The sequence below is a fragment of the Leptopilina boulardi genome, unplaced genomic scaffold (genome assembly GCF_019393585.1).
Source record: "Leptopilina boulardi isolate dan_hultmark-lab unplaced genomic scaffold, ZJU_Lbou_2.1 LbouV2_322, whole genome shotgun sequence".
Classification (NCBI taxonomy): Eukaryota; Metazoa; Arthropoda; class Insecta; order Hymenoptera; family Figitidae; genus Leptopilina; species Leptopilina boulardi.
Window position 1 is genome coordinate 914,506 of NW_026137888.1, and position 72,089 is coordinate 986,594.

The 72,089-nt window shown below is 29.9% G+C and overlaps 2 protein-coding genes across 2 annotated transcripts; one reads left to right on the forward strand and one right to left on the reverse strand.

The window, feature by feature from the left end:
* Window positions 1-10,883: 10,883 nt before the first annotated feature.
* On the forward strand, window positions 10,884-14,327 carry LOC127284299 (uncharacterized). Its single transcript, XM_051309688.1, has one exon. It carries the CDS (start codon window positions 10,884-10,886, stop codon window positions 14,325-14,327), a length of 3,444 nt encoding a protein of 1,147 aa, XP_051165645.1.
* A 12,474-nt stretch (window positions 14,328-26,801) lies between these two features.
* On the reverse strand, window positions 26,802-28,922 carry LOC127284300 (uncharacterized protein K02A2.6-like). The gene has a single exon (XM_051309689.1). The coding sequence runs from the start codon at window positions 28,920-28,922 to the stop codon at window positions 26,802-26,804; it is 2,121 nt and encodes a 706-aa protein (XP_051165646.1).
* Between the last annotated feature and the right edge of the window lie 43,167 nt (window positions 28,923-72,089).

The following is a 72,089-nucleotide window of genomic DNA, read 5'->3' on the forward strand; positions in this document are numbered from 1 at the left end:
CCTGCAGTAAGTTATTGATCGACAAATTGCAGAAAAATATTATAAACTTTATAATAATCAAGTTAAGTTACCTGAGACTATTAGAATCTTTTTTTAGCAACACTACTACAATGTTGTTGAAACGGTAGTCGGTTGCTCTATGTTTATCTTACATCAGCAGTAGCCGTTTCACTCCATTGAGGAGAAGTGTTATACCCCCACTCTACCAAACTGGGCCTATATTAAGTTCTCGCGAGTGGCAGATATTACGGTAGGCCTGAGTGGCATCCTCGGGGATAGGTGTTGGTAAGTTAAGTATGAATACACCACTTCCACTCACTGGGATTAAACGGTTATCATCTATATCGCATATACAATAATAAAAAAATTTCCCTCAACCCAAGACTGTTAGGACGAATCGAGCGATCACGGATTGGGTCCTGAAAAGGGAAGTGGTATATCCTCACTCTATCGGCCTGTCCCGGGCTCAGACCTCGAGTAAGTCAATTACAGCGGGGGCCTGTATGACGTTCTCGGGCTTAATGGCAATATTATTTTATGACGCTTAATGAGTTTTTCAAAAAAATTATAAAATTTTTAAATATAAACACTTTTTAATTTATTTTGACATATTCGTTTTCCTCAGAAGTTCACGATTACGATCATATATTGCTCCAATAATAACACAGGCACAAAAAAAATTCAGGTCCCAAAAAACACAACCCCATATTCCTATGTTTTTGGGGTCGCTGAAACCGAATATGACCATTAACAATTTTTTTGACGACCCATTTTCCCGCAACCACCCCTTGCACCTACTCACGGGGGTTGGAGTTTCAAATTAAAAAAAAATTGAGTATGGTGTCTATTCCAATGTTTTTTTGGGTCGCTTCATCCCAAAAACACCATTGAAAACAAATCCTTTCTTTCCTTAACCCCGTACAACCCTCTGGGAGGGGGTTAAAATTTTAAATTTCACAAAAAGTCAAGTTCGGTGTCTAATCCTACGTTTCTAGGGGCGCTGAAATCAAAAAAACACCACCAAAAACAAATTCTTTACCCCCTTAACCCGCTAGAACCCCTGGGAGGGGGTTGGAATATCATTTTTCACGGCGCTAAGTGTAGAAAAATAAATTTCCTTAAGACTTTGTAGGTGCGTATTTGTGTAATCATAGGTAACTTTCTAGAAAACTTTATTGTTGGTGATGTTTTTTGGTTTCAGCGACCCAAAAAACATAAGATTAGACACCGTACTCGACTTTTCGTGAAAAATGAAATTCCAACCCCCTCCAGGGGTTGTAGGGGGTTAAAAGGGTAAAGAATGTGTTTTTGTTGGTGTTTTTTGATTTCAGCGACCAAAAAAACATAGGAATAGATACCGTACTCGACTTTTTGTAAAAATTGAAATTCCAACCCCTTCTCAGGGGGTTGTAGGGGGTTAAGGATTTGTTTTTAGTGGTATTTTTCGGATTAAGCGACCCAAAAAACATTGGAATTGACACACTACTCGATTTTTTTTTTTGAAACTCCAACCCCCGTGAGTAGGTGCAAGGGGGTGGTTGCGGGGAAATGGGTCGTCAAAAAAAATTTTCATGGTCATATACGGTTTCAGCGACCCCTTTCATTACAGTATTTAAAAGGTCATCGACCATCTTATGAACCCTCAACCAAAAGCTGTTTTGACAACAAAAATTTCAGGTAGAAACCGTCGAAAACCCTAATTATCAAAGTAAAGATATATATGTATATATAATCTAATAATAATGAGAAAATTCAAGTACTAAGAAAATGTGAATGAATGACGGAATGAATACAAAGATTATTATACTATAATATTCTTATAATAAAGAAAAGCATTTTATTTTTTTTTTTTGATAAACAAACTTGGAAGTATTCCACAACCTGTACCATATTTATCGGGCTTTATAAGGTTATAAATCGAAGGATAATTTTTTTTCCAATTTATAGTAACATGAGGCGAATGTGTCCCAATTGTTTGGACTGATTTTTACCCCCTCCCCCTTTCATGGATTAAAATTTTTATAAAGTGGAATATAATGAAAAAAAAATTCAAATGCGTGTAACTTTTTGAAATTAATTTGTACAGAAATGTGCTAAGGGAAAAAAGTGTTCAATTTTAATGCTATTTTACGAAAAACATTGTGAAAAAATTTTTAATAGAAATTGGGAATTTTTGAATTTTTTTAAAACTCAAACAGTGCATAATTTTGGTGTTTTTGAGTGAAATAGGCTGGCCAACGAACTTAGCCGAGATTTTGTCGAACATGAAGCGCATACCAAGTTTCATAAAGATTCATCAAAGTTACTCAAGTTATCGTCGGCCATAGGATTTGTCTACAGACATACATACATGCGTACAGACAGACACTTTTCTAAAACTCATTTTTTGGGCATCAGGAGGTCTCAAAACGTCGAGATTCACTATAAGTTGACATTGGTCAAAATCGCACAAATTTAAGACTTTCTCATTAGAGATGAGAATGTAAAAAACAGATTATTGAATTATTATTATTATTTTTTATTGTTTTAATTAGAGCACAAAGTTAGCGATATTATTAATAATAATATCTACAGTTCGCACGCAAAATTTCAACCGATTATTCTTTAAGCTGTCAGTATACCACACTTGACATTATTATTATTAGATAATAATTTTTATTTTAAATACACAATTTAATTATATCTTAATTTACTCGTTTTTTCATCAGCAATAAACTCAGGGTTGCCACCAAAATTTGATTTTCTTTTTCCCTGATTTCCAGATGAAATTTTGTTTTTTCCCTGACTCAAATAAAAAAATTTGAAGAGGTTTTTATTTATAAAAAAATTTTACAGAAATCTTTTCAAGTCATAATTCCAATTAAAATTTTCAAAAAGCAGAATTTCCGTAGTACTTCCTCAATTTTTCAAGACTTTTGATAAAATTTGATAAAATTCCCTGACTTTTCCCTGACCATTACATTTTCCCTGACTTTGACCCGTGGCAACCGTGAAACTGTTCAAAGAAAAATTCGAATTGCTTTCATAGAGATAATATAAATAGAGTGGAGATGGTCTGTATAGAGGCGTCCGTTTGATAGAAAGAGAACGCGATTTTAGCACCAGTAGGTGTCTCTCTTGCGCTGGTGCTTATTGAAGGACAGATACTGGTGTTAAATCTTTCTTCTCTTTCCAACCCATTCTGTTTATGTCAGGACACTTTCCTCTTACGCAGCCGCCTATACCTTGTCTACTCTATTTATATTATCTCTATGATTGCTTTACCTCAAAGCACAACTCTATTCGACTTCCAGTTATTAAAAAATATGAATAACATTTTTCGAATTGTTGCCATTTAAATTTAATTAAGGGGTTATATTTTTTTCGGTGTGTAATACATTTTTAAACATCAACAGTTAAAATTGACAATAGGTTAGGAATTTTTCTTTTACGCTGAAAAAATATATATTCATGAACGTCGAAAAAGTTCCCAAAGTAACATAAGTCAAATTTGATGTTACCAGTTTCTAAATAATATTTTATCTCAAAAGGGCAATATGAAAATTATGATTTTATTAACGTTTTCCATAAAAATGATTATAAAAAAAGATATCGATAGCAAAAATTTATATAATGTGTTTAAAATACTTGAAATCAGAAAAAATATGAAATTGTACGGTTCCGTGGATTTGCTCAAGTATGTATAATTTCAATAATTTTTAATAATTTTCACAAATTCTGAAAAAGTTGGAAAAATCATTTGCTTTTGAAAAGACTGGGCTCAAAATTTGACTAATTATAAATATATATATTTTTTTGTAAACAATTTTTCCAAAAAATCGATCGTTACAAACAATTTTAAGATAATTTACTAATTACAACAAAAGAAAGAAAATAATTTTTTGTTCAGCTTATCAACAAATTTTCCAAAAGTTTATCTAAAACTGAAAATTTTTACATAAGAATATTAAAATTGATCAATTTTTGCAAAATGAGTTATGAGCAATCAAAAAAAATATTTTTTCAAAATCGAAAATCTTGAACTGTTCTTATCCTACAATCCTACATTAAAACTGATTCAAATAAAATTTCTATACAATCACAACTTACAAAAAGTGACATATAAAAATGTAATAAAAATGTATGTTATATGATAATTATAAGAAAATCGCGAATAAATCGAGCGCAAACAATTTAATGAAAAGCTTATGTATACATCAAATTTTTTAATTATTTGCATTTAAATAATTCAAGTTATATACTCACATAAAATTTGTAAAACACGAGATTATAGGTAATCACCATGAGGAATTAAACGAAAACTCTCATATTTTTTTCAAATTTCACATATAAGTATTTGACAGTTCTTGCATTTTACTTTTCTGTCATTGTTTGGTTTGTTTATTCGAGAAGTTGTCATAGTTTCTTAATAACAAACTATTATGTATAGCAGTAGATTGTTTGGTACAATTAGAGCGAAAATATACTATTAAAACTGAGATTTACTTTATGATTGCATGAATTCATACGAGTTTCTGATATATACAGGGTGTCCCAGTCATTGGTGTACATATTAAAGGTACATATTCTTCAGAAAAAAATAAGACAAAAAGTCTTCTACAGTTTTTCAAAATTTTTTATAGTTTTTGCGTAAATTGCAATTGAAAATTTAAAAATTACGCGTGGTGATTGGCCGCACGATCTCAGTGGGCCGGTGGGCGGGGCATAGCGCGCCGGAACTATTCTAATTTTCCAGGCGTGGGCATGTAGAGTTTACGCGATTAGTTAAAAAAATCCTTTGGAAAATTCATACATTATGTATTTTTCAAAGTAAAAAAAAGAGTAGTTAAAATATTCTTTTGAAAAATACATAACGTATGTATTTTTCAGAGGATTATTTCAAGTAATCGGGTAAACTCTACATGCCCACGCTTGGAAAATCAGGAAAGTTCCGGCGCGCTATGCCCCGCCCACCGGCCCACTGAGATCGCGCGGCCAATCACCACGAGTAATTTTTAAATTTTCAATTGCAATTTACGCAAAAACTATAAAAAATTTTGAAAAACTGTAGAAGACTTTTTGTCTTATTTTTTTCAGAAGAATATGTACCTTTAATATGTACATCCATGACTGGGACACCCTATATATATACTCGTTAACTATATGAATGAAGGCGCTGCGCACCTTTGTGTAGTGTTCAGGGCGCTTCCACAATACATGCAATTTGCCTTGCTGAGCATTTTGCTCTTGCATTTTGCTCTTGCTTTCTGCGCGCGCAACATATTTATCAGTCGTCAAAATTAATTAAGTAATTGATTACTAATTAATTATATGTAATTAAGTAGTAATAATGTTATACATTAAACAAATTAATTTATTACTACTTAATTACATGTAATTAATTTGTAATTAATTACTTAAATAATTTTGACGACTAATAAGTATGTTGCGCGCGCAGAAAGCAAGAGCAAAATGCAAGAGCAAAATGCTCAGCAAGGCAAATTGCATGTATTGTGGAACCGCCCTCAAAAGGGATGCTTGCCGTTTCCCCAAAACTCAAAACTGCGACTGGTCATAAGGGTGCAGTCACATAGAGGTCAAACAGTCGAACAGATTTTCATGCGTGAGTAAAGGATAGAAGATAACGCTGTCCTTTACTCACGCATGAAAATCTGTTCGACTATTCGACTGCACTGTAAAAAGCTTGGAGGAATTTTACCAGTTTGAAAAGGGGAACTACTATTATTACCCAGTATCAAAGCGGCACTTTTTCTAGGTTATGAAATTTTCCTGTCGGGCTGGGAAAATTGCTGTGAATGGTAAAATTGTAAGTTCCTTATATGAAACGAGTAAATATGCAAATTAGGTAAAGGGAGACAGTTTATTGATATTTGTTTTGAAAAGAAGAAGAGAGCAATAGCGTTACCTGAAGGGAGATAATTTTATGCTATATTTAAGTGGAAAGAGAGAGAAGCAAAAGCGTTACCTGAAGAGAGAGCAATTTATGTTATTTGCTTATAATAGAGAGAGACAGTAAAACTTTACTTTGACTACGATAGTAGTTCTAATAATTTCCATGCAATAAAGGGAGAAAGAAAATATTACCTGGGTCCTCAGAGTTAAGACTCAAAAATAAAGGTTCTATTGTTCATATATATATATATATATATATATATATATACCCTCTAAACGAAATGATAATTTTAAAATCTTCATATTGTAGAATAATTTCGGTTTGTCAAGTACAACAGTTACTTGAATACTTGAAAAATATTTAAGCTAATAAAAAAAAATTCACTTACTGATTGTGAGTGAATATAAAGTGAATTTAGTGTGAACATAGTGAATATATAAGACATAAAGTGAATTTAATGAATATAAAGTGAACTTCGTGAGCATACGCAGTAAGTAATGTTGTTAAAAATAAATATTGTTGTGTTGATTGAATAAAAGGCAAAATTAGAAATTTGTTTGGTTATTTTGGAAAAAAGACAAAATTGGTTTGGTTATATTGGAAAAAGGTAAAATTGGAAATTGGTTTGGTTATATTGGAATAAAGGCAAAATTGGAAATTAGATTGGTTATATTCGAATAAAGGAAAAATTGGAAATTGGTTTTGTTATATTCGAATAAAGGAAAAATTGGAAATTGGTTTGGTTATATTGGAATAAAAGCAAAATTGGAAATTGATTTATTTATATTGGACTAAAGGCAAATTTGGAAATATATTTTGCTATATTGGAATAAAGGCAAAATTGGAAATTGGTTGGTTATATTGGAATAAAGGAAAAATTGGTTTGGTTATACTGGAAAAAAGGCAAAATTGGAAATTGGTTTGGTTTTACTGGAAAAAAGATAAAATTGGAAATTGGTTGGTTATATTGGAATAAAGGCAAAATTAGAAATTTGTTTGGTTATATTGGAAAAAAGACAAAATTGGTTTGGTTATATTGGAAAAAAGTAAAATTGGAAATTGGTTTGGTTATATTGGAAAAAAGGCAAAATTGGAAATTGGTTATATTGGAATAAAGGAAAAATTAGAAATTGATTTGGTCATTTTTGAATAAAGGCAAAATTGGAAATTGGTTGGTTATATTGGAATAAAGGAAAAATTAGAAATTGGTTTGGTTATACTGGACAAAGGCAAAATTGGAAATTGGTTTGGTTTTACTGGAAAAAAGATAAAATTGGAAATTGGTTGGTTATATTGGAATAAAGGAAAAATTAGAAATTGGTTTGGTTATACTGGAAAAAAGGCAAAATTGGAAATTAGATTGGTTATATTCGAATAAAGGAAAAATTGGAAATTGGTTTGGTTATACTGGAAAAAAAAATCGGACTGAAATCGAGGGTTCCGTACTCGAAGCGAACTTATTTGGTATAAAAACAAATGTTTAAAAAATATGTGTTGTATGATAACTAATATAAGTGATACGAAGAGGAACAATTTTGTAAAATTCAAGAAAATTGTTCCTCTTCATATCACTTATATTAGTTGTCATACAACACATATTTTTTAAACATTTGTTTTTATACCAAATAAGTTCGCTTCGAGTACGGAACCCTCGATTTCAGTGCGAGTGTAACTCGCACTTGTCCGATTTTTTTTATTTTAGAGTTGTAACGACTGAAGAAATGAACTCAATCATGTTTATTAAATTATTTCTATAATCTACACATAAAAATACGTAAAAATAGAAAATTTGAAGCCCTTTAGAAAAAATTTGTTCCGTTATTGGGAGAAAATTCATGATTTTTTCTAAAATTATCAGTTTTTTCTTGACAGACCCAGAAAAATCAACTCCAATCATCCTCGCTATATTTTTTTGTAATCTACACGTAAAAATACGTCAAAATATATAAATTTGAATAACTTTAGATCAACTTTTTTGCGGAAAAATACATTTTTTTCTTAAATTTATCATTTTTCTTCAAAAATTTGATAAAAATTGATCATCAACTCCAATCGTGCTTACATTTTTTCCCTGTATTTTTCACGCAAAAATACAGTTTTACAGCAAATATGAACAATTTGGGTTGAATATTGTGTGCGCTAGGGAGAATAAATCATTTTTTTGGAAATTTTTGATTTTTCCTTGACAACGCTATGTAAATTGATTCGAATCAAGTTCGCTATATTTTTCCTGTAATTTTCACGTAAAAATACGTAAGTGTGCAAAATTTGAGCTCTTTATGTCAAGAGATGTGGCTGCTAGGGGGGGGGGTACATAGTCATTTTTAGGTATTTTTCGTAAAAATTCATGGTTTTTCCTTGACAACGCTATGATAATCAACTCCAATCATGCTCGCTATATTTTTTTTGTAATCTACACGTAAAAATACGTTATAATATATAAATTTAATTTCCTTTAAATAAAATTTTGTTCGTTTTTGCTGGAAAAATACATTTTTTTCCTAAAATTGTCATTTTTTTTTTAAAAACTTGATAAAAAGTTAATCATCAACTCTAATCGTGACCGCTTTTTTTCCCCTGTAGTTTTCCCGTAAAAATACATTTGTATACTAAATATAAACTGTCTGTGTTGAATATTGTGTGCGCTAGGGAGAATAAATCATTTTTTTCGAAATTTTTGATTTTTCCTTGACAACGCTATGTAAATTGATCGGAATCAAGTTCGCTATATTTTTCCTGTAATTTTCACGTAAAAATACGTAAGTATACCAAATTTGAGCTTTTTATGTCAAAAGATGTGGCCGCTAGGGGGGGGTACATAGTCATTTTTAGGCATTTTTCGTAAAAATTCATGGTTTTTCCTTGACAACGCTATGATAATCAATTCCAATCAAGTTCGCTATATTTTTCCTATAATCTACACGCGAAAATACATATGTGTACTAATTTTCAGCTCTCTAGATAAATTTGTGTGGCCGCTAGGGGGGGGGGTACACGATTTCAAAAAAACCGATATTAATAGGGTTCCGAACCGAGTACGGAACCCTAAAAAGGAAAAATTGGAAATTGGTTTGGTTATACTGGAAAAAAGATAAAATTGGAAATTGTTTTGGTTATTTTGGATTAAAGGCAAAATTGGAAATTGATTTGGTCATTTTTTAATAAAGGCAAAATTGGAAATTGGTTGGTTTATATTGGATTAAAGGAAAAATTGGAAATGGATTTGGTCATATCGGAATAAAGGCAAAATTTGAAATTGATCTTCTAAATTTCAATTTCGTTATATCTGTAAATTTTTTAAATAAAAAAAGCAATGACAAACAAAGGAGAAATTGTTAATTTGAGTGATAATGATTTAAGTATTGTAATTACTGAAGGACAAATGTTAAATAATGATCATATGTTTGAATTTCAAAAGTTATTGGGAAGAGAATCAAATTTATTTTATAATATGCAAAATACTTTATTTTTACAAGCACTTGATATGATATATCCAATCGAGATAAATAAGCAGCACATTCAAATACTTTTTAGTGGTTCTCATAAATGTGTCATTGGATTTGTACTTACTATGATGGAAAAAGCCTTTACATTTTTGATAGTCTTAACAAAAAATGTTTAAATGAAGATCAGAAAAAATTTTTAATTAGATTATATCCTTTTAAACCACCAGTAATTTTCACAATTGTTGATCAACAACCAGAAAATAGTCTTGCTTGTGGAATATATGCAATAGCATTCGGAACATCGCTATATTTTAATATTATGCCCCATTCTGTCAATTACTATTATTGTAATATGAGAAATCATTTAATGTTAATGTTCAAAAACAATCATTTAAGGAATTTTCCATCTGTTCAAGTTCTTAATAGTAGATCTTGCAGAGTTGAATATGACTGGAATTGTCTTTTAACAGAAAAAGATAAACAACTACAGTGTAGAGAATCTTGCCCGATAATTATGAAAAAGATAAATGAAGCAAATATTGCATCAACAACACTAAAAAAAAGTAGAGCTGAAATTCAAAAAAATTATCGTGAGAGGCAAAAATTAAAACGTAAAATTGATAATTTTAATTGTTTATATGAAGGAGACTGTTCGACAAAAGAAAAACTTCATGCCATATTCAAAAAAGAAGAAAATATTGCATCAACAACAGTTAAAAAAAGTAGAGCTGAGATTCAAAAAAGTTATCGTGAGAGGCAAAACTTAAAACGTAAAAAAGATACATCAAATTATTTAGATGAAGAAGACTCTTCAACAAAAAATAAACTCCATGCCGAATATGAAAAAAAACAACTTCAGTATGATACAAATTCTTCTCATGTAAACTTAAAGAAAATTAATAAAGAAAGAGAAATAAAAAATTAGCAAATAACACAATTAAAATCTAAATTAAATAAGTAAATGAAGAAAGTAAATGATGTAAATTCTAATTTGATTCTTTCTACTCCATCAATATCAAATGCAGATTTAAATGATAATATGCCATTTAAATCAAACAATGTTGAAAATTATCTTGGTTCGATGAATTTTTACTGCACACATTGTCAAGCTAAACATTTTAAAGACGAAAAAGTTGCCACTAAAAAAGGTAGTTTTAATGATTGCTGTGGTCATGGTGGTGTTGTGATAGGTTCAGTAGAATATCCCAATGAATTAAGGCTTTTGCTAGAAGGTATTCATAAGAAATCTGGCCATTTTAAAAAAAATATAAGATTGTATAATAATTCATTTTCTTTTGCATCTTTGAATGCTAATGTAATTAACTTTAATGGCAGGAGAAGAAGACCATTTTGTTACAAAATTCAAGGTCAAATTTACTATCAAATTAATAGCACTTTATATCCGGATAAAGATGAAGATTTATGATCTTGAAGAAGCAATTTGTTACTGAAAAAAAAGTAATTATATTTTGGATGAAGAAGTCTTAAAAACTATAGAAAATATTATGCGAAATTCTAATGTATACACAAAATCTTTTATGATGATGTCAGAAGTAATTAAAATGGAAGCTGAATTAGCAAGAAAAAGAAATGAAGATATTCCTGAATTACAATTATTATTTACGTTGAAGAAAGGTTTAGATAAAAAAAGATACAATTTTCAAAGTTTTAATGAAGTTGCTGCAATTTTTAATACAAACTCAGAAGGAGAAATACCAGAATCCTATGTAACGGTTTATAATAAATCTACAAAGGAATTAAAATTAGTAAGTAATTTGGATCCCAATGTTGAACCTTGGATTTATCCTATATTTTACCCACTTGGAAATAAAGGTTATAATATTAATATGATTCGTAGTGATAGTGATTATAGAAGAAGAAACCTTACTATTTCTAGGTCTGCCTATGTGAAATACAAAATCGCAATAAGAGATAAGGAATTTAATCAATTCTTATATGGCGGGCGGTTTTTTCAACAATGGGTAGTTGATAATTATGTAAAAATAGAAAAAGATAGATTAAGATTTTGTGCAAATAATCAAGCTCAATTGAGAAGTGAAACATATAAAGGACTGATTGATTATTTACATAATCGTGAGTTAGAAAATGATGTACACGTTGGAAAAATGCTTATATTGCCTTCTACTTTTATAGGATCTCCTCGCAATATGATGCAACAATATCAAGATTCCATGGCTATTGTTGCTCGTCATGGTAAACCGGATTTATTTATTACAATGACATGTAATCCAAATTGGAAAGAGATAAAGGAAAATCTATTACCCCACCAAACTGCTGCTGATAGACCTGATATAGTAACTAGGGTTTTTGCATTAAAAGTGAAACATCTGCTAAAAGTTATTGTTGATAATAAATTATTTGGAGAGGTAAAGTCTTATGTTTATGTTATTGAATTTCAAAAGCGAGGATTGCCACACATTCATTTGTTAGTTATATTGAAAGAAAATTCTAAAATATTGACAGTTGAAAGTATTGATCGTTATATTTCTGCAGAAATTCCTGATGAAAATATTAATCCTACCTTACATAAAATAATAATGCAAAATAACATTCACGGACCTTGTGGAGATTGGTGTTTGATTGATGGAAAATGTTTAAAAAATTTTCCAAAACCATACCAAAATGAAACTACAATTGAAGAAAATTGCTATGTTCATTGTCGTCGAAGAAATAATAATAGAACGTATGAACGACCAAATGGATTTGTTGTTGATAATTCTAATGTTGTTCCGTATTGTCCTAAGCTATCAGAAATATTTAATTGTCATATAAATGTGGTAATAGTTTCGAGTATCAAATCTGTTAAATATTTATATAAATATATTTTCAAGGGGCATGATGCTGCATCCATTGTTATCACAAATGCGAATGGTGAGGTAACTGTGAATCACAATGAAATAAATCATTATGAAGAAAATAGATATGTTGGTCCTGTTGAGGCAGTTTGGAGAATTCTAAGTAATCCTTTAGGAAAAAAGAGTCATAGTATTAATCGTTTACCCATACATTTACCAAATGAACAGAATGTTATTATTCGAGAAGGAAAAGATAGTAACGTTGTTTCTTTTGATTTGAAGAAAAATACAAAATTACTGGATTACTTTAAACTTAACCAACGTGATAGTAATGCTCATCAGTATTACTATTCAGAAATACCAGAACATTATACGTGGATAACAAAATCTGTTGAATGGAAACAAAGAATTCGTAAGGAAAAAGTATTGGGAAGAATGTATTCAGTTAATCCGTCTCAAATGGAATTATTTCACCTGAGATTATTGTTGCTTACAGTAAAAGGAGCAACTTCTTTTGAAAGTTTAAGAACAGTTAATGGAGTCGTGCTTGAATCTTTTACATCTGCTTGTTTGGCATTAGGACTTGTGGAAGATGATACTGAGTGGATTAGAACAATAGAAGAAGCTACTTTATGGATGATGCCTCATTCACTTCGCCAATTATTTGTAAGAATTTTAATTCATTGTCATCCTGTTCACCCGGATAAACTTTGGGAACAATTTAAGAGGCATCTGTCAGAAGATTTTTCAAAAATTAACAATATTGAGGCTGAAAATATGGCTTATAGAAATATAAAATCACTGTTACTTAATGAAGGATACAATTTAACTGACTTTCAAGGATTATTAGACATAGAAGATGAAAATCGTTCTATACAAGTTGACGATATAAATATGTTAGAACATATTAAGATAGGAGAACAAAATTATGATACATTAAATGTAAAACAGAACGTTGTAGTTGACTATATACTTCAAGTCATAAAAGATTCTTCTTTAAATGGTTCTAAATGCTTATATGTCAATGGTTGTGGAGGATCTGGAAAAACTTTTTTATACATTACATTATGGCATTTATTAAGAAGCAAAGGAGTGAATGTTTGTAACATGGCATTTACGGGTATAGCTGCCACTTTGCTTCCTAACGGGAAAACTGTTCATAAAGTTTTAGGATTACCTGTTCCACTGTATAGTGATTCAACTTCAAACATTAAAGTTCAGTCAAAAGAGGGACTCTTTTTAAAAAATATAGATGTTTTTATTTGGGATGAAGCACCAATGGCTCCAAAATATGCCTCAGAAATTATGGATTATCTATTAAGAGATATAATGAAATCAAATGTTGCTTTTGGTGGTAAAATTGTAATTCTAGGAGGAGATTTTAGACAAACTTTGCCAATTAAAGAACGAGGCACTAGATCAGAAATAGTAAATTTATCCATAAAGAACAGTAAACTATGGAAACATTTCAAAAAATACACTTTAACAGAAAATATGAGAGCCTTACCACAGGAGACGGAATTTGTAGATTTTCTACTCAAAGTGGGCAATGGTGAATTAAATGATGTAGATGATAATGTTAAATTACCAGAACATATTATTCAACATGGAAATGTAGATATTGCTGAAGAAATGTATGGTCATTTGATACAACAGAATAAATTTAGAGAGTTGCCAGTGTGTGTAATTTTAGCACCTAGAAACGTTGACGTTGATGATATTAATAAGAGAGTGGTGCGTCTCTTAGACAGTAATGGGGAAACAATGTATAAAAGTATTGATTCTACTGAAAATTGTGATAATGGAAGTTTTGCGGAAGTCTTGTTACCAGAATATTTAAATACTCTCTCTCCGCCTGCTTTACCACCACATGAATTACATTTGAGAATTAATTCAGTTGTAATGCTAATTAGAAACCTTAGTATTAATGAAGGTTTATGTAATGGAACAAGGTTAATTATTTTAGATTTATCACATAATGTTATTAAATGTCAAATATTGACTGGAGATAAGAGTGGAAATATTGTTTTTTTACATAGAGTAACTCTATATTGTGAAAATTTATATCCATTTACTTTTAAAAGAAGACAATTTCCTATAAAATTGGCTTTCGCAATGACTATATCAATAAATCTCAAGGGCAAACATTCAACAGAATATCCATTGATTTGAGAAGAGATGTCTTCAATCACGGTCAGATGTATGTTGCATTATGAAGAGTTAAATCATTTGATTCTGTAAAAATATATTTAGGAGATAATAGAAGTAATAAATATATAAAAAATTATGTATATAGTGAAATTTTTGAATAATTTTAATTCTGTTTAGTGTAATATATCTTTATGTATTTATGGTTTTTAATATACAACATTACATTAAAGGGTACGACCAGTATGAAATTTTTTAAATATTCGAAAATATCCTCTCCTAACCATGCCAAAAGATTTGACTTGATTGGATTGAAAAGATTAGTCTCCAAATGTGAATCAGTTCAATAAATGTTTTTACGGATGTTTTTAATAGTAAACAATATTACTGTTTTATAACATTGAAGGAGAAAATAAAAATGGCAAAAATATATAGCATAAATTTATTTCTTGGATTATCTTAATTAACATATTTCATTAAAGGAATGAAATTATTTCAAATGTAATATATTGGAATAAAGGTAGAATTGCAAATTGGTTTGGTTATATTGGATTAAAGGCAAAATTGGAAATTGATTTGGTCATTTTGGAATAAAAGCAAAATTGGAAATTGGTTTGGTTATATTGGATTAAAGGCAAAATTGGAAATTGGTTTTGTTATATTGGAATAAAGGCTAAATTGGAAATTGGTTTGGTTATATTGGAATAAAAGCAAAATTGGAAATTGATTTATTTATATTGGACTAAAGGCAAATTTGGAAATATATTTTGCTATATTGGAATAAAGGCAGAATTGGAAATTGGTTTGGTTATATTGGATTAAAGGCAAAATTGGAAATTGGTTTAGTTATATTGGAATTAAAGCAAAATTGGTTTAATTATATTGGAATAAAGGCAAATTTGGAAATATATATAAGGTTATAGTGTAAAGTAAAGTTCAGTACAGTACAGTACTTTTTCCGTCAAATAGTTTGGAACTTCGTGACAGTGAAGTTGAAGTAATTCTAAGCAAAAGCTCTCTGGGTCACAACCCCAATTTCCGGGCCAGCTTACCCGCTAGAAGCTTTTGAAGGTTAAAAGAAGAGAGTTATTTCTTCCTACCGTTCTACCTGAAAAATTCAATATTTTCCTTACTTCTTTATAAGTACGAACTTTAAAGTACTAAAAGTAATAATGTACTTTTTTAGTGTAGTGTAGTGCACTGTAGTGCAATGCAGTATAGTACAATAAAGTACAATTTACTATAGTCTGTCATAGTGCAGTGCAGTGCAGTAAAGTATGGTAAACTGAAGTACAGTATAGTATAGTACAGTAAAGTATATTATAGTACAGTATAGTATAGTATGGTACAGTACAGTATACAACAGTATAGTATAGTACAGTACTATCCTATATTATACTATACTACACTATAACAGACTATACTATAGTATAGTATAGTAGAGTACAGTAAATTACAGTATAGTAGAGTACAGTACAATATAGTATAGTGCAGTATAGTATAGTACAGTAAAGTATAATATAGGATAGTACTGTACTATACTATACTGTAGTATACTGTACTGTACCATACTATACTATACTGTACTATACTATACTTTACTGTACTATACTATACTGTACTTTAGTTTACCATACTTTACTTTACTGCACTGCACTGCACTATGACAGAATATAGTAGACTGTACTTTATTGTACTATACTGCATTGCACTACAGTGCACTACACTACACTAAAAACTACACTATTATTTTTAGTACTTCAAAGTTCGTACTTACAAAGAAGTAAGGAAAATATTGAATTTTTTAGGTAGAACGGTAGGAAGAAATAACTCTCTTCTTTTAACCTTAAAAGCTTCTAGCGGGTAAGCTGGCCCGGAAATTGGGGTTGTGACCCAGAGAGCTTTTGCTTAGAATTACTTCAACTTCACTGTCACAAAGTTCCAAACTATTTGACGGAAAAGGGATTTTTAATGTATTTTGTGCAGGGTCCTGTAATCTTTTATACTGTTACGACGTAAAAAAATTAAAAAAATATTAAACTGTGATAAGAAATGCAAAATATTTGATTTTATAAAATCAAATTGAATAATATTAATGTTCTATTCTATATTATCGTCTTAGAATAAAACTTTTAACTTATATATAAAACATTAATTTTAATATATTTCCAAATGACTAAAAATTATATGTGAGTCTTATAATAATTAAATGTTATTCAGTTTGATAGTCAAAAGTACTTAATAATTGAATGAATTTTATTATTCTGATTGTTAAATAAAAATATAAAAATTAATGTAAAAGCAAATGTAATTTTATTGATAAATAATTGTTAAATTAATAGATGGGTAAATAGTTATTGTTTTCATTGGAATTTTGTATTAACACAGGAAAAACTAGAAACTGTATACATCTGCTGACGTAGCTATGTATACGGCGTAGCGAATTTTTTTAGTTTATGAATATTTTTATTAGTTTTTGACGAATCGTTTTCAAACGTTCCAAAAAACTTCCTTTTATACTAATAAACTAATCTCTCACTGCAAGTTTTCTCAATTTTAAAGTTCCCCGCAGACTTTTTATCTGCAAAAGTAAGAAAACAGAATTTCTGACAAGTCTTAATTAATAAAGGAAAATTGTTAAACAATTGATCATTTTTAAGTTTTTTATTTCATTTTTGCCTTCTTTAAAACCAACTGCTTTTCTATACGATATATCAATCGAATCCTTTAATAATTACCAAAGATATGATGGTTTATGTTTTAAAATTTAATTAATTTTATGAATTTAAAATTTTCAGTTTGTAGTTATTATCTTCTAAAATATTTGTTTTACAACAAAAAATTAAAGAACAAAAAGATGCGCCATTCAATTTCCTATAAGAAAGTATGTTTCCAAAATTAAAATTATTTTTTTTTTAAATTATCGATATTATATCTTGCGAATCTAAGGTAGGAAAAAATTTTGGTATTACCTTTGCATTACCATGTAATATTACTGTAAGATAACTGTAAAATATTATTTTATATAATACAGAATTTATATAGTTTTATAATTATATAAAAATTAATATATTAATCAATAAAATTGATATGATTAATTCTATATATTAATACAAATATAAGAATCCACGTGAGAAGATTTCCTAAAAATTTTCAGAAATAAATTTTTTGACGGAAATGCTTTGGAAATTAATTTTTTGACAGAAATTCTTCTACAAAATTTTCGGTATTTAGTGATGCTCGAGAAAATGATAGTTCTGAATATTTATTCAATTTCATTTTGCCTTTTCTGCAGTGAAATTGAAGATAAATATTAACCTTTTTGTAAGTTACTGATGGTTAAGTTTGTCATGGATGGTAAATACATTATTATGCAATTAAAAAGATCATAGAAATTCCATGTATCTATTGGATTCCAAAAAATCTTTATTATATATGAATATAAATTACGACATTTTTTCAAAATTGAAAAATATTATAATTAAATGGACACAAGCGAATAAGTGGAACAAATTTTTATTTTCGTTTATTGAATCTTTTGTTTTCAAAATTCATAGAACTGGATGTTTAGAATTAGAAGAAATATACTTGAACATTTTTGATGATAAATAATAGAAATTGTTGAAATGTTTCATTATTAAAATGTCAAATGTTGTTTGTTTAAAATGATACCTTAATATAACCAAAATTAGAACACAAACATTAATTTTTTTATAAATTTCAAATGTTTAAGGAATACTGCTTTAATAAATATTAAAATCCTATATGAAACGAGTTTAATTTTTCGGGTTTTTAATATTATAATAATAATGTTCTTTGAAAGTTATAATTGATTTTTTATAGACATTTTCAATTATGAATATATCAAATAAATATCAACCCAAGAAAACGTAGAAATGCATTGCAGTAACAGCAGAGCAATTTTTTTGAAATTATATTACAAAAAGAAAATTCTAAAAATTTAATTCTAACATTACAATAATGTTAGAAGCTCTTTAATTTTCAAATAATTCTATTTTAAATAATAAAAACAAGGGCGCGCGTAGCGCGCAAGTATTAGTGACTAGTATGTTATTATAACAGGGAAAAAGTAACTTTACATAAATTCTTAATTTTACCCCAATCAAAATGGCAATTTTACATTATTCAAAATGGGAATTTTTCACACTAGAGTATTCTTCCAAGAAGTAGGAATTTCACATCACGAAGTAGTATTACTAATACTTGTTATTTTCCAACATTCAAAATAAGCAAATTACTAGAAGCTAGAATTTTCAATTTCGCGATGAGTTTCACAGTGCGTAGTTATTTCGCCTCTTTGAATGTGGGAACTTTTATTAACCGCTTTAAAAGAGGCAAATTTACCGTCTAGCGAAAAACCTCCATATTAAAAATAGGAAAATTACAGTATTTGGTATTTTTTCATTTTGCGCATGTATTTTCCCTACATTAAAAGTAGTACTATTACTGGAGATTTTAAATGAAAATTCCCGTCGCTGGGAAAAATTTTCTTTGATTTTTTACAGTGTGTTTGACCTCCATGGGACTGCACCCTAAGGGTGAAATCACATGGAGAAGTAAAAAGTCAAATGCATGCAGTTTTTCATAAGAGTGGGAAGGATAGCCTATCTCTCTATCTCACTTGCACACATGAAAAACTGCTTGACGTTTTACTTTTTAATTCTCCATGTGATTTCACCCTAAGGGTGCAGTCCCATGTGAGCAGAAAACCGAAAGCAGAAAACGCTTTTCATGAGAGTGTGAAGGGCAGAAGATAGCGCTATCTTTCACACTCTCATGAAATTCTGCTTTGCTAAACGTTTTCTACTCAACATCGGACTGCGCCCTCATACCAAAATTCAAATCGACGACAGCTCAAAAGAGCGAATGTTCATTGAGACGAATGCTAAAATAGACTACATAAAAAGTAGACAGAGCATAATTATAATGCATAAAGTTTCCCTTCTATACATTTAAGCAGTTAATGCTAAATCGATATTTTTACTTTCGATATTTTTCAATTCAATTCCATGTGATTTCACCCTTATCTTTTTTTCTTTCAATATTATGATGCTGAAGCTGGCACCCAGTTATCAGAACCCAGTTATTTTTATTAATTTTAAATGAACTATTTCAACTTTATTTATGTTTTTATTAACATAATATTTTTGTTAATTATTTAATTTGATTAATATTTTATATATTATGTTAGTAAAAACATAAATAAAATTTAAATAGTTCACTTGAAGTTAATAAAAATAACTGGGTGCTATAGCTATAGGTGCCAGCTTCAGCACGATTTCAATATTGGGCCTTTTCGACGTTCACCCAGAGTTAACTCTGGGTGAACGCCGAAAACGGCCCTGGTAACCATACGACTGCAGCTCCATCTTCTGTTTCGATGATTCATTAAATTTTAACGGAGAGTACGCCTTTCTATTCGAACATTCACCATGGCCCATGCTATTTCGATAGTTTTCAATTTCTTATTTGAATAGTTTTCGAGTGCACAGTTCCATGCTTTTTCTTTTAGGAGATTAGGACATATTATTGTGTTTTTATTTTATTTACTTTTCCTTTTTTTAAAACGTTTTCCTCGTGAGAATTATTTATTTTTCTGGAAGTGTTGTACAGACAACTTCGACAAAATCTACAATGCTTATATTAAATCAGGACATGAATAGAATGATTTCAGAAATTCGTGTGAAAAGAAAGAAAAAGAAAGAGAGAGAAAAGCAGTCTCACTTTTAATAAAATATTTTCCCGCTAATTGTATCAAACAATCTACTGCTATATATATATATAATAGTTTGTTATTAAGAAACTATGACAACTTTTCAAATAAACAAAAAATCAATGACAGAAAAGTAAAATGGCAGAACTGTCAAATACTGACATTTGAAAAAAGTAAGAGAGTTTTCGTTTAAAAGTAGTTTAAAATTATGTAAAAAAATTGGTAAAGAAATTTATTCTATCGTTAAATGTTCAGTTTCTTTCAAAAACGTTTAATTTTTCAAGATGTGCAAATTTTCTTCCTCATGGTGAGTACCTATAATCTCGTGTTTTACAAATTTTATGTGAGTATATAACTCGAATTATTTAAATGCAAATAATTAAAAAATTTGATGTATACATAAGCTTTTCATTAAATTGTTTGCGCTACATTTATTCGCGATTTTCTTATAATTATCATATAACATACATTTTTATTACATTTTTATATGTCACTTTTTGTAAGTTGTGATTATATAGAAATTTTATTTCAATCAGTTTTAATGACAATATTTGTGTACAAAAATACGAAATGTTTAAATTTGTCTATAATAAGTATTTAAATTTAAATGTGGAAATAATTATTGTACTAATTATAATTACTAATTATAAGTATACAAACGGATATAAATGTACATAAGAAAACATTTCCTTATTTCAAAAAAAAGAATTTCATTCAATGGTAAAATTCAAGTGCCACTTTTTTAATATATAGTTTTGTTCCGCTTAATCATTTTTTTAATCCTCAGACTAAAGATAATTTTTGTTTTCTCAAATGTTTTAACTGCTAACATTAAAAAATGTAAATATAAATCAAAATTATTTTTAAATTATATTTTTTGTTTGTTTACAACAGGTCATAAAGCAGTTAAGAAAATATTGATGATTCAATGAGCAATGATTATTATTACGGTCAATTAGATGTGGTAACAAGGTGATAAAGGAGAACTCACTTCTTGAATTAATAAAATTACAAAGTTAGGTCAAGGTACAATAAAAAATAATACCTAATTAAACATTGGAATAAATTTATATTAATAATATTGTAAATCATTAATCTTAATGTTTTGAATTCAATGAAATAAATGTAAAATACATTGTCAAGCATATCAATTAAGTTTCACCAACTTAAAGTCCTTTTAATTCAAAATTTTTTCCAAAATTCACTAAACTTTTATATGAAGTAGTCTAATCCAAATTAACATATCGTCGAAATGGATATTTTCGATCTGGCTTCATTTTTTATGCCTTTTTACAAGAGTTCCATGGTTTTTAAAAATTTCTTTTTTTTATAAGATTAAAGAATTTGCTGTTTTAGTTAAACTTTTCGAAAATTTGTTGAAAAACTAACCAAAAAATTATTTATCATTTTTTTTTGTTATTCGTAGATTAAAATTCATAGTTAAAAAATCTTTCCTTACATTTTTTTGCATCGATCGATTTTTTTGGAAAATTTTTTTACAGAAACTATATTCTTTTAGACAAATTTGGGCCCAGTCTCTTCAAAAGCAAACGATTTTTCCAATTTTTTCAGAACTTGTGAAAATTATTGAAATTGGATATTTTTTTATACAAATATGGGCAAATTCACGGAACCGTACAATTTTATGTTATTGCTGATTTCAACTACTTTAAGCGCATTATATAATTTTTTCGTATCAATATATCTTTTTTATAACAAATTTAACAGAAAAATTAAATAAAATCATAATTTTGATACTACTCTTCTGAAAAAAAATTTTCAAACTCTCGGTAGTTGAAACTTTTGATGTTGAAAAATATATAACACACCGCAAAAATATGTCCCCTTAATTAAATTTAAATTGCAACTATTCGAAAAGTATTTCTCATATTTTACAATAACTGGAAATTGCATAGAGATTTTTTATGTTGTGCTTTCAGAGGTAAAGCAATTTGAATATAGCTGATGAAAAAACGAGTAAATTAAGATATAATTAAACCGTGTGTATTTAAAATAAAGATAATAATGATAATAATATTAATTCCAATACCTTAAACTGTAAAGAAGGTGTTGCACTCACAGCTTGAAGAATAATCGGTTGATACTTTGCGTGCGAACGGTGGATATTATTATTAATATTTCTTATTTCCGAACTATGTGCTAACTATGCTAACTATGCTAACTAAGAAACTAGGGTCATTTGGGGTATTTGTAAACAAGGGGTAAATGTAAACACTAGATATTGCAGCTTAATTTACAGATTTAAAATTAAGTTCGACCCCAATATTTTAACCTCAGGTCACCTGCAAGAGGTTCTGAGTATTGCTAATTTTTTATTTCGACAATTGTCAAAGCTATACTCCAATTTGTCGCTTAATGCATAAAAAATTGAAAATTAAAGTTTTACTGCTTCAGTATTTTGTCTCGCATTTGGATAAAAATAAACTAAAAATTCAAACCAAAATTTATAATTATTGCTTATTAAAGCTATAACAAAAATTGACTTTGATTTTCGACCTTTGTCAATTCAGTTAGTAAATAATTAACTGTTTACATTTATCCCGAGAATTGGAAAACTCGGGGTAAATGTAAACAGCAGTTTTAGACCATGTATTTTATAATATATCGAAGCAATATAGTTGTTTCTTTCTCATCTAGTAGACTTTTAAAATTTTCCTTGACGGACCGAATAAATAAAATGACGTATATGAATTTTTATCAAAGTTGCTCAAAACGCTTAATTTGTTTTAAATTAAAATTATTCAATTATTATTTATCCACTAGGCATTTTTTTCAAGTTTTTCCATCCCCTAATACAGTAGTAAACTTAAAATAACTTTTTTCTTAAACATTTCGGAGAAATAAAGGTGTTTACATTTACCCCGAGATTTTGCATTTTTTGCATAATTTCCGGCTAAATGTAAACAGCAGTTGTTAGCGATTCAAGGTTACCTGTATTTTTTAATACCCCATAAAATTGTTCTATGGAACTAAAGTAATAAGTTTATGCAATAGAAAACCGGAAGTATTGCTTTAAAAAAAAAAAACTTATGTTATTGTCGAAATTAAGCAAATCCGTTTACATTTACCCCAATTGACCCTATGTGCTCCAATTAAAACAATAAAAAGTGTAAAAAGTATACAATTCTTTTAATTTTTATGGTTAAAAAAATTGAAATGAAAATAGATGCATTGTTATTATTTTCAATAGTCTCTTTGTTTGTTTTTTATTGTGAAATATACATTCTTGACAAAATATAATTTACGAAAAATGGTGTACTCAAAAAAATATAGTTTCTAAATATACATTTAAATTACATTTAGATAAACAAATAAAATGTGCACGCGATTAAATTTTTTTAAATTTATGTCATTAAATCGTACGGTTCCGTAAATTCCTGAATATGTCTTGGATGTTAATTGTACTACACACAAACAAACTTATGTATTTTAATGCACTGATTATAATACTATAAAATTTTATTTTTATTTTTAAAAACATAAAAAATGCCGTAAATTAATTATTTTTTACATGTATTTATCTCATAAAATATTCATAAGTTTTAAAAACATTTTAAGCCCGGTAAGAAGACATAAATTAAATGTATATAATTTAAAATTTTAATACAATCGAATTCCTGATTTTAAATCTGAGTTCTCTTCCACTGACAAATATTTTCAAAAATCTAGTTCTATTCATTTCAATTTGTCCCTAAAAGTAAACGAAAACTGAATTGAAAGAAATTAAATTTTTGTAAATATTTAAGAGAGGAAAAAAATATAATAAAAATGAATATTTTTAAAAATTTTTTTGGCGATATAGAGAGTTATTTTATTTAATTAATTTTTATATAATAGTCCAATATTTGAACAATAATTTTCCAAATCTTTATTACAAAATATTAAATATTTGGGGTGTTAATGTAAATCTCTTCAAGTGCCACCAAAAAAGATGTTTTGTGATGTCCACTGTACATCGCAAAGGAATCATCCAAATCTAAAAATCAAATTGCATTTGTTAAAGGAGGTGTTTTTCGAGGTAGCCCTGGAAGCATTTTTTTATCTTTTTTAATTTTTCTCAGTACTTAGAAGCAAAAAAAAAGGTTTTCTGGCTCGGGAAAATATTGAAAATTTGAAAAATAAACTAATTAGAGATGGTTATTCAATAAAAAACAAATTTTCAATGTTTTTCTTTTCACGTAAATTCTCTTAACTGGATCAATTTTTCTCCGATTATCTTGAAATTTTGACACAATATTCTTGAGATATTGTGCAATTATGAAAAAAATAAAAAAACAGCGCAAAAATTCTTTTTAATACCTTACCCCCCTTAAGCATTGTATAAATTTTGTAAATGTTTGTAACGCGAAAAAGAAGAAATTTTTAAGCGTTTCTTGAAATTTATTACGCAGAGAATACCCCACAGCACCGAATCTTCCCTGAAAATTTCCTAAAGATTTACTTGAAATTTTCGAAATATTTGATTGCAATGTTTATAAAACTTGTGTAAAGATTTAAATGTCCCACTTAAATAAATGTTTAGCGCAAAACTTTCCTGAACATTTCAATTACATTTTAGCCCAAGTCATTATAGCAAAGATGTAATGGAAATGTTCAGGAAAGTTTCACGCTAAACATTTATTAAGTGGGATATTTAAATCTTTACCCAACTTTCAATAAACATTGCAAATAAATATTTCAAAAATTTCAAGTAAATCTTTAGGAAATTTTCGGGAAAGATTCGGTGCTGTAGGGGTAATATACATACCTGTGACTATTGGAGATTTAAAATTGCTATCCGACACATAGTGACCATGAAGACAAGGCATCACATAAGAAGTAATTTTTTTTAAATATTTGTATATGTACCTATTTCTTGTATTTTTCGTGTGAAACAATAGCGCCACCATGCCCGCGGTGGTAATTTTCATTCCCAATTTCCCAACTAAAAAACTTAAAACCACTATCTGAAAATGCATAAATTTTTAAAATGCGATATTTAAAGATATTAAAAGTTTCAAAGGTGTATTATGACATAAGCAATCATAAATTTTGAATTAACATCTTTATTGGAAGAATTGAACGGAATTTAAAGGGGAGTGACACCTTTTAAGGTCTCTTTTGAACCTGTTTTTTATGAATTTTTTTTAGACACAAGAATAAAGTCAACAAAATTTGTTGCCTTTAGAGGGCGCCAAAGTTGGTCTCGTTGCCTTGCAGAGCAAATCGGGCAAGATTCTGGATAAACCATTTACTCTAAAACAAAAATTCAAAGTTTTTCTGAAACTATGATAGATTTAGCTTTAGAGTACGTAGGATATTTTTAAAATATTCATTTTTGTGGATTTGTCAGTTGAAGAAAAAAGTCGATTTTTAGGGCGAAATTTTTCCAAAAAATCTATTGCCAAAAAAAACAAACAAACCAAAAAAAATCTGCTGAGTACTCTAAAGCATTAGTAAATGACGATCAAAAAAAACTTTGACCGAAGTCAATTCGATCAAAACTGTCCTAACTAGGCTGCCCACCGTTTTGAAAAAGGTCATTTCGAGAAATACGCGTTTAAAGTTTTGGAAAGTATAAATTCGTTTCGAATTTCTTCTTCATAAGTCAATTAAATAGCATTTAAAACGTTGGGTGCTTTCCTTATTTGATTTGGACATACTCAAGTTTGAAACTGCGGCCACTAAGTGAACTAAAAAAATGCATTTTTCAATCTAAACCTTTTTACCGGGAGACCTAAGCAGAATATATTAATTAGATTCATCTCATATAGGATTTCCAATGTCATCTACGTTCATAACTTTTAGTGCCACTACATATTAAATTAAATACACTCGATTAAAAACCACATCATATAAACAATTCATTGTACAGTAAAACTTTGAAAAAAGGAAAGTTAAGAAATCATGATATTTCATAATCATAAAACAATTTTTATTTTGAGACTTAGTAATTATATTTTAGAAAAATGGCGATGAAGCGTAAAAGGGGTTACAAATTATGGTTGGAGTACGATGATGACAGTATACCTAATTCCAGTATCCAGAATTACCGACGTCAATTTCGAAAAATAGTAAGACTTTCAAAAATATTACTTTAAAAAAATGTTTTGTAAATTTTTACTTGCCCTGGTTTATAAAAAAAACTTCTTTCATAAGACATAAAAAAACCGCTGCCAAGTGTTACTACCTTTTTGTAATCATTTCGTGAATACAATGTTTCCTCATAGAGATGGATTAACATTTTAAATGCTAAATAAGAATTTCCAAAAAAAATTCAAGAAAGAAATTTTTTCAAAATTTTTTATTCTTAAAATGTTAATAACTGTGGATTAGAAACCTTAAAATATTCGTCAATAGGTCAATCGATGCGTTTTTAAGTACTTCATAAGAAAATATTGATATAAAAAGGTTAAATAAAATTTTTCATAGAAAAAAATTCAATTTTTTCTATTTTCAAAATTTTTTATTTTTAAAATATTAATAACCTTAAATAGAAGAACCCTAAATGTTCACTGATAGGTAAAACAATGTGTAATGTCGTGAAATAAATAACGATATATATATATTCAAATATGAATTTAATAGTAAGTAATTAAATGAGAAGTTACAAGTAAGGCTGGTTAGAGAATACTGAAAAACATATAGGTTAATACACACACAAGCGTACTCTATGTTTAGGAAATGGAATTACAAATATATTTTCGTTCAACATACTACATTCCTCCATCCCTGATTTGAAAATATCCCATATTTTAGAAAAATCATAAATTCAATCGATTAACAGGTTTAATAAATCTCTTTGGTCGACTGTTAATCAATGGCGAAGAAACTTTATTTTTAAAGTTCACTGAACGTCTTTCATTCACACTGACCGGCGAATAAAGTTTTTGTTTTTCATTCGATGTCAAAAGTCCATCACTCGCGGTTTTACCATTCAAAGAATTAAAGTCCTTGTTTTCACTCGATGAAACAATTTCACTTGGTAAAGGCTCGAGTAAAGAATCACTCGAAATTTCCGCACTATCACGCTGAGTTTCCACAGGAACCTGCAAAATGGATTTTCTAGACTCCCGAGTACCAGAACTAATAATCTGATCGGTGTGTCTCTTGACCTTGAAATCTGGGTCTGAAGGATCAGGGTTGCAAATATATGTCCTTTCTCCTAAAACCCTCTGAATAACAGCTGGAGACCAAGTAGGCTTTAATGGATTCTTATAATTTCGAATAAGAACCTTTTCTCCCTCGGAAAATGAAACATCTCGGTGTCCCTTGAAAAATTGAACTTGTTTCTCCGATGAAGATTCCGTTTTTCTAGCTCTTAACAAATCGAGCCGATTTCGGAGTTCTCTGCCTAGAAATCTTTTCGCTGGCGATTCCCCAGTAGAACAATGAGGTGCATTTCGATAATAAAAAAGGTATCTCGAAATACAGGTGTGTAAATCCATCGCTGAAACATCCTTTTCGAAAATAGCCTTCGAAATTCCCCTCTTGAAACTTCCGACTGCATTCTCTGCTAAACCATTGGTCGAAGGATGATAAGGAGCTGAAGTTCTGTGAATAATACCATTAATTTTGCAAAAAGTTTGAAATTCTTCCGAAGTGAACTGTTTTCCATTATCAGAAAAAATAACCTTCGGAATACCAAACCTGGCAAAAATTTCACGCAATTTCGAAATCGTAGATTTAGAATCAATTCGACTCATCTCCATAACCTCAGGCCAACGAGAGTAGGCATCAATAGTCAACAAATACATTTTACCATGAAATGGACCCAGGAAATCGATGTGAATCCGATCGAAAGGTTTGTTGACTTCGTTGAATTTAATCAATCCGGCCTTCTCCGGGTTTTTCGCAGTTGATTGGCAAGCTTGACAACTCTTACCAAAAGTCTCGATGTCCAGATCCAGTCCTGGCCACCAGAAGTACTGTCGAGCGAGAGCCTTCATCTTGACAATTCCAATATGTCCACCATGAATCTCTTCCAGCAAAGACGATCTAAAAACTTGAGGAATGATTAAACGATATCCCCACATAAGTAAACCAGAATCTATACTTATTTCATCTTTTCTTGTTAAAAAAGGTTTGAATTCAGGATCAACGTGAGTCGGCCATCCATCTCTAACGTATAAAAAAACCTTGCTTAAAACTGGATCCTTTCTCAATTCACGTCTCAAATCATCGGATTTGATTGGAATGTTTTCCTCGACAATAAAATTAAAATAGTCCATGGATTCATCTACTCCAGAAGACACCTGCCTCGGGAGTCTCGAAAGTCCATCCGCCGCTCCGTTGTCGATTCCTTTAATGTATTCCAAGGTATAATCGAATGAAGATAAAAAAACAGCCCAACGTTGCAGTCTACCAGCTGCCATTTTTGGAATGCCATTTTTCTCCCCAAATAACGCCAACAATGGTTTGTGATCTGAACATAACATAAATTTGTTTCCAACCAAAAATTGATAAAATTTACATACAGACCAGTAAATAGCGAGCGCTTCCTTGTGAATCACGGAATAATTTTTCTCGGAACATCGTAGAATTCTTGAAGCAAAAGCGATGGGTCTTTCATCCCCGTTTGGAAAAACATGAAGAAGTGCAGCACCTATTCCATCTTTAGATGCATCGGCAACCAATTTGAGTTTTTTGGCAGGATCATAATGCACTAAGCATCTATCCGAAGCAATCTCCTCCTTAATTTCGTTGAAAGCAGCCTCCTCCCTGGTAGTCCATGTCCAATTTTGTCTCGTAGTAGCATCGTACAATGGCTTCAGCATTTGCCCCAAATGCGGAACGAATTTCCCGTAATAATTGACCATACCCAAAAATGATTTTAACTCGGTGACGTTTTCCGGTTTCTTGACAGCACGAATAGCCTCTACCATTTCCGGGTTCTTGTGAAGACCTTGGCCATTTATGATGTGACCCAAATAATGAATTTCGTCCTGAAAAAAACTACATTTTTTTAAATTTAATTTAAAACCAGCATCAGACAACTTTTTCAAAACAAGCCTCAAATTTTGTAAATGTTCATCTTTGGTTTTGCCTGTAACAACAATATCATCACAAAAAATAGCAACACAAGGAATACCCTGTAAAGTTTTTTTAATTATTTTTTGAAAAATAGCAACACAAGTTTTTGGACCGAATGGCATTCTGTTCACCTTGAACAAACCCAAATGAGTACTCCAAGTCAAAAGTTTTGCAGTTTCCTCTGTAACCTCAAGTTGATTAAACGCGTTGGTAAAGTCCAATTTTGTGAATTTAACACCACCCGACACACAAGCGAACAACTCTTCGATCCTTGGTGTAGGATGTTTAACGTCCTCGAGACACTTGTTGATCGTAACCTTGTAGTCGGCACAAACACGAATTTTACCATCTTTTTTTAAAACTGGCACTAATGGTGTCCCTCACTCCGCGTCATCAACTGCCTTAATGAAACCTTGACTCTCGAGATCCCGTATCCTTTGAGTCATTTCGTCCTTGAAAGCAAATGGCACAGGCCTCGGCTTGCAGAAGATTGGCTTGGTCCCATCGACAACATTCATATCCACTTTACTGTATTTATATTTACCGGTTGTCCCGTCAAAAAGTGATTTAAATTCTTGGAGCACATCTTGCAATTTAAAATCATCACTAATCGAATTTACTTGTGTAATTTCGTACCCCAAAACACTCATTAAATCCCTTCCCAATAACATTCGACAGCCACGTCTGACGACTAAAAGTTTAACCACGTTTCTGCTGTCATCTTTTGACAACATAACCTCAACTTGTCCTAGCGGTTTGACAATAGTACCGTCGTACAAACGCAACGTCGTTTCCACTTTTTCTAATTTAAATTTGGAAAGTTTCTCGCGATAAAGAGATTCGGGAATCACTGATCTGCTCGCACCAGTGTCAATTTCAGCTTTCACAGCTACATCACCGATAAACATGTCCACCAAAAAAGGTTGCTTATAGTCATTTACCGAAAAAATTTCATCACAGTCAATGGCAGAACACGACACTTCATCTTCCGTAAGATGATTTTGAGATTCTTGTTTATCTTTGGACTTGCAAATTTTTGCTAAGTGTCCAATTTTTTTACACGAATTGCACTTAAACTTTTTATATTTACAATGCTTAAAATCATGATTTGAACCACCACAATGATTGCACGTAACGAACTTTGTTTTTTCTTGTTTATCCTCCGAACTTTTAGAACTGAACTTATTCTTTTGATTTTTATTTGCTTTTAAATTAACACTATACACGGGCACTTCTCGTTTGGAATTTAACAGAGCTGCTTCACGATTCCTGGCAATTTCCAAGATTTCAGTCAGCTGTTTTGTGTGTTCTTCCTCACACACACGATCGAGAATGACACCCTTTTTGAGACCAGTCACGAATTTGTCCTTGATCATATCATTCAAAAGTCCACCAAATTCACAAGTTGCAGCCTTGTTTTTGATCCTAATGAACCACTCGTTGATTGATTCCTGATCATTTTGTCGAAGTTCATAAAACTCGGTTCGCTCGCGAAAAATTGAAACACGCTTCGAAAATTGTCCCTTTAAAATCACGCAAAGTTCCTTATAGGTCTTGCTCGATGGTAAAGCAGGGTCACATAAATCCTTTAGAGATTTATAAGCGTCTTGTCCTATTAATGTAACTAACACTGCCACCTTACGTTCAGGTTGAGTGACACTGTTTGCGATGAAATACTGAGTAAGTCTATCTTGATAGATATCCCAATCTTCTCCAATTTTAAATTCACTCATGGCGCCAATTGTCGAAACAAAAGTCACGTTAGGTTGGATAGGCGGTGGTATAAACGATGGTTCTGCGCCATTTTGATTCCCTGAAGCATTTTGTCTCATGTTACTATTAACAATCAATTCCAGCTCACCGACTCTATTTTTACTAGAATCTCTCTCTTTCCTCAGCCTGTCGATATGACTTTGGAGTTCTGCCTGCCTTTGAGTAGCCTCGGCAAGTTTAGTTTTGTACTCCTCTTCCATCATTTTGAAAACTCGTCACGACGATATGAAACGAAAAAAAAAGCACGTGTATAATCGCACCGATTTTTAGTCAATAACTGCACAAACAGCACAATCTGCACAAACAGCAAGTTCTTTTAAATCGATAAACAATAAAAAAACATCCTCGTCGCCAAAAATGTAATGTCGTGAAATAAATAACGATATATATATATTCAAATATGAATTTAATAGTAAGTAATTAAATGAGAAGTTACAAGTAAGGCTGGTTAGAGAATACTGAAAAACATATAGGTTAATACACACACAAGCGTACTCTATGTTTAGGAAATGGAATTACAAATATATTTTCGTTCAACATACTACACAATGCGACTTGGAAAACTACGGAATTAAAGAAAAACATCTGTAGCACGGGTCGTTTGAACTATGTTTAACCTAAAGATTCTGCTACTTCAGATTTTCTTGTTGGAAATTTTACTTTGAGGTGTAAATATAAAGGAAAAGGTTTTTTAAAATCTTTTATCGAGATATTCAATTATAAGAGCCAAAATTTGAAAAATTGATTGCTTTTTTCACTCGTACCTCTTTTTTGTCCATATAAGCTTATTTATTTAAATTCTAGCATATACACACTCTCTGTAACACATAGACGCAGAATAGAAACGCAGTAAAATTTGTTTATTATATCTTAAGAAAAGTAAACTAATGTTTAAAGTAGAGAGTACATTAAAATTATATTTAGAGAAACTACTACAGTGTGATATTGATAATGTTTTAAGTGATGAAACGTTACCCACTGATCTCTGTGCTACCTGCAAAATAAATGTATATCGCGGTGTATCAAATAATAATTCAGAAACCGTGATATATATTTGCACGATTTTGTACAAATATAGTCATCAGTTTATTAGCATATTTATATGAAAATATGTCTGTTTCTGTGTGTTGGAGAGTGTGTATATGTTAGAATTTAAATAAATAAGCTTATATGGATATTAAAGAGGTACGAGTGAAAAAAACAATCGATTTTTTAATTCTTGGCTCTTATAATTGAATAGCTTGATAAAAGATTTTAAAAATCCCTTTCCCTTCATATTTACACCTTAAAGAACAATTTCCAACAAGAAAATCTACAGCAGCGGAATCTTTAGGTTAAACATAGTTCATACGACCCGTGGTAGGTGTCAATACATTTTTTAAAGTAAGCGCTAAAAAACTTTTTTTTAAAAAATATTTTAAAACAAAAAAAATTAGAAAAACTGAGTGGATGCACTTTCAACATTAATTTTTAATTAAAAACAACTCAATTTAAATAAATAATTGGATAAATAAAGCCTTGATTTGACCATTTAATTATGTCTATTGGTTTAAAGCTCGCCGAAGGGTGCAGTCACATGGAGCAGATTAGCAGATGAGCAGAAAAAGTTTCAGCCAATCAACAATTAATCTGGCGGAAAATGAATTACCGTGAAATACTGTTGTTTTTATTGGTAAACGTCTAATATGCTCCATGTATCTGCACCCTTAGTTTTCCGTTTTTTTCTAACATGTATATTCAACTTAATGAGCATCATTTTTCTGTAAAAGTAAACAATACATTGTCGCGGTGAAAATATCTTTTCACTTCAAAATGAGTTTCAGATTTAAATCTCACACTGCTTCTCATGACAAACATCGGAAGAAAACAGTCCCTCACGATAATTCATTTTCCATTAGACTAATTATTGAGCATATTCAATAGAAGTCATACTAATTAAATAGAGAGTTCTTATTGAATGATAAAGTTTATTGCTATTTTCTCAGCTTTTCTTGTCATTTAATATATAATTTAAATTATTAACAATATTAGAACGCTACTGCTCAAAGAAGTTAAATGTTATATCGTCTTCGTACTTAAAAACTTTTAAAAATCAATTTTCTACAAAACGGCTAGTCACCGCAGATTTTAAATCCTATGTCGTCTTACTCGTAAGTCGTAGAACCCCTCCAGAAACAAAATGTGTTAAAAACTTCGGGTGGTACGAAACAAAATTTAAATTTTTTCAAACCTACCGTGCATCTTGACCATTTTAATTTTGGAAAGAAATTAATATAAGGAATGTTTTACGCCTGAGATCATTAAAATCCACTAATATGAATTTTGGGCAGAGATTTGTTTTATTTGACAAATAAGGTCCCATATCTAGAGGAACTTTGGGTTATGGGAGCCTCTGAATATTAAGCAATTATACATGTTTTATTTTTTCCTGAACAACTCGAAAGACTGTCAATTTTCGTTGATATTACCCGAAAAAAATTATCACATTTCCAACAGATTTGTAGAAACAATAAACAAAAATTTCTTTTTGCTGATTTCGTTATACAATGAACTATTCCCTGTAAAAAATGTTCGGTTGAGCCAACCGGGAAAACAAATTGAGCCAAACGATGTTCAATCTGTTTTTTGGAAAATAACAGATTGAACCATTTGGTCCAATCTGTTTCATACAGAGCGTCGAATCTGTTCATTTAAAAAATGCGTGTAAATTGAAGAAATGATGAACTTTTATCCTCGATAATTCATAATTTCTTCAATTTACACGCATTTTTTCAATGAACAGATTGGACGCTCTGTACGAAACAGATTGAACATAGTTAGGCTCAATCTGTTTTCTCGGTTGGCTCAATCAAACATTTTTTATAGGGTTTTGTTTAGACATTAAAATAAGTAGTTAAAAGAGTTAAAATTATTTGGGCTTTTTGATTGATTATAATACAGCTAGATGTACCTAGTTTGAGATAATAATTGGAAAAAATTCGATAAGTATTTTTATTCATTTTTTTGTTTTTTTATTCAAATTGTGTCCTGTGAAAATGTTTTGGGGTAATTATAATTAAAATAACAGTTTAAAGATTCTAGAGTCGCTGATCACGAATTCAATGACAAATTGCCAATTTGACAGTTGACAGAGGTCAATTAAACTGTCAAAAATGGTAAAATTTGACAGGTTGTCGGGATCGCTGATTACGAATTTGATGTCAAATCGTTAATTCGACAGTTGACAACTGTCAAATCAACTGCCAACAACACCTTTTTGTACTTATGAAAAAAGGGGCGTCCTGATACTCCCGGGCGGTACTGTGATTACAACAATAAGTTGCTTTTTTAAACACTCTTCCTTAGGGGGCTCCAATTACCCCAAGTTCCCCTACATTACTATGATATATATTTTGCTTTATTAAATGTATAGATTTTGTATGAATAGTACCGTTTCACCACATATTTCGAGGTCAATCAAGTCTTTTATAAGATTTTAAATGACAATAACTTCAAATCTATTTTTTTTTAAATTATATCGTAGATACAACATGATTGTACAAGCTCGCTAAGATGTAAATTTATGCAGTTTGGAAAAATTCTTTTGTCAATCTTGTTGTAACGTTTATTTTAGGCGTTTAATATGAATTATAATGCATTCTTTTTATACTGTAGGATGAAGCTAATGATAGTCAATTAACTGATTTGAACGAAGAGTCTTCTCAAGATGTTGAGGTAAATTTGAACGAAGAGTCTTCTCTAGATGTTGAGGTAAATTACAGTGTTTTATCCTGGAGCGTTTAGACTTTTCATTTAAATTTATTTACGCTCACCATAAAACGTATGTTTTTTTAGAATTTTTTTTCATACAATAAATAAATTTTCTTAATTCAGGACTTTGATATCTTATACTGGACTGGTGAATAAGAAATGTACACAATTTTAGTTAAACAATATTGTAAATTAAGCCCGTAGCAACAAGTTTTTTTTTAGAGCCGTCACAATAAATATTAGAGAAGCTGGCGCAAAGCGCCTCTATTGCAGGGTTTTGTGGCCAAAAAATATCCATTCAGGGAAATGTCCATGCGGGGAAATGTCCATTCTGGGAAATGCTTAGAAACTTTTACGAGATAAAAAAGTCCGAAATTGACAAAATAACATGTAATGAGACAACTCCTACTACTACCCTACAAAGGTTGTTCGACGGACGGACGAACGCCAAATTGAAACTATGAGGGATTTCACGTGAAATGTCCTAAGGTGAAAAGTCAACATCTCGAATCGAACTGATACTTGGAGAAATTATTAGAAATAAAACTCAAAAAACGATTTTGACTTTTTTGAAAATTTGACGGAGATTGAGGGGGGAGGGGGCATTTTGTGAATCTTGCAAAACACCGTACTTTATTTTAATTTTTTCTGTCTTCATATATAAAGAAAAAAAAATTCAGCGCATACGTTTCCTGTAGATTTTTTAATGCTCTTTCGATTGGTGAAATTAGTTTTTCAAAATTTTCAAAATTTGACATTGTTTTTGAATAATTAAAATTCATATTTTCACCAAAATCAGTCCTTTTTTCAAAATAAATTATTGCAAATGAAAGCTGTGATTTTTTCCTATCCGTATACCGATTTTCAGAATGCCGGTTCTTTCTTTGTTTTCGAGATATTGGACCTCAAAAATGAGTTGTGTGCGCAGCGACGGTCGGCGCGGTTACTTCGCACTGCGCCAGCCACTTACATTTTCTAAAAATCGATCCAATTTGCTTGACACTCGTTACTCAGGGGTTTTTGGGGTTACTGATTACGAATACGTGTTTCGTTTTTTAAAATTCCATATGGCGTATCCAATATAACGGACGAAATTTTAAAAGTCGATCCAATTGGCCTGAAACTCGTTTCTCGGTGATTTTCAGGGTCGCTGATTTAGAATGCAAAGTACACTTTTCGAAACTCAAATTAGCGGATTCAATATGGCAAGAATTGTTTAAAATTGATCAGATTCATTTAAAACTTGTATATCTAAGGTTTTCGGAGTTGCTGTTTGTGAATCTAAAATAAATTTTATAAAACTCAAAAGCGAAAAAAAATTAGCAATAAATTTTGAGCACATCTGATCAATATTGAAGTAACTTCTGCTATATTGAATCCGCTAAGATTTGAAAAGTGTACTTTGCATTACAAATTAGCGACCCTGATAATAACCGAGGAACGAGTTTCAGGACATTTGCATCGATTTTTAAAACATACGTCCGTTATATTGGATCCACCATATGGAATTTTGAAAAACTGATACCGGATTCGTAATCAGCGACCTCAAAAACCCCTGAGTAACAAGTTTCAGGCAAATTGGATAGATTTTTAAAAAATTTGTCCCCCCCTCTATCTCCGTCAAATTTTCAAAAAAGTCAAAAACGTTTTTTGAGTTTTATTTCTACCCCACAGGGCAATAATTTCTCCAAGTATTTGCTCGATTCGAGATGTTGTTTTCATCTTAGGACATTTCACGTGAAGTCCCTTCTATAAGGATTTCGAGCCTGGGTCAGAAACCCTAAAAATGAGCTTTTGCGGTGTTCACGATTTCTCCAAAACTACATTAATAGACCGATTTTCCTGAACTTTCGCACACTTCTTTATTTAGATAGTTTTGACTAGTGATTGAATTAAGGAATTTTTTCTGTAGATTAGAACCCGTTTTACATAGTTTAAATAGTCCTAAAATTCATCATTTTTGCAAAAAAACGCTGACAAAAATGCATATTTTAATTTTTTAAAAACCCTTTGTTTAATCATTAGATAATGCTATGTAGAAGAAGTGAGCCAAAATTTAAGAAAATCGGTTGACTAGTTTTTGGGAAATCTTTACCATTGCAAAAGTAATTTTATGAAAGGGCTCTAAAAATCCTGTTTTTACGGGCTTAATTTTCAATATTTTTTAACAAAAATTTTATAAGATACTTTTTTAGAAGTCTACTTTAAGATATCAAAGTGCTCAATTTCAATAAATTTATTTCCCAGATAGCACATCAGCTTTCAGAAAGATTGCGGAAAGCTTGCACTGCAAGTTTCACAAGCCATGCAAGCTTGCTGCAAGTTTGATGCAAGCTTTCTGCAATTTTGCAAATACAACCTTATATTTTGCAAAACTATATTTTTAAATAAACAAAAAAACAATGCGCAGTTCAATTCTATAGCATATAGAGCTGCGCTGTGCATTTTTTTTAACCTTCCATTTATGGTACCAAATACATATTAAAGGGCATTTGTATTTTAAATTAAATTAATAATTAATTAATTAATATATTAAATAATAAATTAATAATCTTCCAATGCAATTTTTGCAAATTTGCTGCAAGCTTACTGAAAGTTTGCAGCAAGCTTGACACTTGACGACATTTAACAACTTGCAGAAAACTTGCTGCAAATTTGCGAAACTTGCAGTACAAACTTTCCGCAAACTTTCTGAAAGCTGATGTGCTATCTGGGTTATTATATGAAAGAAAAACTACTTTTTGTTTAGCGTCTGGCTAAAAAGATAGGACTGCGACTTAACAAAAAGTTTGCGTCTGCGTCTAATCATTCTGGAAGCGGTCCTAGTAGCTGTGAGAAAGCGTTTAAATTTAAATTAATCAATAAAATTTTTTCTTTATATATACCAATTTATATATAAATACATATATTACAAAAAGATATCGCCGCAGCCGTAGCCTGCGGCGTTTCAAGATTTCATGATCTAGAGGTCAAGTTTGACCTAAACTGCCGTCAAAATTTAGCTCAAATTAAAGGGAACTTTTGATCTATAGGTCAAAACCTGACGGGAAAGATCCCTATGACCTTATCTGTCGTCAAAATTTTGGTCAAATTGAAGGGCATTTTTGACCTACAGGTCAAAAATTGACGAGAAAGCTCTCTATGACCTAATCTGTCGTCAATATATAATATAATCATTAATTTGAGAAATAATGATGTAACATTCTTTCAGATTGATTCACAATCAGAAAGTGAAGAATCAGTGGATCAAGAAAGTACAAATATCGATGTAGATATGATTGATATCAATGAATTGCCAATAGGGCCTGATAATGAAAACACTGAACATGGAGAGTTGTATAAAAAAATTCACTCACCTGAAATTTTAAATGTTATTACAACGTCTATTGTTGTAAGTGAAGGGGAACTACTATCGATGTTTCTAAAATTTGCTATTTCTGCAGAATTGTCTCACTCTACAGTTACACAATTATTTAAGGCTGTCAATTGTATGTTTGCGTCGAATGTTTTACCTGATACATCCTACTTCATAGACAAATTATTCTTCTCCACTGAGTTTGTGACATACCATTGTATTTGTCAGTTTTGTAATTCTTATGTTGGTACATTCGCGCGATCAGAGAAAGAAAAAAAGTGTCCAACATGCGAAACAGTATTTCCTATCAATGGTAGAAATTTTAACAGCTTTTTTGCAACATTTGATATCAGGAATAATATCAAATCCCTATTAGAACGCCACGACCAATATTATAGTCATGTAGTGAAAGATAGAGTTCAAGAGGAGGGGGTATATCGTGATATTTATGATGGAAAAGCATACCGTAATTTCGTAGAAAATTTACCCGATGATGAGAAAGAAAGATATGCGACATTCACTTTTAACTGCGATGGAGCACCAACTTTTGAAAGCAGCACATACTCAATTCATCCAATCCAAATAATGTTAAACGAACTACCAATAGAAAATAGAACTGAAGAAACTATTGTATGTGCATTATGGTTTGGAAAATCGAAACCAGACATGAATGTTTTTTTGAAAGGTTATGTTGAATGCATGAATGATATAAATGATGCAGGAGTGGAATGTATAATTGAAGGCGAAATAAAGAATATTAAGCCTTATTGGATTTGCTGTTGTGTAGATGCAGTTGCACGTGCTCCCATGCAAGGAATTAAGCAATACAATGGACGCTATCCATGCCCTTGGTGTCTTCATCCTGGCGAATATATAAGTAATGTTTCTAAAACAGGAGGTTGCATCAAGTTTCCTAGAATGAGAGAGAAGCCAAAAAAACGAACTGAAGAGCACTTTTTGGAATGCTTAAATTTCATATCAGATCCGGGTTCTTCAACAGAAATGGAACAAAATCCCACCAGAGAAAACGAAAGTACGGAAAATGTTGAAGCAAATCAACTGAAATCAAAACATGTAAGTGAATTAGAAGACATTCCACATTCTGATGATGAAAAGGAGGAACGTGCGTTTGGATTAAAACATGTTACCCCTTTAAATTATTTGAAGAGATTTAGAATGACTGATGGATTTGTGCCGGAAGATATGCACTTTGCTCGGTTAGGTATAGCAGAAACATTTGCAGATTACTGGACTAATGGTAAAACTTCTCCATTGGGTAAAACGTTGTCAGCTGAAGATGTCAAAAATATAGACACACTGTTAGATTCCATTTCAGTCCCACATCAGGCAATGCGTTTAACAAGGCCTTTTAGAGACAGAGCTCACTGGAAGGCAAAAGAGTGGGAAAATTGGATACTGTATTACAGTCTTCCTATTATGGAGTTGTATTTAAGTGACAAATTATTCAGACACTGGGCTCTATTTGTAGAGGCATTTTATTTATCATTGATGACTGTTATAACTACCGTTGATTTGAAACGAATTGATTACCTGATGAACAATTTTGCAATTTACACGGAAAAATGGTATTCAAAATTAGCAATGACCTTCAATGTTCACTCAGGATCGCACTGGAAAGAAGGACTTGAAAATTGGGGTCCATCGTGGGCTCATAATGCTTTCCCTTTCGAATCTGGAAATGGCAAAATATTAAGAATGATTAAAGCGGCAAACGGTGTAACCCATCAAATATGTCGAAAACTATCAATGAAACAATGCGACTTACTATTATCAAATCAGATTCTTCCTCAATCTTCGCCTCGTGTGCAATTGTACTGTGCTGGTCTGGAAAAAAGAACTACACAAAAAACATGCAAAATCAATTCTGGAAGGTATTTCGGAACTCCAAAAATACCAAAAACTGAATGGGTAAATAAACTTTTACTTTCACCTCAGGCACTTTCTTATAAAAAGTTAGTGAAAGACAAATGTCTTTATTCTTCAATTGTTAGAGAGAATGAACGGTCAAACAACAGTTATGCAGAAACCCTCAGTGGATCTTTTGTGAAAATTTTGGAATTTATTGTAGACGAACATTTGGAAAAAGAATATGCAATTGTTAAATATCTTCTTACGGAAAATGCTTACGAAAATCAATATCCGTTTCTTCAGAAGATTCTTAAAATTGAAAATATAGTACAAGCTATACCAGTTGACAATTTAAAAAAAATTTCGGTCTTCCTTAAAATCAAAGATAATGAATATATTTGCTCTGTACCCAACTTGTTTTATTATTAGATAACACAAAAAATAATTTAAATTATAAAGCGAAATGTAATGAAATAAAATATATCAATCCATCCAAGTCAAAGTGGTCAATTAAATAAAAGAGATTATTTTTGACGTTTCGATAGCACTGCTATCCTCATCAGAAACGAAAAAAAATTTTAAGCTATAAAATTGTCATCTTGATAATAAGACGTCAGAAGACAAACTTTTGTTTGTTTGTCTTTTGACGTCTTATTATCAAGATGACAATTTTATAGCTTAAAAATTTTTTTCGTTTCTGATGAGGATAGCAGTGCTATCGAAACGTCAAAAATAATTTCTTTTATTTAATTGACCACTTTGACTTGGATGGATTGATAAATTTTATTTCATTACTGTTCATTACACCAAGTGATAAATTCATCATTAAATTGAAAATATAAAGCGAAATGTTTTTACTACGCCGTCACCTACTCCGCTCCGTTTCCGTCGCCGTTACTTTACCGCCGTTTTCTGTTCGATCTTTAATTTGTTTCGCATATTCCGTTTAAAATTTAAAAATTTATTTTTATACCCCTAATTTTGATATTTTGTAAATGCTTTCAGCTTTTTGTTCCGATTGTTAAATAAATAAATTGTAATCTAGTAAATTTGTAATAAACATTGTTAAATTCATTTTTAGAACCGTGACTTGACGAGCTACACCACATTTTCTTATTAACATTTTATCTAAAAAATTCATCTATAATAAAATTTCTTAAATTTAAGTTTTTACTGAATTTTCAAGATATTTTCCGACATTCTTTAGAATGTAACACTTTATCCACAAATACCAAATATAACATATTCCTTTTTTCTAATTTTACTTGAAGGACAAAAATGTAACCTACGCAACAATAACAGAAGAAATTCCTGGGATATTATAATCATCTCAAGGAGATCCCATGGATATCTAAATTTATATCTCACATGATATCACGATGTAAATAAGAGGATAATTCTAAGAAAATTAAATTTTTTAACTGTTTTTAATGGAACTTTTTGCTAAATCTTTCGTAAAAAGAGGAGGAAGGGACTGATAAATCTTATGTATTCTTACATGGGGGAGGGGGGGTCAAAATTTAACAAAATAGACCTTACGTAATAAATGATTAGTCCCTAAATATCAAAAAACATGTTTTGTCAATTTTTGTTATTGAAAAGGTTTTTGATGTATTTTTATGTGCTGAAAACGATATCAGGTTCTAAAGAGGTCCAACAAATTAGGATTTAATCCCAGTTTTGTCAAGTCCCTTTATATTTTCTGATAAAGTACACGAGTAAAGTTTTAATTTAAGACTATAGAAGTCAGGTTTAGGTGGATTGTATAACTGTACGAAAGTAGGTAAAATCACAAAGTTCGAATCCTCTAAGAAAATCGATTTGAAATAAAAAATGACAGGTCTGAATCCTCGAGGATTCCTCGAGGAATGTGGGTAAAATCATAAAAATCATATCCTCGAGGAAAATTGATTTGAAATAAAAAAATGACAAGTCTGAATCCTCGAGGATTCTTCGAGGATTCTTCGAGGAATGTAGGTAACATCATAAAAATCATATCCTCGAGGAAAATTGATTTGAAATAAAAAAATGACAAGTCTGAATTCTCGAGTATTCTTCGAGGAATACAGGTAAAATCATAAAGTTCGAATCCTCGAGGATTCCTCGAGGAATATAGGTAAAATCATAAAGTTCGAATCCTTCATGAAACTTGATTTGAAATAAAAAAATGACAGGTCTGAATCCTCGAGGATTCCTCGAGGAATGTAGGTAAAATCAAAAAGTTCGAATCCTTGATGAAAATTGATTTGAAATAAAAAAATGACAAGCCTGAATTCTCGAGGAATATTTGTACAGTACCATCCAGGAGTATCAGGACGCCCCTTTTTCATGATTAAAATAAAGCTTAAAACGTAGAAAGTAGAAACATCAAAAATTTTTCTCATTTTTTTCCTGAAAGCTAATGAAATTGTGAAAAAAATGGCACCGAATTGAAGATGTTTCGTTGAGTTTCATCTGATATATAGAAAAATGTCGATTACAAATGCTTTTCTTATTTTTTTAATTTCTGGGATAATAATTAATATTTTTTAACGTTCTTGGTCTAATCTTAAACGTTATTTAAAGCAACATTTAAATAATCTGCTAGTATTTTAATATTTATTTTTCCAAAACGTGAAAAATGGATCACAAAAATTCAAAAACTTATCGTGAGTACTAAAGTGTCTTAAATGAAAATATAAAAAATGTAAATTTAATAGATATATTGGAATTAGTAAAAACTCTTTGATTATTTATTTGTTTAAATTTTAAAAATGATTTATTTGGTGAAAGAGTGCCTCTTTATTTTCCGAAATTTCCTGATCTCACATTCACGCTTTCAAATTTTTTTGGAAAAATACAAATCAAAATACCAGCAAATTATTAAAAAATTTTATTAAATAGCAGATAAAATGAGACCAAGAACGTAAAACAATATTAATCAGTTTCCGAGAAATTAAAAACAGGATGCAAAATCGACATTTTTTTCTATATCTCACATAAAACTTAACGAAACATCTTCGCTTCGGTACCATTCTTTTCACAATTTCATAAGATTTCAGGAAAAAAATTAGAAAATTTATTGATGATTCTATTATCTACATTTAAAGCTATTTTTAATAATAAAAAAGGGGATTCTTAGTACTCCTGGATGATACTGTATTCCGGAAAAAAATTATACACATAAATTCTCGAGAAGAGTTACTTCTAATATAAAAAGAAATAATAAAAAGTTTAAATCCTCAAATATTCCTCGAGGAATGAAGGTAAAATAATAAAGTTCGAATCCTCGAGGAAAATGGATTTTAAAATAATTAATTGACAAGACTGAATCCTCGAGGATTCCTCGAGGAATGTAGGTAAAATCATAAAAATCATATCCTCGAGGAAAATTGATTTGAAATAAAAAATGACAAGTCTGAATCCTCGAGGATTCCTCGAGGAATGTAGGTACAATCATAAAGTTCGAATCCTCGAGGAAAATTGATTTGAAATAAAAAATGACAGGTCTGAATCCTCGAGGATTCCTCGAGGAATGTAGGTAAAATCATAAAAATCATATCCTCGAGGAAAATTGATTTCAAATAAAAAAATGACAAGTCTAAATCCTCGAGGAATACAGGTAAAATCATAAAGTTCGAATCCTCGAGGAAAATTGATTTGAAATAAAAAATGACAAGTCTGAATCCTCGAGGATTCCTCGAGGAATGTAGGTAATATCATAAAAATCATATCCTCGAGGAAAATTGATTTGAAATAAAAAATGACAAGTCTGAATCCTCGAGGAATAGAGGTAAAATCATAAAGTTCGAATCCTCGAGGAAAATTGATTTGAAATAAAAAATGACAAGTCTGAATCCTCGAGGATTCTTCGAGGAATGTAGGTAAAATCATAAAGTTCGAATCCTTGATGAAAATTGATTTGAAATAAAAAAATGACAAGTTTGAATTCTCGAGGATTCCTCGAGGAATGTAGGTAACATCATCAAAATCATATCCTCGAGGAAAATTGATTTGAAATAAAAAAATGACAAGTCTGAATTCTCGAGGAATGTAGGTAAAATCATAAAGTTCGAATCCTCGAGGAAAATTGATTTGAAATAAAAAATGACAAGTCTGAATCCTCGAGGAAAATTGATTTGAAATAAAAAATGACAAGTCTGAATCCTCGAGGATTCTTCGAGGAATGTAGGTAAAATCATAAAGTTCGAATCCTTGATGAAAATTGATTTGAAATAAAAAAATGACAAGTTTGAATTCTCGAGGATTCCTCGAGGAATGTAGGTAACATCATCAAAATCATATCCTCGAGGAAAATTGATTTGAAATAAAAAAATGACAAGTCTGAATTCTCGAGGAATGTAGGTAAAATCATAAAGTTCGAATCCTCGAGGAAAATTGATTTGAAATAAAAAATGACAAGTCTGAATCCTCGAGGAAAATTGATTTGAAATAAAAAATGACAAGTCTGAATCCTCGAGGATTCTTCGAGGAATGTAGGTAAAATCATAAAGTTCGAATCCTTGATGAAAATTGATTTGAAATAAAAAAATGACAAGTTTGAATTCTCGAGGATTCCTCGAGGAATGTAGGTAAAATCATAAAAATCATATCCTCGAGGAAAATTGATTTCAAATAAAAAAATGATAAGTCTGAATCCTCGAGGAATACAGGTAAAATCATAAAGTTCGAATCCTCGAGGAAAATTGATTTGAAATAAAAAATGACAAGTCTGAATCCTCGAGGATTCTTCGAGGAATGTAGGTAAAATCATAAAGTTCGAATCCTTGATGAAAATTGATTTGAAATAAAAAAATGACAAGTTTGAATTCTCGAGGATTCCTCGAGGAATGTAGGTAACATCATCAAAATCATATCCTCGAGGAAAATTGATTTGAAATAAAAAAATGACAAGTCTGAATTCTCAAGGAATAGAGGTAAAATCATAAAGTTCGAATCCTCGAGGAAAATTGATTTGAAATAAAAAATGACAAGTCTGAATCCTCGAGGATTCCTGGAGGAATGTAGGTAAAATTGTAAACTTCGATTCATCGAGAAAAATGGATTTTAAAATAATTAATTGCACTTTCAAATCTCCGAGGATTTAATATGAAATGAAAAATGACAAGTTTAATTTCTGGAGAAAAAAAAAGAAATAATCCTCGAGGAATCCGCGCCCAAATCTACACGAGGAATCCGCGTGTAAATACACGCAGATTTCCGCGCGGAAATCCTCGCGGATTTTTTTGATAGGGGCTAATTACGAATTCACTATCATGTATTGTTAAAATTAAATTAATGTACCTATTATTGGCCTACACATATAATTTAAAAAGGTAGTTTCCAGGATCCACCGCGAGGAGGTTATAGGTACCTAAGGATCCCATTTTTTTTATTTTATAGTTTTTAACTTTTTGTTTGTTTTTTTTAGTTTTTTGTTTTTTTTTTATTTTTTTTGTGCTTTTTTAATTTATTTTAGATTCGTAAAAAAATATTTTTTGTTAATCGCATTGTTCTAAAATTTAATTAATCTCTTCGTTTTCGAGTATCACGCCATCTAGCAATTCAAATGTTCTTAAAACTCCAGTTTCATCATTGTTATCATCAGAATCAACACTATCTTGTTCGCGCGTATTGGTACTCAAAATGTTTTCATTTTCGGGAATTGCGAGTAAATCAATAACCTCACGAGGAAGAGGTAATTTTTTTCTTTTGTTCAAACGAGAAATAAGTCCAACTGTTGATATAACTGGATCAGTAGTGTCCATAGATCTATAAAAAAGATCTTCTAATGTAGCTTCTCTAGAAATTTTTCTGCAATGAAATTGTCTGAAATGTTTATAGTTCTTATTGCGTGCTTCAGAAGCTTCTTCGCCTAACATTCCGACAGGCAAAATACTAAAGCTAATAATTTCAGATCCATGAAATAAAATTTTGTGCAAAGTCGAAGGCATATAATACCAACTGTAATACTTTAAATAAATATCAGTAGTTGAAGAACATAGATTATCAAAGCGTACTGGATCAATTGGTAAATGGGAGGACAAAGCAATTAAAATGGTTTTAAAATTGCGAATTAATTGTTTGTCAAGTCCCAGGCAATCAGCAAAAAGATCTGGATCTTCAAATGCGCGACGTGCAGTGTGGCCGTCGTTGGTAGTACCACTACCACCTGATTTTGGTACATCTACTTTTATTCCAATTTTCTCTTCTAAAATTTTCTGGATTTTAGCTTTTTGACGTTCGTATTCAGCTTTTTCTGTCGGTGATCTTACTTGCCATTTCTTTATATTAATTCTGTAGGATATATTCAAGCAACATTCAAGAATTCTAATCCAGGCATGAAGCGGACTAATTCCAAACTGAAGACTCTCTTCATTTGCTGAAAATGTACCATTGTTTCTATTCCTAAGATCATTGAATTGCTTTGGTGTAGCATGACAGACAGGGCATGTTTGCATCGACTTCGTGTCCGTAATAATTGCTAGAACTTTACCATCTATTAAAGTTAAACATAACGTAAAATGTATTCGTAACCAAATGTCTCCAATTTCAATGTCTACATATTCTAATTTTTCAATTTCATCTTCTATTAACCGTTTTTGTTCTAAAATAAGCTGCGAAGTTTCTTTGGCACACTTAATTGATATTGGTCGACACATTCTTTCAGATTGAGAAGCTATGTTATTCCAAAGAATAATACCTGTTGAGCTTGTTAATCTTAATGGATTATAAGTGGTAACAAACAAACTTCCATCAATTGCTTTAGTACTAGAGTCTGCGTCCAATTCTTGAGATAAAAAACGTTGCTAATATGGTGAATGACCAGTACTTCCATCAAATCCCCAAGAAAAAATGAATACTGATTCAAGCATTTTTGAATTTGATTTTTTTGAAGATTCAATTATAACTTCATTTTGAAGTTGAACAACTCTTTCTGCTGTATGCCTCAAAATAGATTGAAGGCTGACTTTAGCTTCTTTTTCAGTAATTACAATTTCTTCTTTAGGGGGCCTGCATTGAGCTTTGACATCCCTGATTTTATTATAAGCTGGCCAAATATCTGCTCCACTTAAAATTGATGCTAAACGCAAATTTGTATAGACGCCTTTTGATAAATTATTGTCTAGTATAAAAGTCAATGCTTCTTCAGCAGACTTTGGCACTACTGAGGATGTTGAGATTAATTGGCGTTCAATTTGTAAGTGATCAGAAGACTTTAAAATCTTCTTTATAATCGCAGATAATTCCCTCATCTTAGGTTTTTTCGCACTAGCCTCTGCAGCCTTTAATATTCTTAAAGGATCATTCTTACAAATTTCACTTACCTGCATAGCATCTCGTCTTTTAGTTCGATCTGACATTTCCGAAAAATTAAGTTTCGGACGACCAGACTTAATTTGAGAACTAGAGGAACTAGGTCCTGAAGGCTCGTCTATTTCAAGATTTGGAATATGAAAAGGTCCATTTAACCACTCTTCATTGTCGCTTTCAAATCTTGCTTTCTTCCGAGAAGCTTTCTCAAATTTAGCTTTTCGTTTTGATATGAGACTTGAAACGCATTGTCTCAAATTGCGTAAACTAGAACAACTTACAGTGTTTGAATCAATATTCATTTTTCTTAATATATACACATATAATATAATATATACACCCGTTTCAATACCATTATCGGTAGAAATATTTTCTAAAATTTCTTTCTTTAAAATTAAAACCATTTCTAAAGCCTGTCTCTCAGAAAAAGAATAATGTAATGAAAATAAAATAATTTGCTTGAGCACTTTCAGTTGAAATTAACAAAATGGATTTGACATAACAAAAAAAACTCCTCTTTAACCAAATTATCATTGGTTCTCCGAACCGAACGGTTTGAGTGTTTAATTGCGCATGTGCTGTTCTCGTAAATATTTCTGGTTACGAATGTCATACGTTAACAAATTATTTAGTTTTTCAAACCAAACAATTTAGTAGACCGATCAAAATGAAAAAAAAAATTTACACTTAAAAATATTTAAACAAATATTTTGGTAGTTTTCGGAAATTTTCGAAGTTTTAGTAATTATTATTGATAATTTTCAATTTTAATTATATCTTTATAATACTTGTTCAAGGATAAGCTATTATTCGATGTATTCTCTTTTTAAAGTGCCACAGCAGTGAATTGCTGTATATCATATGCTATCATCGTGAGCTAAGCTGATATATTATTTTTTTAACACTGAAATATGAATATGCGCAAAAGTGCGCGGAATTTTACGAAAGTAGGCATCTTAAGTTAACAAACGGTATGTTCGAATTTTTTTTATCGCGCGGATACACGGGGATACATTGAACGCAAAAAAGTACATTAGTGAAAATTACAATAATTTTACATTTAAAAGTATTAAAACAAAAATTATGCAGGACTAAAATTACCGTTTTCAATTTTTTTTACATCATTTAACATGTACTTAACATAAGTAAAAAACATTGCCATAAGTTTTTAAGAATTGACATCTAAAACTTTCACTTTTGTATAGTTATGTTTATGCAGGAATTTTTTGAGATTTTCAAGTTTTGGCGTTAGTAATTTTTATAATAAGGGTCCTTAACTCTTGGCATTTCGTACATAGATGCTTTAAGGTATCCGAATTGAAAATAAAATGTTTTTGAACACCTGCAGAAAAATGGACTTTTGGCCACTTTTTGTCGATCCTGGCCCACTGTGCCCCAGCCCAAAAAGTCAATGTTCTGGGATTGGCTTCATACTTTGGTAAATTGTTGTCCTATATGATAGTAATAAATCCCTAAAATATAAACTCATTAAAAAAATATTTGTAGAAAGTAGAGGGGGTTGAAGTTTTGACGTTGAGGGTAACATTGTCATTTTCAAATCCGTATAACTATGACAAAAGTTAATGGATTTTAATTTATCTATAATGAATTTTAATGAATTTTTCACGTACTTTTCAAAAATGTATACAAAATTTAGAGAAAAAAATTTTTGACCCCTTTTTTTCAAAATCAACACTTATTTTTCGATTTTCACCTCTTCGGGTATTTTTTTTTATTTTCATTGGAAAGCTGAGGTTTTTTCCCATGAGCTATATAAATATGAAAATGGGACAACAATAATTTTGTGAGAAACAGAATATTAAAGTAGGCGGTGCCGATAAGGGTGCCGTTAAGGGTAACATTGTCATTTTCAAATCCGCATAACTATAACAAAAGTTAATGGATTTTAATTTATCTATAATGAATTTTAATGCATTTTTCATGTACTTTTCAAAAATGTATATAAAATTTAAAAAAAAAAAAATTTTCACCCCTTTTTTTTCAAATACAAATAGTTCTTTTTTAAGTTTTAGATATAATTAAATTTTGGAAGACTTATAAAAATTTCAAACGTTAGTTAATTTAAAAAACATTTAATATTATAAATTTAAAAAATTTAGAAAAAATTTATTTCTTAATTTATAAAAAAAATATATTTTTAAGAAAAGTTTATTCAATTTTTTAAAATAATTTAATCTTAAAAGAAATTTAATTACAGTGTTTATAAATAATTAAAATATTATAATATTATATTTAAAATATTGAATTTCGTAAATAATTTCAGAAAAATTTTACAAAATAATTGAATTTTTAAAAAATTTTAAATAAAATATTAATAATTCATATAGACGTGGAAAAAAAGTTGAAAATTTTACTGTGAAATTATCCCCTCATATCATTGGAATATTGAGGATATCTCTGGGACGTCCTATACTAGGGATATCCACGGACTGTCAGCGATGGATATCAACCACAGGAAGTCGGTCGATATCCATAAGACGCCCCAGGGATATCCTCAATATCAAAAAATTTAAATCTTAGAAATCAATCAAAAACTAAAATTTATTTAATTACTCGAATATTTTGAGTACTTGAAAATATCGAGTTGGGAGCCACACTTTTCATAATCTGTTGATAAGTAACAAATAAATATTGCATAATTAATTGAAAACTACTATCTTTAATGTTGCTAAAAATTAATGTATAAAGTATTAGTATAAATAGGTTGGAAATTACTAAGTTAAAGGGAAACTATTAAAAAATTTATTTTGAACCTTAAAAATCTTGAATAGTCCTTGAATTTTTTTTAAAAGTTTCTGAACATCTGAATATTATTTATTATTCAATTTATAATATTGTAATATCGTAAAAAATAAATAATTTTATATTTTTAGATAAATTGAAGGAATTTTCAAGCAAACAAGATTTAGATTATGAACATCTTCATGGGAATTTGAATGTTCGACGACGCAGGCGATCTCGTGCACTTCTTGACGACTTGCACATTCAACAATTGCAAGACAGTCTGCAACTGGAAAGGTACATATATGTAATACCTTAGGATGGTACTTTTAATTTACTTTGAAAAATGTGATATTAAGATAAATTGAATTTTGCATAAATTTCCAAATTCTAAGCAATGTACAGACAAAAGTTTGATTTTTTAATATAGATATATTAATTACATATATAATATGTTTTACTGAGTTTGAATAAATAATCTATTAATATGTCGACAGAATAACAATTGAAGAATTTTTAAGATCATGAGGAAAAGAAAGCTTAAAACGTCGAAAATGGAAACAACAAAAATTTTTCATATTTTTTCCGTAAAAGCTGATGAAATTATGAACTGAATGACACCTGATCAAAGATGTTTCGTTAAGTTTTATGTGAGATATATAAAAAAATGTCGATTTTGCATACTTTTTTTAATTTTTAAATTACTCTGAAACTAATGAAATTTTTTTCAAAGTTGTTGAATTCATTTTCATCGTTATTTAATGCAAAATTTAAATAACTTACTATTACCTTGATATTTATTTTTCCAAAAAAATTTTTGATACCGTGAAAGTTATAATAAAAAATTTCAAAAAATTATCGTGAGTATTAAAGTGTCCAAAATGTCAGTATAAAATATGTACAATTTAAAATTAGTAAAAACTTCTTGATTATTCATTTATTTGAATTTTAAAAATTATTTCTTTGTAGCAAAAGTGCCTTTTAATTTTTCGAATTTTTTGGATGCCATTTTCGCGGTTTGAAATTTTTTTTGGAAAAATTAATATCAAGGTACCAGTAGGTTATTTAAATTTTTCATTAAATAACGATCAAAATGAGTACAAGAAAGTTTAAAAACGTTAATTATTTTCCGATAAATTAAAAAAATTAGAAATGCATGCAAAATCGACATTTTTTTTATATATCTCACATAAAACTTAACTAAATATCTTCGATTTGGTGTCATACTTTTCATAATTTCATCAGCTATGTGGAAAAAAATTGTAAAAATTTTTTTCCTCTTTCTTTTCTACGATTTAAGCTTTTTTTTACTCATGAAAAAAGGGGCGTCCTGATACTTGCGGACGGTAGTGTAGGTGTGTATCGCTATAGTCCAGCTTATTTCACGACAATTAAGGTAATATGAACTGGACAATTAAAAGGGACTTTATATCTGAAAAAATTGGTTCTTTGTTTAGTGCATCTGATAGAAAAAAATTTTATCCAACATAATTATTAAACAATAAACAATCAATTTTTTCGGACATAAGGTTCCTTTTAACTGTTTAGATCAATGTATATGTCAAGCAGGAGATTTGACGCCTAGGTACTCATTGTCGATTAACAATAGATAACAATAAAACATTTGAAAACAGACAGTATTAAGGTCATTGTTGTTAAGAGAATCTAACATTATATAGTTGTGTACAGTTTGCTAATTTTTTATGTAATTTCTTTTATTCACGTACCTTACCTCTGTGTGGAAGTAAATGGTGTACATTTTAACCGTATAAAGTTTTAGTATTTTGTATTAAAATTATGGTACGCTATTTACATTGTATTGAAATAAACAGTGTATAATTGAATGAAAAATAAAAATGTATAAGTAATTCGTGTAGAATTTAAAATTATTACTTTAATTTTTCTTTTATGTAGAGTTTGATGGTACATACTTTAACAGTGTAGAATGTTCAATTTTTTCATTCATTTTTTTTATGTAGTCTCATTTTTGTAGAATTAATTTATGTACAACTTAACAATATGATATTAAGAAAAATGTTTAGAATTGTTCGTGTAGAGTTTAAAATTATTAAATTTTAATATTATCTTGTGTACAATTTGACTTTTACTAATTTAATGGTGTAGGATTCGAAAATTATTTATTCAATTTTTTGTATGTATTTTAGTCTGTGTAAAATTATGTGGATGACAATTTAACAAAGTTAAACAAATGAAAAGAAGAAAAATACAGGAGTGTTCAATTTTAAATGTGTAGTCTAACATTGATATATGTTATTGTACAGTAAAAAATGTACAACTTAAAAGGTAGAATTCTTAAGTGTACAGTCTAATCCTGGGAATGTGAAATCGCCCCTTGAAATTGCATGAAAATAAGGAGAAGTCCGTTGCAAAATCAACTCTCCTTCTACATGAATAGGGAGTGATTATTGTCACCAATCTCATTGTTTAAAGGAGTTTAAATAGTCGGTCTTTTGGCCAGTAGTGATCGAATGATCAGTATTCGTTCAAGTGTTCAGTATCATTTCCCGCAGAGCGGATGTTGTGTTGATTCCCGCAAAAGGCGGATGATTATATATTATTGAAGTCCCACAAAAAGTGGTTGAAGTTATTGATTATTCCCCGAGTAAGGGTTGATTTGTGTTTATTAATATAAAGTACAAGTGTCTTGAAAATATACAAGTTAAATAGAAATTAATTGAGAAATTCATTATAAATAAAATAAATAAGAGAGGACTTCCGCATACCTAAGTATCAAGTGACAAACAACGAGTAATACGATACTTTTCTGTTACGATTATAATTCTGGTGAGTCTTTTTAAATAATTGACTTAAGAAAACAGTTTCTTCTGAAATAAAATTAAACATACACAAACACACCAACATCCTACATAACAAACAGAAATTTGTATTTTTGAAGATAGAATCTATCATGTTGCTATTTGTAAGACTTGACGTAAGTCAAGTAGCTTAATTAAATTGATTATTGAATTTTGTAATAAACCTTTCTTTTCATGTATAAAGCAAATACATTGAGAATAAATTGTAATAAATTGAGTGTTAATTTAATTTGACTCCATTTATTTATTTCACATTGAATTACTTTGTCTCATGTTTCTTTCTAACATTTTCTCTTAAATACCGTCTATCTGGGTTTATTGAATTAATAATTTACTGAGAGGTAGTCCACTACCTTATTCTAAAATTGTTTAGCGAAGAGCATTTACGCTTTCCAAATAAGCGGAATTGTTAAATAATAAAAATTAGTATTCTTTCTATATATTTTTCGCGTCGAGTTTATTTGTGGAGAATTATTATCACTTTCATCAATATAATGTGTAGAGTTAACTGTGCACAATTTTCTTGCGTCGAGTTTGATTGCATTGAATCGCTACCACCCCCTTGTATCACAATGCTGAGGTCATACATGATGTAAAGAATATGACAAGTGACAAAATTTAACGCAAATGAAATAATGATTTTTAACTGCCTTATCGTAATGTTTTCTCAGTTTTTCCTTAAGGAAATTGTTGTTTGAAATTCAAGCTTTCATTTGACACCAAAAACAAAAGTCTAGCACCTCTTGTTTTTTTTAAATTCAAAATCAAAGATAGCCATAAACATACTTTTTCGACTTTTTAACACAAATTTTCTCAAAATCTTCTCGTGCTAGAGCATTTTTCTTTACAGATTCATAATCAGCGCGAAAAAATCTATGAAAAATGATCAGAACTATTCGAGTGGCGAAATCATTGTCGGACAGTGATATTTATGAGTGATTATTATTAATTAATATATAATAATGAATAACACAGGCACACAAAAAATAAAAAGCTGTTTGGCCGAGACACTACACTAGTCTATTTTCATGTATTTTTTCACGCTGAATCCGAATCCGAAGTCAGAATTATCAGATTGGCTTTTATTTTTGAGATAAACTCAAAAAACTGCTCAGAAAGAAAAATCAAAATGTTAAAAAAATTTTGAATCACTGTACCTTTGTCTGTACACTGCTCCAAATTCAAAATATGTCACATAATTTATCATTTTGAACATTAAGGATTCGAATAATGACCATAAAAAGTGCATGTATGTATGTTACAGAAACTTTATACGGAGATCACTAAGAAACGGCTCAACCAATTAAAAGCAATTTTGTCAGAGTGTTAGGTTAGGACCCAAGTCAAGTTCATAAACTTAGAAAATCGAAAAATATTAATTAGAACGGGAGATATGGAACTTTTCAAAAATTCAAAAAAATGAAAATTTTTCAAATTATTTTTTTTCAATGAACTGCTTCAAAACTTTCTTAAAATGGGTATTAAATTTTATTTAGTCAAACTTTAACAAAATTTCCTAACTAATACGTCAGATCATAACTTGATAAAGAAAAAGTCGAAAAACCTATGAACGGAATTGCTAATAATAAATTTTAAATTTGTAATTTAAATATTATTATTTTTCAAAATTTTTCTTTTGTTAATTTAACTTCCGTCTTTAACATAAATTTTTGAGCCATTCTATAGGAAGTGCTAAATTCACTTTGAATTTTACGAGAGGACCAGCAACCAGGAGCTGTTGTCAAAATGGACAATCGAAGAGGATCATTTTCAGGTAAGCTACAAAATAATTTCTTTAGTCCGGTAAGAAGTTCCTCTAATTCATCTTGCATGCACTTTTTCTTCTTCGGAGATGATTCAGCTGCTCAGTCTTAAACTTTTACCAATAACACCAGAAATTTGTAAAGGTATTACACATCTATCGGACCGAGCTTTCTCTGTAGAAAAGTCACTGTTCACTGTCACGATATATCAACCAGATGTCACGGTGATATCACCGGGGAATGTCACCGTGACATCAGGAAAATGTCAAAATGTCCGCCTTACGGTGATATCACACGGTGACATCGAGGTGATATCATGGTGACATCAAGGTGATATCTCAATGATATCATGTTGATATTTTACAGGGATTTAAAATTGTTAATAATTTAAAAAATAATAATAAATAAAAAAAATAATACAAAATAGGATCATTTGGGGTAAATGTAAACGGATTTGCTTAGTTTCAACAATAACGTAAGTTTTTTATTTTAAAAAGCAATACTTCCGGTTTTCTACTGCATGAACTTGTTACTTCACTTCCCTAGAAACATTTTATGAGGTACAAAAAAATATTGATCAACTTGAATCGCTTAAAACTGACTGTTTACATTTACCCCGAGATTTTGAAATTTTCCCAAAATTCGGGGTAAATGTAAACACCCCTGTAGTTTAAAGAGGTTTAAGAAAAAAGTTATCCCAAGTATACTACTGTGTAAAGGGATGTAAAAACTGAAAAAAAATTCTTGGTAGATGTAAAATAATTGAACCAATTGATTGATATGCAACATATAAAATAAGCAATCATTACCATAACAAAACTAGTAATGTAAAAACTTGAATAACTTCAATAAATTTTAATAGATTTTCATTCAACTTGGTGAAAATAAGTTTTTAAGATTGCTGAATAAGATTCTAAAATCGAATTTTTAAATTTCAAAATGGCGGACAAACATAAAAATATTGTTAAAAATTGATCAAATTTGCTTGAATCTCGCTACTCGGGGGTTTTTGAGGTCACTGAATACGAATTTGAAGACAAATTTAAAATTTTTAAAATGGCGGATCCAATATGGCGGATGAACCTAAAAATATTTTTAAAAATTGATCAAATTTGCTTAAATCTCGCTACTCGGAGGTTTTCGAGGTCGCTGAATACGAATCTGAAGTCAGATTTAAAATTTTCAAAATAGCAGATTCAATATCGCGAAAGAGGTTTTTAAAAATTGATCAAATTGGACTAAATTTCTCTGCCCACTGACATTTAGAAAATATGAATATCAACACAATTAATATATTACGAAATTTTTCCTCTTTATAAAACATAAGTTTATAAACTTTCTAAAATTTCAATAATAATTTTTTTAAAAGGTCTAAGGAGAAAGTAATCTAAGTATTTAAATTCCAAGATATAGAAAAACGTATATTAGAATTAGTATTAATATCAATCAACCAATCCATAAATCAATCATCCAATCAATCCACCAATCAATCAATCAATCAACCAATCAATCCACCAATCAATCCACCAATCAATCACTCAATCAACCAATCTATAAATCAATCATCCAAGCAACCAATCTATCCACCAATCAATCACTCAATCAACCAATCAATCCACCAATCAATCAATCAGTCAATGAATCAAGCAATCCACCAATCAACCACTCAATCGACCAATCTATAAATCAATTATCCAATAAACCAATCAATCCAATCCACCAATCAATCCACCAATTACTCAATCAACCAATCCATAAATCAATCGTCCAATCAATCAACCAATCAATCAATCTATCAATCAATCTATCAATCAATGACTCACTCTTATTCTAGGATTCCTACGTACCTGAGTTTTATTCACCAATCGTGAAGAATCGCTTTCCTATATTTTAAACACGTAAATGCACTATGCACTACTATGCAGGTCTATACCTGCAACTGACTAACACGAAGGAGATATAAAAGAAGATCCAATTTCGTTTTTTATGTAATTTTACAGGGCCAAAATAATGTAATTGTGAAATAGAAGCAAATTTATTGAATTATTTTCTTTTAAAATGCAGCAGAAATTCTGTTTACATTTACCCCGAGTTTTCGAATTCTCGGGGTAAATGTAAACACTTAATTATCTATACGAAATTAAAAAATCAAAGTCAGCTTTTGTTAAGGGATTCATAAGGAATAATTAGAAATTTTAGTTTGAATTTTTAGTTCATTTTTATTCAAATGCGAGACAAAATACTGAAACAGTAAAACTTTGATTTTCAATCTTTCATGCATTAAGCGACAAATTGGAGTATGGCTTTGACAATTGTCGAAAAAAAAATTAGCAATACTCAGAACCTGTTGCAGGTGAGCTGAGGTTAAAATATTGGGGTCGAACTTAATTTTAAATCTGTAAATTAAGCTGCAATATCTGCTGTTTACATTTACCCCTTGTTTACATTTTCCCCAAATGACCCTAATAATTTTTTAAAAAATAATAATAAATAAAAATAATAATAAAAATAATAAAAAATAATAATAAATAAAAAAAATAATAATTTTAAAAAAATTTTAAATCCCTGTAAAATATCAACATGATATCAACATGATATCACCATGATATCACCGTGATATGACTGTGATATCACCTTGATGTCACCATGATATCACCTCGATGTCATCGTGTGATATTACAGATTTAAAATTAAGTTCGACCCCAATATTTTAACCTCAGCTCATCTGCAACAGGTTCTGAGTATTGCCAATTTTTTTTTCGACAATTGTCAAAGCCATACTCCAATTTGTCGCTTAATGCATGAAAGATTGAAAATCAAAGTTTTACTGTTTCAGTATTTGTCTCGCGGGCATTTTGACATTTTCCTGATGTCACGGTGACATTCCCCGGTGATATCACCGTGACATCTGGTTGATATATCGTGCTACTTGGGTCCATATTACATTATTTCTTAAAACATAAATAAAAATTTCATGAATGGCTATATAAAAGATCGATTACTTTTCTAAAGCTAAGCTCGATTTAATTGATGTCTGATTGTTGTATGAATTGATAACCATACTGGTAAATAGGTTAAGAAAAATTTTCAAAAAATACTCGAAATATTTCCACACTTATCTATCAATGAAAAAGTTTGAAAACATAGTGTAGATATGTGATTTATGAAAAATAATTTTCAAATTTCCAATACCTCATTAAAAAAATGGTTTTTGTTTTTAAAAATTAAAAAAGTGGTTTGGGGATCTCTACTTCCAAAAGGGCAAACATTTTATTAAGAGTATAGTAAACTTAATTACCGAGTATTATAAAAACTATACATATATGTAGTAGAATAATTGGCAAACATAAGAATAAATGGTCAGAAACAGGCTATTTAGAAAATATTTTTATTAGATCTAAAATATCTTAATGAACTGCTTAAGCATCAAAATACTCGAATTCAAATTAATTTAAGGAAATTTGCAGAATTACAACCAAAATAATGTGTATGTTTAATCAACAAAAATCTGAACTAGGTCAAAAAACATTCCGCTTCAAAATTTGGAAAAATATCTACAAAATGCAATAAAATATCAAAATGACTGCTTCAAGTCTATTGCGTGTGAAATAATATATCAAGTTCGTATTTTAGTGTAGAAAATAATATTACGTAATGCTAATTTTAAAAGACAAAAGTTCATACAGTTCTAATTCTTAAAGGGTAGAGAGATTGATGAAAAATAAATGTTTATGTAACATACTTTGGAAAAGTGAGTTCATGTTTGTAAACAGCGACCCCAAAAACCCCCGAGGCACAAGATTCGAGTGAATTGGGTAATTTTTTTTAAAACAGTCCGCCATATTGGATCCGCCATTTTGTATTTTTGAAAACGAAGTTCATGTTTGTAAACAGCGACCCCAAAAACCCCCGAATCACAAGTTTCGAGTGAATTGGGTAATTTTTTTTAAACAGTCCGCCATATTGGATCCGCCATTTTGTATTTTTGAAAACTGAGTTCATATTTGTAATCAGCGACCGCAAAAAACCCCGAGTCCCAAATTTCGAGTAAATTGAGTCATATTTTTAAAACTAGTCTTCCATTTTGGATCTGCCATTTTGTATTTTTGAAAATTTTGAATAGTGTCATCATTTTTTGATTCTGTAAACCCCTAGCACTGTTGGTGATTAATTTAATACCGATTTAAACCTTTTTTGCTTCTTTAATAATGTTTTAGTTATACATTTTTTACATTTGAGACATATAATGTGTCATAATTCGGCCGCCATTTTTAATTTTTAAAGAGGCCAAATTGTAAATGATAAAGTACTTCGAGATGGACATTTTTAGACCTTTAAACGCTTCATTTGATCCCATACAATTATGTATAAAGCACTGATCCGGTTGACATGGAACGTCCCATTTGTAAATTTTATATTTATGTCTCTTTCTCTCATTTTTTTTTTTTAATATTTTTTTTACTTTTCCAAAAAAAAGAAAAGAAATTTTATTGTTGCTCCCTTGTGTCACATTTTGTCAGGAATTTTTTCTTTTATTTTTTTTATAATAGCGTCTAATTTCAAAATTATTTATTAACTTTTCTTAATAGTAATTTTTATAAAATAGTATATTGTTTAATTTGCTTGTGCATTGCTCATACGTGTTAAATAATTGGGTGTTTTCGACGTCGTCGGTCGTACCGGTCAGTTGCCACAAAAAGGTGCTCAACCATTTCTTTACAAAAGATCCCCAATTGCATGGTGAATGAGGCTTTACGTTTGTCCTAACCTTCTGTTCTTTGTCATCTTAACATGTCGTAACAAAATTATTGCTCTGTTTAAATATTATTGTTCGCTTAATTATTAAGAAGAAGAATCTTAAGAAGATGAATCAAGAGAAGGCTGAATCCATTTCAAAACGTACAGACCGACCACCTTCAGGTTGTAGATTTTTCTGTCAATGAAATATGTTATTCTACATAAAAAATAAAGAGACACATATTTTTTTATTTTTCATAAAAATTATGTTTAACGAAGCTATGGTCATTTGAAGTTTGAGTGGTAAAACTCGAAAGAACAATGAAAAAAAATTGTTTCGCCTGTAATTTTTTTTCTAATGAATGCAATCAAATTATTTTTCTTGGATCTTGTAGGGGGTATATTCCTCTTTCAAATCCCATTTAAAACTTGAAAAAAGATTCAAAATTAACAAAACAGGAGATGATTTTCTAAAAATCATTAAAGTCAATTTTCTCAAAAACCCCACTTTTTTTGTCTCTAAAATTTTTACCATAAATTCTTACCAATATGAAGAACCAATTCTAGGAGTTTCAAGCGGGCTAAACAATCCTGGTAGTAAGGAGAAATTTTTTTCGAAATATTTTTTTTTACGAAATTTGAAATGGCTGACGTGCAGTTTCAAAAACAAATGAACTAACTGAAATGAGTCATTTTATAACCAACAATAATGTATGTATAGAAAATAACCATAAAATCACTTTTTTCAAACAGGTTCTAAACATCAAAAAATTTATAATTTGACATTTTAAGTATCGTTAAGACCAATGATAATAAATATATAATTAATAAAAAGGTGAAAAAAGAAAAAATATTTTTTATAAACATTGTGATTCTTTCAGTAATATACTCTTAAAATATTTTCCAATTCAAATTATCATTCAAAAATTTTTTAAAAAACTTAAAGTTTTAATTTTCAATTTGGAAATTTCATTTTAAAATAAATTGATTAAGTAAAAATTCAAGATAGTTTATTTTATAATAATTCAAATATTAAAAAATATTTTTTCAAATTATTATGAATTATTTTCACATAGAAATAATTAAATATTTTTATTGCACATTAAAACACATTTAAAGTAACTGAATATTGGAATACATTATTCTTGGTTATAAAATGACTCATTTCAGATAGTTCATTCGTTCTTGAAACTGCACGTCAGCCATTTCAAATTTCGTAAAAAAAATTTCTCCTTACTACTAGGATTGTTTAGCCCGCTTGAAACTCCTAGGATTGTTTCTTCATATTGGTAAGAATTTATGGTAAAAATTTGAGAGAAAAAAAGGGGTTTTTGAGAAAATTGACTTTAGTGATTTTTAGAAAATCATCTCCTGTTTTGTTAATTTTGAATCTTTTTTAAAATTTCAAATGGGATTTGAAAGAGGAATATACCCCCTACAAGATCCAAGAAAAATAAATTAATTGCATTCATTAGAAAAAAATTACAGGCGAAACAATTTTTTTTCATTGTTCTTTCGAGTTTTACCACTCAAACTTCAAATGACCATAACTTCGTTAAACATAATTTTTATGAAAAATAAAAAAATACGTGTCTCTTTATTTTTCATGTAGAATAATATATTTCATCGACAGAAAAATCTACAACCTGAAGGTGGTCGGTCTGTACGTTTTGAAATGGATTCAGCCAGAAGAAGTTCGTTTTTCAATCCGTTTGTGCATATTACGGAAAATGGGTTGAGCATTTAGTTGAGAAGGGAAAGTTTCTTTGTCAGCTTGCAGAACGTGATACTGGTACGTCAAAATTTTTTATTTATCTCTTAAATTAATTTAATAATTTGTGATATAAAGATATTTAATCAAAAATTAATTAATCAATTAAAAGTTTTCTCTACAGTTTTCCGTACGTGTCAATTTGTGTGTTATAAATAATGTGTATTCAGAGGTTAAATTGTTCACACCACAGTAAATGTGAGCTAATAAAAAACATAGAAATATTTCAATTATAAGTGATACAGAAAAAAATTGATATTGAAGTAATCATTGCTTAAAGGAGCAAGGTGATACATTTCATGAAAAATCGACACATCAAAATGAACATTGACAAATTTGCTAAAAAAATTTTATCTTTTTATATTCTATAAAAAAGAGCTCTATGCTTTTTTTCAAATTTTTTATCCATCCTTTTACAGATATGAATTTTTCAAAATTTATGATTTTGAAGAAAAAATATTTTTTGATTACACAGTCCTCACGGTTCGCCGGAAGGGTGTTTTATCAAAATTATCAATTACCTCCGATTTTCTTTTTGCTAATGGTAGTTCGTGGTGCCAGGAAGTCAGTCCAATAGTTTTTAAAATCGAAATCAAATGCCCCACCCCTCAAAAAGTCAAAAAACTAATAAAAATGTCAAAAATCAGGTTTTACGTGAAGAAAAAATACATGGTACTTATATATTGACTGATACCTACAATTTTTTAATTGCAAATGGTATTTTGAGATGCTAGAAAGTCACTTCAATAGTTAGTAGATCGAAATTAAATGCCCCACCCCTCAAAAAAGCATAAAACCAATAAAATTGGGAAAAAAACCTGATTTTACATAAAAAAACACATAGAAATAAATGAATGAATTTTTTATTTAAATATAAATTTCAAAGTCGAATATATAAAATCAAAAAATCGAATTACAAAAAAAAATTCAACAAAAAGAAAGATTTAACGGTGAGACGTATTTAAATATATTTGATTTTACTTAACGTGGCGAGCGTTGTATGCAGAAACAGCTCGAAGAAGTTTGTCTGCGTAATTTTCATGATTTTTAGACGTCTTGTAAAAATTCCAGATTTTAGAAAAATCATGATGAGAGGATTCCACTGCCTGCTCTGAGAAAAATCCCAATCCCATTTGGTATCTTTGACAAAAATGTGGAACATGTTCTGTAATTCCATGTAATTTTGGCGTCATATTTATGTCGGAATCCTTGAGACTTTGTTTAAAATTCGCAATGTACGACTCATAATTTGGATCAAGATGCTGAGAAAAACATCCATCAACGACTTTTTTAAGGCAATCAAATACTTTAACGTATTTTAGACAGTCGATTGGTGAGATTTTTCGCAAATAACTTACGTTGCGAAGAAGCTTGGCACAAGCGTTTCCATTAAATGCTGCATTGCCACATGTGATTGTTTTTTCCACATAGCAAAATTTGCTCCATTTAATACTTATATCACCGAAACTTTGAGCCATGTGATTAAAAATTGTGTTCACTGCTCCTAACAGTAGATGAAGCTCTGGCGGTGGTATGAGGTCAAGAATAAGAGTGTCGTCGTTGTTTTCATTCCAAAAAAGTGGATAATTTATACAATTTTTGAACAACTTAGCCTTTGAAGGTTTTTTCCCGTCTTTTGACCAGGCTTCAAAATTTGCAATGCAACTGCCAATAGTACGGTATTCTCCACATGAATCTAACGAATCTGATTTTTGATCGCACCACGTACAAGGATGTGCCGCAGAATGCTGCATCAATCCTGTTATGATATTGGCAAGTTTAAGGTCTGTTGCAACAAAATCTAGACATTCATTAATTTTCAATTCATTCCATAATAGTTCAACGTTTTTGAAATTTGCCTGCATTTTTTCGGCCGTAGCAATTAAAAAAATGTTTTTCACACCTGAATCCTTATACATTTTTTTACATCCATTTTTCTCTTTTTCAGCAGAACGATCATTGGCCTGAATTGACAAGCAAACTTTAAAAAATGAATTGCCACCGTCGAGTCCAATTTTGAGTTTAAAGTCGGAAATTCCACGTTCATCTGCAACGAAGTCAACGAATCCTTTCAAGTTGTTACAAACAACTGCTACTGATTTCATTGGAGATTCTTTATTTTGCTTCCTCGTGGAGGAAGCTATGTAGTCCTTTCGGTTATAAACTTTTTAAAAATGGTGAAAACAATTTTTCCTCTATATAGAAACATGTTATATGAGATCCTGATCAATTGTCCGGATGTATGTATGTGTGTGTGTATGTGTGTGTGGATCGTTTTTGTGAACACAATATCTTTAACAGGTTTTAATGGATTTGGATAAAATTTGGTAGGCTTATTTAACACATTAATCTCTCAAAAATGATGAGAGGATTTTTAAAAATACCCCAAAAAAAAATTTTATCGTCTTTTTTCCAAAAAATTTTTTTTAATTGAAAAAATTTTTAAATCGAAAAATTTAAGGTAATATATAATATAATCGTCTTCTTTATGTCAAGATGAATCGATTGATATATATAAAGTATAGATTTGATTGAAATTTAAAGAATTAAAGAAAGTTAAAAAATCAAAAATTCTCATTTTAGCTAAAAAATGATGTGTTTATTTAAATTTATGTTTATATATGAAATAATTTTATTCCCTGCATTGAAACGAATTGGTTGGTATATATAAAGTATAGATTTGATTTAAAATTTGAGAATTAATAAAAAGTAAAAAATCGAACATTCATATTTTAGCTAAAAAATTTCGTGTTTTTTTAAAATTCAAGTTGATGAATAAAATAATTGTATTCCTTGCATTAAAACGAATCGATTCGTATATATAAAGTTTATGTTACACTCAAAATTAATTAAAATTTTCTTTATTTTTCAAAAAATTTAATTAATTTAAAACATTTTTAACTCGAAATTTTTTAAATCAATCAATTGAATTGGACAAATTCATTGCTTCCTTCACGAGGAAGCGAATTTTTTGCTTTACACAATGAGGAAGCATAATGTTTATGAAATAAACATAAAGGACCCCCTCCTTGTTTTAATATGTTTAAGAAAGGAAATTCCTTGCTTTCAAAAAAATCGTCAAGTACATGGCTTTTTTCCTGTAACTTATTTGTAGCACACGATTCAACACTTTTTCGACTGCCACTACTTTTTTCGAACTGTGGTTGCAAGCTTACGTGTTTGATTGTCACTCAAACCGAGTTCAGTTTGAATATTACCTAACGTTTCTGTGCTTATAACTGTTTTTGATTGTTCTGCAGGGTTGTAAATAATTCTCGCTTCCCTTCCTTGTCTTGTCCGTAAAGATATCTCGACATTTTTTTTAGATCGAAATTGTTGTGACTCCTCTTTGTCTTTTAAATTGTCTTTTAACATATCAGTAACTAAGTGGTCTTTCTCTTTCTTACAGAACTTGTCGTTAATAGCCGTTTGAAAATTTTTCTTCTTATTTTCTAAATTACAACAGTGTCTTATCCCTCTTCCAATCAGATTATAACATTTTGCGCATATACGTTCGACCACCGTCTTAATGTTACAATTTTTCTTCGTAGATTTTTTTAACAATACATTCTTTCGATCAATATTATAATTTAATATAATTTTGCACAATTTACAGACACATGTTTTCTGAGCAATAGTGAATCTAGTGATTATTGTCTTGATAGCAGAAAACTCTTTGTATTCGTCAGGAATTTTGAAGTTTTCAATTTCCTTTCCAGCAAATTTGTTGTAAAGTTTTGTTTTACAAGAGCAACATATAACAGCTGGAAAACGACAATCGGATATGTCATTTTCAGAGCAAAATTTTGGAAATGACGAAATTATTTTATCCTTAAGAACCGTTTTAATTTCACAAATGACAGTAACTTTTCTCAAGCAAAAAAAACAAATCTTGAAACGATTTTCTTCGTGTGTGTATGAAGCCTTCTCTCTTTTTCTTCCTTTCACAATTTTTCCCATTCTGAATTTTGGTAAGTTATTTCATCACTATTAATAAAAACTATTCAGAAGTAATTTTTTTTTCTATTTCCATAGAAACCATTTTGTACTTACTGAAATATACAAAAATAATACATGATAAACCAACTTAGAAACATTGCGATAAATTAAGAAGTAAATTTTACTGAAATAAATAATGAGAAACAAAATGTGAACTTACATTGAACTTCCCGCAAATTTTGACACGTACAACTGATGCTATTCCATCAAAAGAAACGACTGATAACTTAAGGCAACATTTGTCGTTACATCTTTGTTTACATGTATCAACATCATCAGTAAACACAACACAACACAAGTTTCGAGTACAGTATACATATATCAATATGAACTCAAAAAAAATTGAAGGATAATAAACAAATAACGTTCGTTCTCTATCTAATTAGAGTTTTCACTATTATGTATTTTTTCTTCACGCAAAATATGATTTCCTTTAATTTTTACTGGTTGTATGCTATTTTAAAGGGTGGGGCATGCGTTTTTGATTCCAAAAACCCATCAAGAGGTACCCATCAATATAAGTATCAGATATTTCTTTTTTATGTAAAAACAGATTTTTCTAAACTTTTATGGGTTTCATGCTTTTTTGAGGGGTGGGGCATTTAATTTCGATCTACTAACTATTGAACTGACTTTCTAACATCTCAAAATACCATTTACAATTAAAAAATTGTAGGTGTCAGTCAATATATAAGTACCATGTATTTTTTCTTCACGTAAAACCTGATTTTTGACATTTTTATTAGTTTTTTGACTTTTTGAGGGGTGGGGCATTTGATTTAGATTTTAAAAACTATTGGACTGACTTCCTGGCACCTCGAACTACCATTTGCAAAAAGAAAATCGGAGGTAATTGATAATTTTGATAAAACACCCTTCCGGCGAACCGTGTCCTGCGAGGGTGAGTTTCTAGAATGGCTGTACTTGTTTCTGGTACTCTTTTATGTGCTAAAAACGAATCTGACCTTCAAAAAGCTCCATCACGTCAGGATTTTTAGTAAATGAAGCCTAAAAGGTCAAAAAATGGCCATTTTAGCAATTTTTGATAATTTTCTTTGGGATAGAAATTTTTTTTCTATTTTCGACGAAAAGGTCGCATAGTACAACTCTTTAGCTTTAAAACTCATTTTTCAAAATTATTGTACGATTTTAAAAAAAAAAGTTATGACATTTTTAAATTATAAGTTTCAGTTACGCCAATAGACGTTATACCCAACGATTCTTTAGACAGTTCTTGGGAAAAATATTTTCTAAAAAATCTTGTTTCTATCTTATTGGCTTGAAATTTGTTACTCGGGGGTTTTTGGGGTTGCTGATTACGCATCTTCAGTGAGATATTAAAAATTCAAAATGCCGGATCCAATATGGCGGACGAATTTTACAAAAAATGGTCTAATTTGCTTGAAACTCGTTACTCGGTGGTTTTCGGGGTCGCTGATTAGGAATCTGATACCGGATTTTAAAAATTCAAAATGGCGGATCCAATATGGCTGTTACTCTGGGGTTTTTGGAGTCTCTGATTGCGAATCTGAAGTCAAATCTTCAAAATTCAAAATGTCTAGAAAAAAGATTCAAAATTTAACTGATCTGGATGAAAATGTTTACTGGGGGGGGGGTTTATCCGCTGAAGTCTGATTCAGCGACCCCCAAAACCCCCGAGTAACAAATTTCAAGCGAATACAATGAATTTTTAATTTTTTTCTGCCATATTGGATCCGCCATTTTGAATTTTTAAAATCCGATTTTAGATTCGTAATCAGCGACCCACAAAACCCCCGAGTAACAAATTTTAAGCGAATGCAATGAATTTTTTTCTGCCATATTGGATCCGCCATTTTGAATTTTTAAAATCCGATTTCAGATTCCTAATCAGCGACCCCGAAAACTCCCGAGTAACGAGTTTCAAGCAAATTCGATCATTTTTTGTAAAATTCGTCCGCCATATTGGATCCGGCATTTTGAATTTTTAAAATTTGACTTCAGATTCGTAATCAGCGACCTCAAAATCCCCCCAGTAACAAATTTCAAGCTAATGAGGTAGAAACAAGTTTTTTTAGAAAATATTTTTCCCAAGAACTGTATAAAGAATCGATGGGTATAACGTCTATTGGCCGTAGCAACTCTGTTGATTCTATTTAAAATTTTTTAATTGATTTGTTTTTCTGTTGTCAATGTATATATTTCGGGCAATGTGTGGGAGGCGGTCAATATTCGAGAATGTTCTGGCATTGTCGACATTGCCCTGCTTTTTTCAAAAACGTTCACAAAATGTTTTGCATTCTCGGACATTGCCCGCCTACAGCATATTGCCCGTAACATGTAGGGGAGATGTATGCAGGTTGAGACTGTTGATATATTAAATTTTGTATTTTTAAAAATAATTACTATTTTCTTAGGCAATGTTGATGCTCTGACTAATACTTTTTGAACGACAAATAAAACTTTTGTTAAATTTTTATAGTTTAAAATTTTTCCCAAAAAAAACACCACGTCTCAACCTGCATACATCTCCCCTACAATTTAAAATGATTCATAAATTCTTTAAATTGCAATTTATAATGATTGCTAACTTCTCAACTTCTTTTCGAAGTTTACAATTTATACGCTCTTTTATTTCGTCTATATTTTATTTGTTCCAATTGGCATTAAATACTTTCATAAAGTTTAAAATTCATTTACAGAAGCCTGCAAAAATTTTTATTTTGTTATGGACAGAGGATATGATAAAATTATTAATTTCCTGTTACCGAGAAATGACTAACAACGGCGATAAAGAAGGGGTCGTAAGAAAAAAGTATTCGTGGAAGCGGCATGAAGATTAAATGCTGTTGGAAAGTATCCTGAAGTTAATTGGACGCAGTGCCAATCGAAATACAACAACATTTGTTAATAACAAATGACAAGGAGCACGTAGATTCGCAAAACCGAAGTGGGGCAGGAAAATTTTTTTTTAAATATTATGATATAATAAATGAGTACATGCACAAGAAGCCTCAAATCGCTCCAGTCTCAATAACTTCAAACTTAAAAGGATTCCGAGAAAAACAAAATGCAACCTCAAGCAGTAAAGATGAAAAATCAATTTAAAAAATGAAAAAGGAAAGAAAAATTTAAAAAATCGCAGAAGTAAAAAAAAGTACAGAAATATCAGAATTGTGCCAAGTCATGCGAGAAAGAAACGATTTAAAATATCTCTAATAATCAGTATGTGATTACGAATCATCAGTATTTTCTTGTTTAAGTCTTACTTAGTTACTTAAGGGAGAGTCGGTAGTGGCGAGACACGTTTTGTTTTTTTGTTATAGCACTCACATTTTCAAGAACATCAAGTCTGTATATATATCCATGGACAGGTGTGACTCTATACTGCAAATTTAAGTTATACAGTTACAGAGCAGATATTGGAAAAAAAAGTTATTGCCGATTTACGATAATGTCTCGCGACTACCGACATAAAAAATCGTCCGTAGTGGCGAGACACTATCTTAAAATCAGAGTCTTCATCGTTCAAACGTCACAAAAACAAAGGAATCAAAGAGAAAGAGTATAATAATTGATGCCTTTAAATAATAATATTGTTTCATTCAATCATAAAAATACAGGCAAATATTTCTCTCATTGTGAGCCGCTAATCCATGTCACAGTTATTAAAAACATATAAGCTTTTCTTCCTGTTCATCTTTTTCAATTTAAACTATAGTTATGAAAAATATTGTCGACAAAACGTACAAAAATTATATCAAATTCATTAGGACATGTACAATATTATTAGATATAAAAAAGCCACTGCCGACAACAAGTGTCTCGCCAATGCGGAAACAGCATTTTTCGGTAATGACGATGTACAATCTTATGCATCGAACAATAATTCATAGTGCTCTGGAAATTTTGAAGGAAACTTAAATACTAAAGACTCAAAACATTTAACCCTTCAGAAAATTCCGGAAATTTTTATATATTATCACTTATACCGATGGGAAATAAAACTTTTAAAATATCTTGAAACTGTTATTAACAGTATAGCGATATTTCGTACATCAAAAACGTATGTATCATATTGAAAAGTTAAAGCACAATAAAACTTGACTTTCAGACCAGAAGTGCCAGCACAGTCAGTTCAGCTGTCTGAAATATCCTAATGTTTCGCCACACCGGCTGTCTCGCCACTGCGGACAACGCCTTACTTAATTTTAAGAAATGAAGGTTGTGTTAATTCTAAATATACTGCCAAAATGTGTTTTAAATTTGTTATAAATTCTTAATAATTTTCATTGTAAGTCAACAAAAAGGCTTATTTAATATTGTAACATAAAGATATTATTAATTCTAAGAAATTCAAATTTTGTTAAATCGAAGTTTATTGAAGAAGTGTTTTTAAAAAATGGTTACGAATCGTCTATAGTTTTTCATTCAAGTTAAAATAATACTTATTTAATTTTAAGAAATGAACTCGAAATTCATTGAAGAAATGTTTTTAAAAAACAATTATGAATCGACAGTAGTTTTTCGTTCAAGTCAATAAAAGACTTATGTAATTTTAAGAAATGAAAGTTTTTTTAATTCAAAATTCATTTAAGAAATATTTTTAAAAAATTATTATGAATCAAGTATTTTTTCGTTTTATTCTTATTTACTTAATTTTAAGAAATGAAGGTTGTGTTAATTCTAAATATGTTTTAAGTTTAAGTCAACAATAAGACTGACTTAATTCTAAATGTATTGAAAAACTATTTTAAAAGTTCGTTATTAATTATCAATAGTTTTTCGTTGAAGTCAACAAGACATTAAATTTTAAAAAATGAAAATATTGTTAATTAATTATTATTATAAATATCGTGATCATCATCACTTAAAATATCAACAACACCCATAAGGTCTGCTAGAATTATGAAATTCTGATTCAATTTTTAAAAATGAATATTTTTGAAATATTTAAATGAAATATTGTCGATTCAAACAGCTACACTAGCGCCACAGTTGAACTAACTTAGGCGTGACTCGCTCTAAAGCAGTCTCTGTTGTGACAGTTTATTTCAAATTATTTAATTATTCTGATATTTTTATTGCGTTTGTAAAATAATTTTTAAGCGTTAAATAAAAAAAAATAATTTAAAACACATGGAGTGCTACAGAGCGAGTCACGCCTAAATTAGTTCAACTGTGGCGCTAGTGTAGCTGTTTGAATCGCCAATTGGCTAAATCACTTCTATAAGTCATTTCTCTCATGACAATTTGATCGTCTTTTTGTGAATAAATAGAAAGATTTTAGCTTTTTTATGAATTTTACGTGTTATGATGTTTTTCATCCACCAAAAAATTAGTGTTTACTCAATTCTAAACGGTATAGTGCAGATTAAAGAAAATACAGTTTTCGTGTGTAAGAGAAAAAATAAGTACTAAAGTGAATAGTGGCAAGTAAAGCAAAAATTTTTCGAAATATATTTTTCTACAATTTGTGTTTAAAAACAATCAATGTGGACTTAGAGCGACACAAGTTTTCTTATTTTTTTCAATAAAACGTATGTCTGTCTGAACAAATTGTACTAGTAAAACCTAATATCTGGAAAGTGTTGTTTTCATTTAAATTTTTTTTTCTTTTTCTGAAAAACCATATTATAATTGGTACTTGATAACCTTGCCTTACCACTCTTGAAATATTCTACTATGTTATTCTTCAAATTCAAAATACAATTGCGTTCAATAAATATTTTATACGAATAAAAAGAAGACCCACACAGCATATTAAATTTCCTGAATTTGTCCTGAATATTTCATTGAAAGATTCGAAATATTTCAATGAAAGGTCCATGAAATTTTGATGCAAACATGAAATGTCCGCCTATAAGAAATATTGCAGTTCCAGTTGTCCTGAATATTTCAGCGAAATGTTGAGGAAATGTGAGGATGAAAAATTACTGACATATTATTTTTTAATATATGCGAAATAAAAAAATGAAATATTTTACAAATTTTTAAGTGAAATATTTTGAAAAGATTATTGATTAAGATTCTAGAAATGTGGAAAGGAAATATTTCTAAATTGTTAAAAATACATATTTCGGCAATATCATCCGGATATATTTGTGAAAAATAAAAAAAATGAATTACAGAAATAAATTGAGGTATTGATTGTGAAAATATGTGACAAAAATTGCGTATTTAGTTAAATAGTGACAATTTATTTATTATAAAGAAATGATTACATGTAAGATGCAACACAGGAAAAGTAAGTATAAAAATAGAATACTTAAATTAAAAAATATCCGCTCAGGTACGCTAGAATATACTATAAAAGTCAATTTGTTACAAATTTTACTTGACTGGACTTTCAATTCTTAACTTTTTAATTGAATTCTGTTAAACAGAATAATTAGAACAAATGAAACTTATTTTACTATATTTCTGTGCTACATAGAATTTACATTACAAAACGTAGTTTCTTTTAATTTTTGATTCTATATAAACTAAAAACCCTATGGTGGATTGAAAATTCCATGAATCTCCAGAGCTGGTCAGATTTTAAGGAGATTCGCCGAAGATTTTTGGAAATCGTAAAAAAACATGATTTGGTGAAAAATCGTGAAAAAAGTTTCTTGGCGGTTAACTGAATGTTTAAGGAGTAAAATTGAATTGCAGAATATCACCAAAGTCTTAATTAATTAATAATTATTGTGATTGCGCATGAAAAATTACAATGTTTTGGGCTGTCAGTTTCATCTTTATAAAAATACTTTCAAATATTAAAAAAATGGTAAAGAAATAAAAAAATAAAAATAAATGGTAAAAACATATAAAAAAATTATAAAATATCCGGTGAATCTCCTCAAAACCTTTCCAGCTGGAGATATTAACAAAATTTCCGATCTGCCAGGGAAGCATTGTAGTTCAATTATTGAATTTTTTCAATTTTTAATTGAATTCTTAATTTACTGCACAATTATTATTGAACAGAAAATTTGTTTTGCAGAATTATCATTTGATCACATTTCTATTTTTCAGGGTATTCAAATGTTTAAAATTTAATTTGTCTAAAATTGCAAATGATGAAAGATACATATGAACCGTTCGCCGGAAAAACGTCATACGTCGATTAAAGACATTTTGAGATATTTTAGTTTTAAGATTCATTT

What these genes read in the sequence shown, in the direction of transcription:
- LOC127284299 (XM_051309688.1), top strand. Translation starts at nt 10,884, where the DNA reads ATGTCAGAAGTAATTAAAATGGAAGCTGAATTAGCAAGAAAAAGAAAT.
- LOC127284300 (XM_051309689.1), bottom strand. Translation starts at nt 28,922, where the DNA reads ATGGTAGAGGCTATTCGTGCTGTCAAGAAACCGGAAAACGTCACCGAG.